The sequence below is a fragment of the Gymnogyps californianus genome, chromosome 20 (assembly GCF_018139145.2).
Source record: "Gymnogyps californianus isolate 813 chromosome 20, ASM1813914v2, whole genome shotgun sequence".
Classification (NCBI taxonomy): Eukaryota; Metazoa; Chordata; class Aves; order Accipitriformes; family Cathartidae; genus Gymnogyps; species Gymnogyps californianus.
This window is the reverse complement of record NC_059490.1, coordinates 812,723-880,914: the sequence shown is the minus strand read 5'-3', so window position 1 is coordinate 880,914 and position 68,192 is coordinate 812,723. Positions and strand designations below refer to the sequence as shown.

At 61.2% G+C, this 68,192-nt stretch overlaps 6 protein-coding genes across 6 annotated transcripts; 3 read left to right on the top strand and 3 right to left on the bottom strand.

Moving 5' to 3' along the window:
- The first annotated feature begins 39,444 nt into the window (after positions 1–39,444).
- METTL27 (methyltransferase like 27) lies at positions 39,445–41,982 on the top strand. Its single transcript, XM_050908979.1, has 5 exons — positions 39,445–39,552; positions 39,634–39,762; positions 39,849–39,984; positions 40,077–40,169; positions 40,597–41,982. The coding sequence occupies exons 1-5, from the start codon at positions 39,445–39,447 to the stop codon at positions 40,833–40,835; spliced, it is 705 nt and encodes a 234-aa protein (XP_050764936.1). The 3' UTR covers positions 40,836–41,982.
- Positions 41,983–42,581: 599 nt separating this feature from the next.
- On the bottom strand, positions 42,582–43,226 carry LOC127024423 (claudin-4-like). The gene has a single exon (XM_050908989.1). It carries the CDS (start codon positions 43,224–43,226, stop codon positions 42,582–42,584), a length of 645 nt encoding a protein of 214 aa, XP_050764946.1.
- A 3,293-nt stretch (positions 43,227–46,519) lies between these two features.
- Positions 46,520–47,148, bottom strand: LOC127024431 (claudin-4-like). Its single transcript, XM_050909003.1, is given in 2 exon segments — positions 46,520–46,614; positions 46,617–47,148. Coding segments are annotated over 2 exon segments (627 nt in total).
- A 7,886-nt stretch (positions 47,149–55,034) lies between these two features.
- CLDN3 (claudin 3) lies at positions 55,035–55,771 on the top strand. Its single transcript, XM_050908966.1, is given in 2 exon segments — positions 55,035–55,563; positions 55,566–55,771. Coding segments are annotated over 2 exon segments (642 nt in total). The 3' UTR covers positions 55,679–55,771.
- Positions 55,772–57,542: 1,771 nt separating this feature from the next.
- On the top strand, positions 57,543–59,999 carry ABHD11 (abhydrolase domain containing 11). Its single transcript, XM_050909009.1, has 5 exons — positions 57,543–57,826; positions 57,923–58,100; positions 58,549–58,719; positions 58,994–59,175; positions 59,479–59,999. The coding sequence occupies exons 2-5, from the start codon at positions 57,933–57,935 to the stop codon at positions 59,615–59,617; spliced, it is 660 nt and encodes a 219-aa protein (XP_050764966.1). The 5' UTR covers positions 57,543–57,826; positions 57,923–57,932; the 3' UTR covers positions 59,618–59,999.
- Positions 60,000–60,480: 481 nt separating this feature from the next.
- Positions 60,481–64,336, bottom strand: LOC127024575 (caspase-1-like; the record flags this gene model as incomplete). The annotated part of the gene is made up of 8 exons (XM_050909181.1): positions 60,481–60,944; positions 61,228–61,333; positions 61,695–61,804; positions 62,446–62,601; positions 62,731–62,965; positions 63,167–63,343; positions 63,596–63,732; positions 64,060–64,336. Coding segments are annotated over 7 exons (1,185 nt in total), but the record flags the coding sequence as incomplete, so codon positions are not given.
- Positions 64,337–68,192: the final 3,856 nt, after the last annotated feature.

The following is a 68,192-nucleotide window of genomic DNA, read 5'->3' as shown; positions in this document are numbered from 1 at the left end:
TGTCAACCTTAAGCCAGCAATGTGAAGTGGCTGTGTCATGAGGATCAAAGTGTCAAAAGGATCCTGGGGTCACAGATGCTGGGGTCCTGAGATCAAGGAGATGGCATCCTGGGCATTGGGATCTGCCACGTCTGTGCTGCTGCTTGTCCACCATGTGCCCTCATCCTCTCCTGGGAAGCACAGACCCACGGTGGAGCTGTGCACGGGCCTCCACACAGTTCCCCGAGGACCTGAAGGCTGCCCACTGTCTCATACCGATCTCCTGTCCAGCCACGTGCTGGACTGGTTGCTGATGCTGGTGGGGGGGGACCTGGACCTCTCGGAGGAGCAGACAGAAGTACTGCGTGGCCCCGGCGCGTTGGAGGGACCTGATGGTTGGGGTTTCATCACAGCTTTCAAGGAAACAAGACCTTGGCCACTGCCAAGGGATGTCTCAGATGGGGAGTAGGCACCTATAAGTGTCCGTGTGGGACTGGAGGTGTCTCTGGCCCATAGGATGGGCTCCTAGAGGATGCACACTGAGCATCCCAAGCACGTGGTGGAGCTGAGACAAGCTGGACTGCTCTCAAGTCATGGGGAGACTAAAACAGGAGACACTTGCCTTTACCCCACTCAGAAGGAAGGTTGTAAGGACCTGCCTTGCTGCTGGGAGCCCACAAGGGCGCAGGGCATGAGAAGGAGCTACGAGCTAAGGGGCGTTATCAGCCGCAGGATGTCCTGGCTGGCAGGTACCCGAGCCTGCGCCTGGGACAGTCTCCCAGCTGGGGAACGGGGCCAGCAGAGGCACAGGGCTGGGGACGGGGAAGGGGATGGCGATGACGGTGGTTCTTGGCCACACGTCCACCGGGGCAGAGCCTGGGCGCGAGGTCGGTTTCCTTTGGGACGTGAGCTCACGGCAGAGATCGTGGCACTGGCTGCACACACACCCCTTGCCCACGGGAGCAAGAGGGGCATGCACAGGGAGAGCAGCCGTCCCTGCTGGGGCAGCCCACAGCGGGGCAAGAGCTGGCACGGGGTGACTCCTTTCAGGAAGGCTCACCCATGCAGCTCTCCAGGACTTGCTCTCTGGCACTGGGAGCCAACTTCCAGGAACTCCTGGCTGCCTGGGAAAGCCTCAGCTGCCTGCACATCTCCAGCCTTTTAAGGAGTTTGTCCTACACAGCTGAACTCCCCCTGCCTTCTCCGAGCATCCCGGACGGCACGGCACAGGCATGGCCAGCTGCGCTGCAGCACACCATGCACACGGGGACTGGCTGCCTGCACTGCCAGGCGCAGGCAGGATGAGCCGGGGACCTTGCAGCACCTGAACTTCAGAGGCAGCAGAGGGGACTGCTGGGTGGGAGGGAGCCTGAGCAGGGATTTGAGGGCTCTCTGGACCTGAGCACTGGCAGAAGATGTTGAGGTGCATCACCGTGACACCTCCACTGAGCACTGCAGTGTGCGCAGGTAGAGCATACAGCTGCTGGGCTGTGTGTCTACGCAGGGGCAAACACACTGTGTGGTGTGGCAGGAGGGCATCTGTGGCTGTGCATAAGCACACACGTGCATGCATGCACGCATTGCTGCACCTCCTTCTTTGCACTCATGTGGACATGGTCCCATTGGTGCATGTTTGCCCGGGTGCTCCCGTGCACAGCCCCGGCTTGTGTCTGTGCCCTGAGATGTGCACGATTCATATCTGTGCTAACAAGCATGGCCCCCATCTTTTTGTGTTTGTGTTCACGTGTGCGTGCGGCCCTGCCGTGGCCAGGTGTGTGCAAGTAGGTCGTGCATGCAGATGTGTACGTGTGGCTCTGCCATAGCCGTGTGAAGCCAGTGTATGCAGGTTTGTGGGAGCCCCACAGCGAGCTCAGGGTGCTCACTGGCTGCGTGCAAGTGTACCCTGCGGTGCGTGCACCTGGCTGCCAACCACGTCTGAACCCCTCAGCAGGTGTGGGGGTCCGGGCAGGGGGCTGCGTGTGGGGCAGGGGAGGGCACAGCTCCTGCTGTGCTGGTTGGGACCATGCCGGTCCCTGCGTGTGGCATCATCCCCTGCCAGCTCTCCTGGCAGTTGTCATTTCCAGAAGAAATCTCAGGGTTTGCTGAGGGACACGGCTTCCTCCAATTGTCCCCCGAGCAGCGGTGCTGGGCTGGGCACGGGGCTGTGATTAGCCCATGGCCTTGGCACCGGGGACACCAGGGCCAGCACCATGCTAGGTGGGACAGTGAGATAAGGGGCCCAGACGCAAATAACAGCAAAGCCAAGGCTGCCAAGGCACCGGGACGGGAGATTTCAAGACATTGACCTTCCGGAGGGACACCTTGTCCTTAACAGGGAGGTCATGGCCAGGGGAGATCCTCCCCATGCCCTGGTGCTGTTGCAGACTCAGAGACACCTTGCTGCAGTGTCCCCTGTGTCCTGCTGGCTGCAAAGCAGGGTTAGAGGGTGGCAGAGGACGGAGGAGCTGAGAAGCAAGGAGAAGCCATTGCCGCTGGCCTCTGCCTCCCAGCTTGTGGCACAGACATAGACCCCAGGGCTTGGCCACCTCTCCCAGCTCCTTGCAGAAGGTGACCTGGAGTAATGCGACATTCGAGCAAGCACTTTGCAGCTGGACAGGAGCATCCTGCACCAACAGAGCTGCCTGGGGCTTGCAACAGGCACTGTGCCTGGGTGAGAGGCTCAGCCCCTGGCAGGCAGCACAGGACCCCTCTGAGCGCAGCACGGGCTGGGTGGCTCAGCACCATCCCAGGGGGGAGCAAGGACGCTGGGTGCAAGGCTGTAGGGCGGCCCCCAGCACCAAGCGGGGTTTGGAGGAGGGAGAAAGCACTGGGTGGGCTGAATCCTCTCCAGCCATGGGAGGACTGGAGCATTGAGGAAAATCCAGGATAGGGCCAGGTGCAGGGAACCCAGCCAGCACAGACCACATCTTCCCCGGGGCTGTGCCTGTTTAGAGGCACATCTCATGGAAAAAGTGACCTGTGGGGCTCCAGATTTAGCTTCTCACCACGTCTTGTGCATTTTTCGAGGCTACTTTGGTTTTTGATCAGCAGTTGGGAAAAAAAGCTACTGAAAACTGTGCCATTGAAAACTGTCTATTTTGCATGACTCATAACTGAGTATCTGGGTCCTCAGACTTACTTGTGACTCTCTCCATCTGACAACATTTTGGTAGAAGTCATTGCGAGGTGTCTCTCTGGTTCTCCCACTGGGATTTTCTGCGACCTTGAGCAGAAGCCCAAGGGCAGCAGCAGCGCTCCAGGTACTGCCTTGCAGCACCAATTTGGCAGTGGCCAGGGATCCAAACTCTGTGTTGCCCCATCCCCGGGCAGCTGGGTCCAGACACATCCCGCAGCGCCTTGACACAGTATTTTCTAGCCTTTCCTGTACTCATTCCCCACACCCCTCTTAAGCATCAGGAACATGTCCTTTAGCACCAGCTCTTGTCTCAGCCCAAACTCTGCTTGCTGCCAGGCGCATCTTAGGGGGCTGGAGGTGGCCCAGCAGTGCTCGGTCCTTCTGGCACACTTTGGGCATCCCATCCCATCCCATCCCATCCCATCCCATCCCATCCCAGCTCCACTTCCTCTGAACACTGCCCATCCCATCCCGCCTGGCAGCCACTGCTGGACAATTTCTCATCCAGAAACAACTCCTGATAGTCGGGGCGACTCCTGGGCAGGGCGAGTTTCCTGCACAGCCCTCGATAGGCTCTTTAGCCAGCCAAGGGGCCGTGGGAAGGTGTAAAGCCTGGAAAGACCCGTCCTCTTCCAGGCAGTCATGTCTCCAAGGCTGCTGTCCCCCCAAGGTCCCCTCATGCAGATAACAGCCTCCTCATCCCGTTGCCCAACCCTGCTGCCTCAGAACCACCAGAAGCTTGTTGAAAGGGTCAAGGTCATAGTTCTGCCTGTCACGTGTCTGCAGGGTGGATGAACAGCCCCGATGCAAAGGAAAGGGCTGGAGCAGGGCAGGGAGGGTTTGGACACAGGCCGCAGGGCTACCTGGGGAAGGAGAAGAGCTTCAGGAAGCAGGAGGAAAGGCCAAGGGGTCCTCAGTGTGGGCACAGGACTGCTTGGCTTCCAGGACATTGGCACATGCGTGTCCTGGCACTGCTTGTTAGGGGCTCAGAGTGTGCCAAGCCCATCGATGTGGTTTGGAGGTGCCTGTGGGGCACAAGCCAGGAGGAAGAGAGGCTGGGTCCATGCAAGGTGTTCCCTGCCCCCAGGAAAGCCCACGCCAGGCTGGCTTTGCCCCCCCAAGCATCTGCAAAGGGGAGCAGGCACTGATGGTGCCCAGGCAGTGCCGGCCGGACCCCTGTGCAAGCAGTCCCGGCAGCACTGCCACAGCATTGCAGCAAGCACAGGGATTGCTCTGGTGCTTTATCATGCCTCTGGGAGAAGCTGTTTGGAGGCATTTCCCGTGTTGCCCAAGCATGGCCGTGCATTGCCCAGATGCCTGGACCCCCTCGTGCCTGGGGCATCCATCCCCCGTGGGCTTGCACGCTGCCGAAGAAGCTGGAGTGGACAGCAGGTTGCATGCTGAAATGGCGAGCAGCCAGGAGCCAGCGGTGCCCGGGCAGAGGGGGCAGGTGGGCTGCGGGCAGCCTGCCACATTCTCCATCCCGGTCCGACCTGGCGGAGGGCCCAGGCGGGCAAGGGGGGAAGGCTGCAGGAACTTGATAAAGGGTGCGGAGGGTGGGGACGCGGGGCTGGCTCCGGGCTGCCCAAGGAGAGCCGTGGTCACAGCCGGGATCCCAGGGTCGGCAGCAGCTGAGGGATGCTGAGGGGCAGGAGGAGGCTGGCCTGGGGGAGTTGAAGCACCACAGGGTGAAGGATGGGAATAGGCACAAGCCTGCCTGGGTCTGGGAGGGAGGGACTGTGGTGTCCTTACCAAGCACGGAAGGGGTCCCTGCAGCCCAGGCTGGCTCAGATGCACCTGCACCAGTGCTCAGGTGCCCTGAGCAGCCTGTGCTCGAGAGACATGAAGATGCCGGAGCAGAGGAGTCACGCTCTGCCTAGGCACCAGCTGCACATTTGCTCCGTCCTCCCTCCCTGCTCACAGGACCCCATGTTTTGGAGCCACAAGGGGCTTTGGCTGGAGCCTGGTGGTCCCTGGGCTCTGTAGGACACCAGAGGCCAAGGCTTCCTCCTGAGGCCCTCTGAACATGCCCCCAAGATCATCCCCACCCCGGCGCTGTGCTGCCCATGAGCAATAGTTGGCCAACTAGTCCACCAGTAGTTGGGTGTGCTTAGCCCTTCACTCCACAGGCAAGGGGATGGTCTGGCACCATCACGGTGGTGTTGTGTGCCTCAGTTTCCCCCACTGTCCTAGACATGGGCAGATGGGACACCAGAGCTTGAACACGACTTGTGTGGCCCAAGCAGAGCAGGGCTGGGGGGGATGGTGGTCTGAGACCCACAGGGCACCGCAGTGAGACCAGAGCCAAGGTAGGAACCTGCTGGCACTCGCCCCAGGGCCTTCCCGGCAGTACGATGCCAGCTGGTGCCGGAGCCGTGGGTCAGGGAGCTGGGGGGCAGTGCAGAGGGCAGCCCCATGCTGCTGCCGTCCCCTGCCTGGCCCTGGCTGCTGTGGTCCTGCCCCTCCGCTCTCCATGCTCCCATCCCCTGGCCAGACCATGGGCTGGTATGCTCCTCCTGCTGCGTCCCGGCACCTTGCGTTTCCCTATAGCATGTCCCAGAGGGATGCCCTCCTCATGGCACCCAGGGGATCCAGCTCCCTGCTGCCGGACGGGGGCTGCTCGGGACCGCCGCTGCCTGCCAGGATGTGCCTGGTGCTGCACTGCATCACCTCTCATCTCCGCGCCGGCAACCAAAACAGCCGGCGCTTTCGGAGCCTGCCCAGCCCCTCGTGTGACCCAGACAGGCCCTGCTGCGAGGGAACAGGGGGTCAAGGGCCACGCAAACATCTGGAGGGAGGCACAGCCTGTCCTGCATCCACACAGAGGGGCTCCCCACGGACAGGCAGCGCTTGGGGGTCAGGGGGGTTCCCAGGGGCTGTGCCCCGAGTCCCCTTCTGTGTCGGGGGGGGGGAGGGGAGGGGCGTGCTGGCAGCATCCCTCAGACACAGCCGGTCTGAGGACTCCCAGCAGCAGTGCACAGCTGGCTCACCAGCCACCGGCACATCTGGAGCCGCTCAGGCAGGTCCAGGCAGCTGCCCACGGAGTGCACGGCAGCAAGGGCAAGGCTGCACGCTGCCACTCTGCCAGAAGGCAGGCCAGGCTTGGGGCAACAGGGGTGCCACTGCACCCCACTAGAGCCACAGTGGGGCATGCTGCTGTCCCCACTCACTCCCTTGCTCCAGCCCCAGAAGATCTCATCCCTTGTCCCCAGTGAGGGCTGGGCTGCAGGGACCGGTTGAACAGCAGAGCTGGGGCAGGGTGCCGTAGGGATGCCGTGCCAGCTGCCCCATCCAAGGGGAACGGGCTGCTCTGCCAGCACCCCCTCGCTGCCCACGGGTGTCTCCTGGAGGGACATACGGGATGGATGGACAGGAACAGGGGACACGAGCAGACTGCATAGGGAGGCAGCAAGGCATGGGCACAGCTGGTTCGGGAGGGTCAGCGCAGCAGCCCAGCTGCCCCTTGTCTTGTTGGACCTGGGGGTTAGTATCAGCCGTCCCTATGGACCTCCGGATCCTCCTCCCATGCAGCCTGTGTCCTTTGCCTGGGATTCCTGCGTGCTCCCAAGCGAGGAGCCTCTCCCCCTGGCCAAGACCCCAGCCAGTCAAGGTCTTCCCATACCAGCTTCCACCAGGGGATGATGCAGCCCCCTGGAGCAGATGAAACCTGGGTGCCCTCCCTGCGGGCTGGAGGCTGGGTCTATCAGCTCTTGTTGTCAGTGCCACGAGCATCACTTCTGCATAAAACAGGCAAAAGCGCCAGTTGCATTGAAACGGGGCACAGATCCGGAGGTGAAACCCATCCCCTCTGCCGGCCTTGCTGCCGAGCAAGCCCAGATCAGCCTGCTCTGACTCTTGAGTAGGTGAGCCAAGCGCCGGTGGTGCCCCCACACATTTCCCTACCAGGCACCACCAAGCGCTGGCCTGGAGGACAGCCTGGTACAGCCAGTCCACCAGCACCCTGCTGCCCACCACCAGTGCTCAGTTCTGGTGAAACTGGCCAATTTCTACCAACCTACCAGCCCAGGGAGGCTCTTGCCTGGGCACGTGGTGGGGTCTGTGCTGCCTGCTGCAGCAGCTGGACCACCTCCAGAGCATCTGCTGAGCACCAGCCCTTCTCCAGCCAGGGAGGACCCACCGCTGCCGACCAACAAGATGGCAAGGGAAGGGGAGAGAGGGAGTGGTGTCCCAGTGCCGGAGTAGAAAACATCATTAACAAAGCATCAGTAGCTCATCAGGGGAAAGCAAGGCTGTTCTCAATTAGTTCAGATCTAGATTAGGCAAGAGAGGTGAGTAACAGTGTGGGCTGAACCCATGTAAAGTTATTGGCTCAAATAGACTAAAAAATAAACTAAAAAAAAAGGAAAAAGAAGAAATACCGTATTCAGGTCTGGTTTGTTTATTCAGAAATAGACCAAATTAAAACATAAGTACTAGGACAAAATATGCCAGCTCTAAATTCTGCCTGAGATGATGATTTTATTAGCAAAGAATCTGGATCTCAAGTTACGTCTCAAAACAACACAAAACCAGATGCAGAGGTCAATACTCTCATGCCTAATAACAATGCTTTCAGTGACATCCTTAAGGAAGAGATGGACTCATTGGTATTGCAAGAGACTTTTCAAACAAATTTGGACAGCAAAGAAGACAGCAAGATTTCGCTATTAGAGTCTGCAATTTGAGACAGAGCATAATGAAAGCTCTGTTCCAAATGCAGTCCCATGACATCACTAAGACTCAACAATTAACATCAGCTGCTTCCCAAGTAGTTTGAAAAACGGAGATAAAGTCACAACTCATCAGCTAAAGTCATCCCATAAGAAAAATCAGCGGTATCCTGAAAAAAAGGGGGCTTGAAGTCTCAACCTAAAGCCATTTCCAAAGGGAATAACAGCAAAACTAGTAGGAAATAAAAAGTATGTGAAAGTCATACAACTTGAAATGTTCACGATAGAACTAAGACAAATGTCAAAAAAATAAAACTCTTGCAGCAGAATCAAGTCCTGTGGACAAAACACTCTCCACTACCAACCAAAGAAAAGATCTTGAAGGTCAGCAGGAGCAGATCCTAACTTTCCAGGTTTGGAAGAGACTACCCAGTTCCAGAGAATAATGTGGGCATGACAGCAGTGTTGTCCACATTAAAAGAAGATATTTGAAAAACAAAACCTAAACATGGTCACAGAAATGGTTAAGAGATCCTGCAACAAAAACAAGTACTGAGGGCACTGGGACCAAATGGCATCTGTTATTTGTCTTAAAATCTTTTCTTCATTGCACTCATTTGTGTGCAAAACTCAAATGTTTTGCACTTCGTTGCAAAACTTTCCAAGCAGTCCTATAAAAGGGGGTTGCAAAGTGACACACGAGAGGTGAGAGCTAACAACGAAGAATGAAGGTTTGGACAGCGATGTGTCTGGCTAACTAGATGTCTCCCAACTATTTGAAAAGTTAGGATTGATCAGATGAGAGCTATGACCACTTTGGCAGACACAGGTATCTCCCATGGGAAGAAAAATGGAGACAGATGAATGAGACACTCCGCAGATCAGCTTCTGGTTGCCCGTCAAGTGCAACGGCTCTGCATGGATGTGACACGAGTGTCTCCTCCAGCTCCACTCCTATGGATGTGAGAGGCCCTGCAAGTGCTGTCGGTGGTATCATAGCTTGCTTTCGGCAAGCAAGATCTCTAATCCAAAGCTGCAATCTAGACATGGCTCATGTCTGGCAGAGTCTCCCAAGAGGACTTCTTTGCTTGGCTTGCTGCTATCTGTCCTGGAGGAAAAGTTGATGAGGCTCCACTGCAAAAAATGCCACTATCAGTCCCTGCTCATTACTGGCATTTAAGATCCCGTAGCAACATGTGAGCATTGGAGAAGATATTAAGACCTTTTGCAGTTTGGAATAGCCAAATATGGTACTACAACCATTATAAAGGCGCCCAGTGGCAGGGGGAATGGAGTCTCCACCACCATGGGGAACTCTCTCTTATCTTTAAAGAAAGCTAAAAATACATGGCATTTGGCATTTTAGAGCGTGTTTATCAGCAACACTGATGGTAAAAAGAAGCTCCTTTAACTCTTGAAAGCCAAACAGTGAAAAAACCCTGTTTCAGACACTTTGTACTTATGGTTGTGTCTTATGGTCTCAGTGTGGGAAGATGAATGACTGAGATGGTTGGATGGGATGACAAAGAAATAAGCCATCACAACCTGAGGGCAGGTCCTTGCAGGACATTTGCACCTAAGCAGCAAGTAAAGCACAGAAAAGCACTGAATGCTGCATGTTTAGAGAATCTCAGAGAAGGTACAAGGCTGATCTCAGAGGAGTGGATAGCAGAAAAGAAGAGGAAACTGAAGGACGCAGCGGTGAAGGCTGCCCGTCTGTGCTCATTCAGTTCCTGGGAGCAGAGGGCCACTCACACCCTGCACGGTCCCCTCCGTGGGTTGCTGCAGACGCTGCTTGAGCCCCCTGGTCCCCCGAAACCTGCTGCTCCGGCAGCTTGTGCTCTCGTGGCTCCAGCTCACCATCGTTTCAGGTGGCCAGAGGAAAGCATGCATGGTGCATCCACAGGGGAGGCTCCTTTCCCTGCTGAGTCACGCTCCTAATTGTGGGTTTGGTCTGTGGTTTCGGTTTCCTCTCTCATCCTGGGCCCTCGTGCCTGCAGGCAGGAGCTTCCAGCACCTCTGTGCAGTGAGGAGGGTCCAGCCCCCATGAGACCCTGACCCGGCTCTTGCTGCCCATGGACCCCCAGAGGAGTGACCACAGGTTTCTAGAGAAAACCAAACCTCTGTCGAGGTTTGGTCCCTGTCTGGCAGCCTGCCCTGAGCGACTCAATCACAGAGGTGAAGACTGCAGTTAGCAAATATTGTGGCTTTTCCTGTGGTGCCTGCAGCTTGGCAATAAGGGAAGAGCTCATCCAACTGGGGACACAGGCTGTCAGCACCGGGTCCAGGTCTACAGACTCACTGCTCTCCCACTTCCAGCCCATGTCCCAGGGGCCTGGCTCTGACCACGCCCTCTCTAACAGGAATATAAAGCCCATAGGAACCTTTTCCCACCTTAAAAATACCCACATTTTGCCTGGGGAGGGACAGAGAGCACGGAAGATGTGAGATGACCACTGATCTGGTTGCTTGACTGCCTGGAGGCAACCAGGCAGCTGAAGGGCATCATTGAGCAAGAGCCAGGAGCTGTTGCTGTGGCAACAGCCACACTGTTACTGTGCTTGCGGTTTTTCAGATGCACCGAATTTATGGCCATGAGGCCATAAGTATGACTTGAACGTCAGAGGCCTGACAATGTTGCCCTGTGACCATCGACACCAGGAACTATCTTTTCACTTAAGATCCTCTGCTGGAAAGGCAGCCAGTCTGCATGTGACGATATCGAGGAGAATTCAACCTCTGCCCTCTGCAGTTAGTTCCAGTCACGGTCAGTGTTGAAATACGCGCTAGTCCACATTTGAGTAGGTCTAGCTTTAACTCCCCACCTTTGGGTCTCGTTATATTAATTTCTCCGCTAAATAAAAGAGCTCCCAAGTACTTACTTCAGGTTTTGATTTTGCAAGGAAGCAAGCCTTATGCAATCACGTGTCTGTTCCTCATGCATTCCTAATGTGTGAAGCAAATTCAGGCAAATTTGACAGAGAGCTAGTGGCCTTAGGAGGTAGCTTTTAAGGATTTTTTAAAATTGGGCAAATATGTGAGAGGAGAGAAGCTCTACTGGTTTCTCTCCCTCCCCATAAAATTCCTCCAGGGAAGAATGTGGAAAAAGCTTTCGTTGGTGTCCACATCTTTATAGAGTAGATGATCCAGGAGGGGATCCATTACTCAGACCTCCATTATCTCATTTAAAATATTGACCCACCAGGAGACATCCCCTTGGAAACCTTGTGCATGGAACAGGACATCCACCCCATGAGCTTCTCACCAGTAACAAACCATCCCGCCTCTCCCATCCAGCCCAGCAGCCCGAGCTCCGGCTGCTGGCTCCTGCTCCTCCGCGCATGGTCCCTTGAGCTCTGCTATCATGGGAGGCACTCGCACCCTGGGGATGAGCAGAGACCTCGGAGACAGGCTCTCTGCCTGCACAGCGCTCGGATGCTCCCCGCTCCCTCCAGATCTGTGCATGCGTCACCGGTTTTGCAAAGGGGATTTTCCAGGATAAACAGTAGAGATGAACTCATGGAAGTCTGCGGCTTGTTAACCCTTGTTAACAACCACTGGCAGGAGCCCTGGGACTCGGAGTCCCCACGGGGGGCAGCCTGGGTCAGGTTTTTAGGGAGAGCTGCTGGGCACGAGGGGCTGTGCAGGTGACCGTGCTGGTGGGACTGGCAGGGCTGGGCATCCTGTTCTCCAGTCTCTCAGCCCAGTTAACATCACCTCGGAGAATGAGGTCATCGTAGCGGCCAGACAGTCTGGGAAAACACTTTCACAGCTCCAGGAGGATTTCCTTTTTCCTTTTTTCAATTGTTCCTCTGTGCTGCCTCGCTCCGCTCCCGCCTCCCCATCCATGTCCTCAGGCCTCCTTTGCACTTGGGCAGAGGCAGGCTCCTGGATGCTGTGTTCCTTCGGGGAGGCAGGAGAGGCAGCCGCAGCCTGCAGAAGGGCTGCATGGGTGCTGGGGGAGACCCCAGTTGCTGCAGTGGATTCTGCTCTGCCTGTGCTGTCATGTGGCCCTGGGAAGGAGGTGGCTGCAGGGCTGCTCCTGGCTGCCTCTGGTCAGCCTCAACAAACACATCCCATCCCTGGGAGCGATGGGGAGTGACAGGGCCAGTAGCTCTGTCCTTATTCTCCTCTTGGTCACCTATTTAGGACAGTGATGTCTGCTCAGCATGACAGGCAGGAAGACCTCTATGTTTTGTCACCAAGAATATGGAAGTCCTCGAAGATGGAAGTCTTCAGAGTAAATATTTATCCAAAAACATGTCTTGCACCAGCATTGGCCAGGATTGCAACAAGGCTGCCTTTGCTTCCTCACTGCTGCTCTCAGCTCTAGAGATGCAAAAGCCTGGACATGTCTCTCAAGGTCCATCCATGGATCTCTCTGAAGTCGTTCCTGCGGGGCCCCCCCAGATATCCTGTGACAGCAGCTGCTGTTGCCCTCCAGGACCATGCTCAGCCACCCAGCTCTCCGCACTAGGTGATGCTCCCCCTCCTCTGACATCCCTCCCAGCCCCAGCACACGGCTGCACAGCCTCCCGTCCTCCCTGGTTCACCAGAGACTCCTCGGCAGGACCTAAGAGTTACTCTCATGTTTAACATCCTCCATCCACACGGTGCTGGGTGTGCATGTGCAGGATGGGTCCCTGCCCTGTGCAGGCGACGGGCGATGCAGGACCAACCTGCAAGGGAAGTCCCTTGTGGGCTGGGAGCTAAACTGGGGCGTGGGAAGGAGGGAGGGAGGGACGGGGTGTGAGAGAAGGACTGGGTTGCACTGGCCAAGCTCTTGTGCAATACAGCGAGGCTGCCCTGGGGGTCCCAAGGAAGGCTCCCTCTGCCCCAGCAGGCCAGGATTGGGCACTTGACAAGGATCTGCCTGACCCCTGTCCCCCGTCCCCCTGTAATGCCATTACCATAAAGATACAGGGATCTGCTTTGTCTGTCCAGATGTCAGGTCCTGCCTGCGAAGCACTCGAGGCTGTCCCAAGGGAGGTAACCCCAACCATGGAGGATCCCGTGAGGCAGCTCCCAGGCAGGCAGGACTGGCAGCACCTGCACGGGTATCCCTGCCTGTGCTGAGATGGACCCTGTTCCCCTCCCCAAACCCCACTGGTGAGCTCAGCCACTGCCCGCAGGAGACCCTGCAGCCGACCTTGGTGGTTTGAACCCGCCCGTGCCTGGGGGTGCAGAGCTCAGGGACTGCGCTGGGTCCTGGGTTTGGCTCTGTCACCCACAGTTTTCCTAAAACGTTTGTGCACATTGGTGTCTCACCCCTTTTATCACAACCCAGCAGGATGTGAGGATTTAGCAGCTGTCTCCACATCAGTTTGCTCCCGATTTCCTTGCCTCCAAATTCATCCAACGTGTACGGCCATAAGCTTTCTTAGGAAGCAGACAGCATTTTGCGGGCACTAACAGCAGTTTGGCAAGGGACTGGCTTACATACAGCAAGGTTTAACCATGCCAGAGTAGGGTTCACTGGTTCACCATCCACAGAAACATCCTCCAAGTGCTCCCCGGTATCCTCATCCCCCCTGCCAGCTGCCCAGCTCATCACGCTGCTGACCTACATCCGCTCCACTGCTCATGGACATCCTAAGGCCTCGCACTGAAGGGCAGTAGGAGCGTGCGGGCAGCAGCTATCGCTGAATCACGTGGCGTTCATTCAGCAGCATCACTCTCCCAACTGTTGTTCGTTTGTCTTGTGCATCTTGTTCTGAACTCCTTGGCTTCGCATCCCCAGGACCCCGGTCCCTGAGCTGCTCAGGTGCTGCATGGTCACCATGGTACTTGAGGACCCAAGCAAATGAAGAAGTGGGACATGACACAGGACCCACACTGCATGGAGCAGCTGGTTTGGGGCATGTGAAGGACAGTGTTTGGAGAGCTCGTGTGCCCATGGCTTTCTGAGGGATCAGACTCTCGCTTTGAGGCACCTCTTCATTCAGACGTTGCAATGGAACATCCAATGTGGCCAAGACACCAACTAAAAGGGACCCTCAGGACTTCATGTCCTGGCACTCACCTGTGGGCAGAGACGGTTCTGACACTCCTGGGCCAGGCTGGCCTCGGAGGGGAGATGCGCCTGCAGAAAAGACCACATCCCACAGCCACCATCTGACGCTCCATGAAGCATGCAGGGAAAAACATGCAAATTCTCTTTTCCAAAGGAGCTGCCAGACTTGTCCATGGCTCCACCGTGGCCCCAGGCTTTTGCACTCACAAGACACTGCTGCCTTATCCTTTCTGCATGGCAATGTTTATTCCCATCAGCACCCACCATCTCTCCTCACCTCAGAAAGTGCTCCCATATGCAGCATCACTCTCCCCGCGAGCTCGCCGCCTGCCCTCCGCTCAGAGCAAGCGTTCCAGCGAGAGTTTGCCAGGCTGCCGTTAGACATGACCTCAGGCCAGTGTGCAACATGCTCCAGAGGTGCCTGTTTTCCTCTGGGGGGAATCCACAGAACAGCTCAGATACAGGGATACACAAACCCGTCTGATACATTCAAAGAATTACTGAGCATCTGCAAGGAGAGGGAAAGAAAAACAAACATGCGGATGAAAGGATTCCTGGAACATGACAAAGAGGAAAGAAAAGGAGACAGGGATGAATAAGGCCACCCAGACAGGTCCCAGGCTTTTCTGGGAGCCCACCATGCCCTTGAGGAGAGGTACCTCAGCACCTGCCATGTGGCCAGACTGTCACCGCCTGCCTGTCCCCTCTGTTCCTCCTCTCTGAAACGCAGTCAGACGAGCCATTTGGTGCAACGTCATCAGTGAAGAGCTCCTTTCTGCAAAGCAGGGACATTGCTCCTTAACTCCCCGACCTCTGCCCTGACCACTTGGAGCAGCTAATGGTTCTGCAGCTATTAAATGTGCCGCCTGTCCCTTTTGCATCCTCCCTAAGGAACTCTTCTTTGCTCTCTTTGCATGAAACATGCAGCCCAGGGCAGACTTTTCTTACCGTCCTTGGCACCATTGGCTCATTCCATTGACATTCAGAAATCTCCCAGATATTGTTCCACAGCTCCTTTTCCCTGCCCCAATATCAAGCACATGGTTTCATCCATCCAAAAAAAAAAAAAAAAATGAAGGCAACCTGTGGTCTTCCAGAACAACCAGAGGAGCTGAAGCTCTAGCTGTACCCAAGAAGCCCACTGGAGGAGGATGCTGAGAGCAGTCCACATCCCTCAGGAGATGTTCAGAACTGGTCTACAAACTCCATGCTGCAGTGCTGAGTTCCCAGGCAGGGATGACACTCCAGTTCCTGTGCTGTGGCAACCCCTGTGGTCCCCAGCAAGAAGCAGAGATGGGGTTGCAGATCTCTAGGAAAGCCGTCTTTGGCAGCCTGAAGTTCTGCTTGCCCTGATGGACCTCGCAACCGCAGCTCTGCCTTTCCCCACAGAGCCCAAACGCTGCTCAGGCAGGGATGGGTCCACTTGGTGTCACCTACTCTCAGGTGTCCTTAGCCCTGGGATTTGAAGTCACTGCATGGCTTTGAAGCTCAGAGCCGCTGTTCACTGCTGTGAGGATCAGGCCCACGGTGAGAGATGTCTGGCTCACAAAAAAGAGGGATGAGGGAGGATTACCCCCTTGGTCCCTGTATGCAGGCAGCAGCGCTGCAGCCAGGTGCTGACCACGGGACAGAAACAGCTCTGCGCTGCCCACAGCCGATGCTGCCTTCGTGGAGAGAAGCAGTGCATGGGCACAGCTCGCTCACCTGCAATGCACAGACCTCTGACGCATTAAGGACACTACTTTACAGTGCTGTCAGTGTCTTAATGACACCAAAAATGAGAGCTGAAAAGGGAAGGTGAACCAGCAGGAAGCTGTTTGCTATCAGGACTGGTTTTCACCATGCACTGCCTGGGTGTGTGATCGGACAAGGAGGTGCAGGTGGGATGGATAGAAGCAGCAGGGAAATAGAGCTCTCCAGGCAAGGGAGGGAGACAGACCCTTTTAGCGGCTTCAGCCTTTGGACACACTTTGCTGGCTCATAAAACAAATCAGAATGGGCTTAAGAGAGCTGCCAGTTTGGGACCAGTGCTACCTGAGAGATCCCATGGGAGACTGGATCACAGGACCAGCACAGTGGGGGAAGAGAGACGGCAGGGGACCAGAACCAGTGGGACATTGCCTGGTCCCGAAGAGCTGGAGGCTCTGGGGCATGTGGAGAGCTCAGAGGCACATAGGCATCTCTCCACTGCCTCGTGTGCAACCCCAGGGCTAACACCAGGTCCATGCCCAGGTCCAGGTCCAGGTCCAGGTCCAGGTCCAGGTCCAGGACCAGGACCATGCCCAGGTCCAGTTACTGCTTACTGCATGGCTGGACAGCAGGTGCCACTTGAAAGGGAGCACAGGGCACAGCGTGCCCTCGGGGGCTGGCTAACATGAGGACAGGAGGAGGATCCTGGCAAGAAACCTGTCCCCACCACTTCTTGCCCACGTGTCCTCTCTACAGGGACCTCCCAGGCGCTCCTGTCCTTATCTGCTCGCTCCTCACAGGACCCTGCCCCTTCTCTTTCTCCCACCACGACCATCTCCCCTGATGCTGGACTGATGGGTCCAGCAGTGAGCTGGTCTCCAGGGGATGCTGTGTGGCTGCAAAGCCTTTTTGCAGCTGTTTTGTTGGGTGCTATTTGACCTCATGAAGGTGAGACCTCCTGGGATCCTCCCCTGGGAGGGATGGGATGGGGAGGAATCACGCCTTGATGTGGTGTGCAATGGCAATATCAGCCAGTGTCAGCACAAGGCACCCTGAGCACACCAGCTTGTGGGGACAGCACCGGGACAAAGCAGGGCACGGCCGGCACAAGACACAGACTGAAGCTCAGTGGCTCTTTCTGGGCTGCACAAACATTATTGCTCCTAGGTCGCAGGCTGAGCTCTCGAGTCAGCGAGCGCCAGGACCATTAATAGTGCAGTGACAATGTTTAAATTGGAGCTGCCACCGCCACAGACACAATAACTCCTCGTGCCCAAGGAACTGATTAGCAATGGCCCTGTGCTGCATTTTCCATCACCCTCTGCGGAGCGAGTGAGGGATGTGGCTGGAGGGGGAAGGGTGCAAAGTGGACCTCTGGGGCTATCGTCCGCCCTGCCATCACCAGGTCCTTCCTTGTAGCTGTGCCCCGTACCCTCTCTCTCGTGTTCGGCCGCTGGAGCCCCTTCTGCAGAGCTTCAGGGCTGTGCTGCGACTTATTGTCAAGTGTTTACTGTCATTGCCGGGGAGACATTAGTTCAGATTATGTCAAAACAAAGTTATTCCAAGCTCAATCCTAGAGAAAAATATTATTGTAAGCACTGATTGGCGAGGGGCGGTGTGTCCACCGCCAGCAATCCCAAAGCCCAGGGGGTGGGGGGAGATAGGATCTTTGTTTTCAAGCCAGGCTCCCAGCCAAGAGCAGCCAAAGCCGAGGTAGAATGGAGATTTTGTGAGGCAGCCAGCAATTCAGGTCAAAGCTTCATTTTCTCCAGAAAAAAAAATCCTTTAAACTGTAAAGAGAAAGTCCTGTTCCAGCCCCAGCCTTGGCCAGAGAGCATATGTGCCATATTGTCCAGGAATTGAATGTAAGGAATCCAGATATGCCATGTTATCCAAGAATCACATGTAGGAAATCCAGGAGTGACTTGTTATCTAGGAATCATATGCTGGGAAGCCAGACACAGCCTGTTAGACAGGGATTGTATGCAAGGAATCCAGATGTGGCACATCAGATGGGGGCTGGATGCAAGGAATCCAGATGTGCTGCATTACCCCGGAGCTGCAGGGCGGGATGAGAAACAGGCAAACACATGCAGGCTGCACCTAGCCTGAAAGTGCAGGTACCCAGCTGGCTCTGGCCTTAGCTCAGAAACAGACGAAAAGCAAAAAGCAGCCTCAAAACCAGGGGCTGTGAGCAGGGCCAGGCCAGGCACAAGCTAGTAGGGTGGGGGACCCCATAGCCAGCTTGCAGCAGGGCAGAGAGGAACTGCCTGGGGGTGGAGGCAGCTCTGTGGGTTCAGAGACCGGCCCTGGAGATGGGGGTCAGCAGGGAGAGGTGATGGTCCTTCTCACCGGTGCCGGACAATGGCCCCAGGGCCACCAAAAGAGGTCCAGGAGCAAGAGGGGCCTCGAGGGCAGCTGGCGGAGGGAAGAAGATTCACCAAGAAGGAGAGGAGACGATGCAAGGGTATAAATGAGCCTAAAGAGGTGCAAATAAGGACAGCAAAATGCAGGCAAAGTCTCAGGAGAAATTCCCAGACAGTGAGATAGAGCCGGCAGTGGACACCTCTCCCCAGGGCTGGAAGGCGATGGATGGGAGCTGTGGAGCTGGCTCCCCAAGGGAGGTCAAGGGGATGGAGCTGAGAGCAGCCCAGCTGGGCAGGGTGCCCGGCAGCGGGAGCCACCTGGCCCAAGCCCCAGGGAGCCGCGCGGGGACGTCTTAGCAGGGTGGTCACCAAGACCACCCCAGGTCCCATCCCAGGCCGAGCGGGAGGTTGCAGGTAGCGCAGCCCGCTCAGCCAGGGACGTGGGCACTGCAGGAGGCTGCATCCGCACAGGCGAGCCGGCATGGATGCTACCACCACCCCAGCACCCTGGGAGCCCTTTCACGACCCTGGGCAGTGCTGGGCGAAAGGAGACCTTCCCCAACACATGTTTCCTGGGACCACCGCCTAGTTTGGCTGAAGGGAGACACCTCTGCAGAGTCACAGTCCCACTCCCAGCCCTTCCCGCACTGCCAGGACATCTTCCCAGGAGCTGGGCAGAGCTTCAAAGCAGCTGGTACCATCCCCTGGCAGTCGAGGCTCGTCTGGTCCCATCCCCAAGGGAGACTGGGTCCCATCACCCCACTGCTGGGGAGATTCGGTGCCAGCCAGCGATCCAGTGCTGTGAGCTTCCCATAACAGTGCCCTACGGGGCTCAGGTGCGCCGCTCGGACCACATCCCCTTCCCTTCAGGATGTGGTTTCTCATCTGCTTCTTCTCTCAGCGTCTATTTTCGTCGCTCCCTCCCGACCGTTGAACGAGTGCCACAGAAATAAAGCACCGGGCGGCGCTGGGGACTGGCCAAAGCACGAGCTGTGCGAATGGCACCAGGCAAAATGCCCGGTATTATTCTGGCACTGAAAGAAGCTCTTTAGAGACTGGCCAGAGCCCTCCCCTTCCCCAGAGCTCCTGGAGGAAGGGGCACCCGCAAGGTGGAGGTAAATTGTGCCCCAGCCACAGCAACGCACAGAATCAGCAAATCCTCCCTCGCTTTTTGAGGTCAGGCCGTAGGATGGAGCAGAGGAGGAGGGAGCGGGCAGGGGCGGGACAGCAAGGATGCCCCCAGGCAGATGGGCAACACGGCAGCAAGCATCCGAGCATATCGGTGGATGTTCTGGGAAAAGACCCGCACCCGGTGCCTGATCCTGCCCATGCCATCTTCTGGGCACCTCTGCTGGGTGATGACAGGCAGATGGGAGACCGTTTCTCAGACTAAGCGAGCTCCTTTTGCAGGCACACGGGTGGGTGTCAGCACCACCGGCTGTACCCTTGTCCCCAGCATTGTCTGCTGCTTGGCTGTATTATCATGTTCGGTGGCTTATATCTCTATCCCGTAGCATCCACCATTCCTCTGCACTGTCTTGTCCGTCTCCTGTATCATTTCCAATGTCCACTACCATCCTGGTTTCATGGTCCTCTGCGGGTGGCCTGTGGCCTGAGCAGCTCTTTGCTGCTGGACCTGGACCCGGACCCACTCTTCTGCGAGCACTCTGACCCTTTGCTTAGCTGGATACCCCCTACCAAAGGGTAAAGCCCTTTTCCCCCCATTAAAACTGCTCCGTCCCCTCTCGGCAGCCTGTCCTCACCAGGGAGGAAGGGGACATGAGCAGGCACTTGCTTCTGCTCTGGGAATCTCCTCCATGCATGGTCTTGCTGGTCCTGTCGGACAGCCTGGAGCGGCTCTCAGCGATGTGACAGTGCTGTGGCTTGTGAGCAGACACCATGCCTCCCTCTCCTCTGCAGCCTGTGGCCTTGCACTACCTGGCCGAGGCACTCCCATCCTCTTCCAGTTCCCAACTCGGGTACCAGAGCTGGCACCCTTTAGCTCATGTGCCTGCACTGCCTTGCATGTGAACCTTGACAGCGGAGAGGTGACGACCTGTGTCCCATCCTTTTGTGGACCTGGGTCACAGTAGGTGTCCTCCCAGCCCTGGGAGCTGCAACATGGTCCCAGATCCTCCAGTTCAACCACAACACTGTCTCCATGTCTTCCGCCCTGGTGCTGCCTGGAGCCCTGAGGCTGATCGGAAACCTTCCTTTAAGAAGAAGCTGTGCACACCGTGAGCACACTGGCCGGTGCCCCACAAGGGCCATGAAGGAACGGGATGAACACCATGATTTGATCCTCACCAGCAAAGGTTACCTGGAGAATTTCTCCTACGAGCTGGCCCAAAGCCTGGCATGCAGGAAGACATTGTGCTGCAGCGCCAAAGCTCCAGGCAACGGTGAATCCTCCCAGCATCCAAAAATCTCCTCCAGTGCATGGTGACCCTCAAGGAGTGGGAAACTGCAGCTTGTTTCAAGGCTGAATTTGTCTAAATTAAGTTTCCAGCCAGTGGACCATAGCATGCATTTGTCAACACTCCCAAAAGCCTCCCCCACCAGGAAACATCTTTATGTGCAAGTACTTATAAAAATGATCACGTCACCTCCCAGGCTTCTCTGAGTGAGCGGGATAAACTGAGCCTCGCATCCTGCAGTTCATTTCCCAGCCCATGGGACCAGGGTCCATGATGAGTGGACACCACGTCTGGTTGCACGTCCCCCTCCCTGGGCCATCAAGCCCTGGCTCCTGGCAGGTCTCCAAGCCCTCGGTATTGTCCTGTCTTTCCAAGACTTGTTCAATGTCAGTGTCAGCATTTCAGGGACTCCTCCAGCAGCTCATTCCCGGCTCGAGGGTGTAAGTTAACCAGGCCTGTTGGTCTGCGGTTGCACAGCCTCCTCCGTTACAGATGTTAATTTCTTAACCCCCCCCAGGATTGAATGTGTCTCCATGCTTTGACCCAAGCACAGGCTGGAGTCATCTATTGAATACTTACGGTTTTGCTTGTTAAAATTAGACTCTGTTTGTTTTGCGCAGGGCTGGGATTGGGAGTTGGCTTGATTTGGTCGTCCTAAATGCATATTTTCAAAGACTTCTCACTGCCATTAGCCAGCGACAGCTCGTTGATTTCTTTGGCTTCCCCTTCCACCACCAGCAGTTCTTTACATCCCTGTAGCCCTCCCTTTTCCCCGTCCTCCCTGGAGTGCTCCACCTTCTCCAGCCCATGGGCTGGACCTTGGTTTTTGACACATCCCAGGCTCTCGGCAGGAAGCCCTCTCCATGTAGGAGGAGATGTCTCCTGCCTGCTCTGCACAAGAGATGGCAGGACAGGTGGGAACATCCCATGGACCAGATGGACTCTGCTTGAAATGCTAACCCTGGGTATTTCATCACCACACCTACAACCTTATCCTGTGTCTGTCCACAGCCAACCTGCCAGAGCCCTTCCCAAGGTGGATGGAGCAGCCCAGCCAGGAGGCTGGTTGCTCTACTGGGTCTAAGGCCAGACCCTTTCTGAGGTCTTCACCAACTGCCGTCATCCTGCTGTCCCAGGAGATGCCATCAAGGTCTCTTTTCTCGTCCGATGGCCACTGCTCCACACCACCAGCCTTCCCATCATCTGACTCTGCTTGCTCAGCATGAGTCACCCCTCCAAAATGCATGGTTGAAGCAGAAGGAGGAGGACGAGGAAGAGGGGAAGGCACGCTGCCCTCTCCAAGGCAGCAAAACAGAGTAAACACTTCAGCCTTCATTCAGCTTCCTTCCTTCTACCCCAGATGCCGGCCAGGCTCCCGCCTGGTTCCCACCTGCTGCATCACTCAGGGCAGAGCGGTCCTCCCCCTCCGGCTGCGGGCCACCACGCTGACATATCCAAACCGCCTCTGACAGCTTCTTCCCTGGGAGAATTATTTTGGTGTATGAAATCATGGCGTTTGGGGCACTGTTGGGATGTCCTTGAACGAGTCCCAGTTTTTGCTAACACCTCCCACTCTAAATTTACAGTCCCAGCCAGTCATGCCAGCGATTGTTTCGCATTTTAGCAAATTGACCTTTCAGATGTCCAAATAAACACTCTGTTCATTGATGTCCAAGGCGAGCACAGCCACGCCGCTCTCCAGTGCCTACAGATCCCCCATGCCTGAGCCCAGCAATTAGCCTGTCGTTAGCAGAGCAGAGCCTGCTTCCTTGTTACCCTGACAGTGTCCAGAGCTTTCCGTAATGACCAGCTCTTATCTGTGATTTTTAGAAACTCTGGAGAAGTTACGTTGCTGGCTGCACAAGACATCCGTTAAGCCTCTACCAGGCATCTCCAGGGAAAGAGCTCTTCCCCTCTGCAAGCCTTTCCTGTAAGCTGCGATCACATTTCCCCTGAACGACCCCCTCTCTAATTAAAGAAGCTCGGCTGTCTGCGGGGCCACATGCGGATGCCGGAGCTATCAGCGACGGTATCTGTTCCTCTCCCGCCCCTGGGTTGAGCCAGTGCATCTCTCCGCAGCCTCTGCGTGCCCGGGGTCATGGTGCTCATCAAGCCTTTTCATCAGCTGTTCCAGTGCTTGAACAACCCCTCCTGGCAACAGTGCTTCATTCATTCCTCATCCCATTTTTCCCTCCCTGTGAGGCAGCAAAATACTTTACCTTTGGGGGTTTTTTGTTTCATTATTTGTCACGGACAGCTCTGCAAACACCCTGAGTTCGGACTAGTCCTTTGCCACGTTTTTGGCAGCCCTGGAGACCGAGTCCCTCCCAGGCGCCTTCGTTCTTAAGAGCCGGTTTGTTTGCCGTCACTTGCACTATTTCTGGCGATAGTTTCACTAGACTGACTGCTGCCACTATATTTGTATCAAATGTTGGGCAATAGCACGAGGAGACTTCATGTTTCTAAAACCAGCTATTTTTGGGATACGTGTGTAGTGATGCTGCGGCTGAGGTCAGCCATCCAGCCACGTGCACACACCGACCTCCTGGAGACTCCTCTACCCTGTCCCACCTCGTGGGACATGCTCTGACACCCAGGTGCCCCAAACCTGCGCCAAAGGGCTCAGCTCATCAGCGCAGGTCACTCACATTGGGGGACCATCCAGCAGCAGCCAACCTAGGGTCCTGTGCCCACCAGGCTCCCCTCGCTCACACATATGGTCCACACCAACTCCCGGGACCTCCTTGATCTGCCAAGTGGTGGGATCATTTGCAGGAGGAAAGTTGGCAAGGTTTGGATGCCAAGGTTATGAGGTCACCACATGCGGTTGGGCACTGGGCACACTATGCTAGGCATTGGAGATGATGTGGGTAGAGCTTGCTTGTTGGTCACACCAAGAACCGCTGCTCCAGGAGGTGCCCATCCAGCGCTGCCTGCTGTCTCCCACCCCCATGTTACCCAACAGCACATGTGACCGGTCCATCAGCAGTGGTGTGAACCTGGCTCCAAGCACGTTGCATGGACCATTCCCTCTCAACACACCTCCCGTGGCGCCCGGATGCCTCCGTGGGGATCAGCCAGGGCAGGGGTATGGTCACCTCCTCCCCCATGGAGCCACATCTCCAGCATGAGGGTCTACATCAGGCCAAGCTTTCTGCACCATGTGGGAGAAGGCCAGATCCCACCACACCAAAATGGGCACTGCTGACAGATGTTCCCACAGGTGGAAGGACAGAGGCCATAACATCCCTTGGATCTCCTTCCCACCCAGGCAGAGGGGATGGGAAAGGTCATTGGCTCCAGCACAATGCTGGTATCCTCCAGGAGAGCCTTTGTCCCACGGGACAGACCCTTTACCTTGAAGATCTGCAGCATGTCATGCTGTCAGACTTGGGACCCTGGAAGGAAGACCCAGGTCCAGAGGGCAAGGTGGCAAGGGTTGTCCAGGCTGCTGCTGGCAGCAGACAGAGATGTCCAGGGGGGCTCATCGGTCCCAACGGACGCCGGTGCCCACCTCAGCTCCCCATGGGTGTGGAGCAGCTCTGCTCCAGGTGTCCACGCCACATCTGACATGGAGCAGCCCCTGGGCTACCACGCAGGGTTTCGGAGGCGCCATCAGCGGCAGCGCAGGCGTCAGTGACTCATGGAGTGAGAACAGGCAGTTCTGTGGGACCGGGGAGCCCAGGGAGACAACAACAGTCTGAGATTTATTCCACAAAGCAGCCTGAAAACAAACCCAAGGAATGTTTATTATTTTTCCTATGTGGCAGGGAAATAAAGCACGATTGTCTCTCGCCTGGAAATGCTGGCATCCCCACACACGGTTTCTCCGCTGAGATAGCGTCCGCAGCTGGACACTCCCAGCCTTGAGTCAGGGCTGCCTCTCCGTGGTCCATGCCGCAGAGGAAGGGAGATTTATGGAGTGACTGAATCCTGGGACGGAGCCCACTGGGAAAGGTCATCCCAAGCCACAGGAGCACCTGCCATAGACGTGGCCACTTGGGTTTTCTTTCCCTCTGGCACAGCCCCTAGGCTAAGAGTGATGGATACGCATCGAGGACAGATGCCATCACCCCTTCCCCCAGAGCTGTTTCCCCCCTGACCGGGGGAATGCATTGGTGGCACAAGAGGGCTGGGACCTGCTGTGGGGCTGCTGCCTCGGGATGCTCGTGTCGAGTCCACACCTTGCATGCCGGCTGCACCCTCCCTCGGCATCCTCCCAGCCCACAGCCCCACTCCCTCCCCTCCCCGGCCCCCCACACCCCTCCTGGCTGCAGCAAAGGCCAAGCAAGTTAACACTTGGGACATCATTGGTCAAACAGCACCCACCCCAGCCCAGATCCTCTGCAACGAGCAGCCAGCAGTGCTGGAGTCACTGGGCAAGATGTTAGAGACTATGCATGTCCAGCACTAGTGCCTAGACACCCCACAGACAGCACAGATTCACCCCAAAACCCAGCTGGTCTCACCCTACACCACATCCCATCCCGATGCTCTCTTTTGCTGTGCTAACACACCGCTTCCAAGAGATGCAAGCCTTTGCATCCCTCCCTGGCGTGCCATTCCCCAGTGGTACCAGTGCTGCACCCTCCTGGGGTGCCATTCCCCAAAGCTGCACCCTCCCTTCCCCGGGATCAGGAATAGCAGCGCTGAGACTGGTATGAACGGGGTGTGCGTGGGGATGGGGTGCAAACGCCGCTGGGAGAAGGGCCCTGGGAAGGGCAAGTGTTGGCAGCACTCGGATTAGCAGCTCATCAAGATGCTAACACATCTATGTGCAGCCTCACCGGGCACCCAGGCTGGGAAAACAAAGGACGGTCTGCCCCAAAGGACGAACTGAAACCCCTAAAAGTCGATGGCAGGAAGATGGAGTCTCAAAACTCCCAGGTGAGGAGACAAAGGACCGTGAGCCCGTCAGCAGCGCTGCCGCCTTATGATTTCCAGAGGTGGGCAAGGATGAAGAGAGTAAAGGCTGTGGGCAGCACGAGCCCATGCACGCCGACAGCAGCCGTCCCCAGCTCGTGTTTTCCACACGCCGCCATCGCCTCTACAAGCCAGCCTGCAAGCCAGGCTCCTGCTGGCCGGGGGCCTTCTCTGCGATCTGGTCTTGCAAGTTTTTCCAGCTTTGACCTCAGTCCTGCTGCAGTACACACAGCTTCGGCAGGCTTGGGAGGGCTGGAGCCGGTCCCGCTCCCTGCCCTGTCTCTCAGGGCCCAGCCCTTTACAAATCAAGAATGTTTATTTAAAATAATTTAAAAAAAAAAAAACAAAACTCACGTAGAGCTGGGGAAGCCCTGAGACAACAAACGAACATGAGTGTGATACTAAGCTTCAAAAGGGCAGGCAGAACTGGTCTGTGCCTCATAAAATAATGAGCATTAGGAAAAGATCCTTAAATACCACAGATAAAAAAGCAAAAGCATCTGGCACAGACAGTTTGCAAAGAACATCTCTTGCCTGAGAAACTTAATTGTTTTGTCAGGAAGAATTACTGGAAGAGGCCAATTAGAGCTGGATTTTGGTTCGGTGCCTGGTCTGATGGCCCCAAAGATTAGCACCTACACGCATTTCAGTGTCCCGAGCAGTGTCACACCAGCACTGGCCCAGCGTATGGAGCAATGCCTGGGAACTGCCGAGGGGCACAGAGATGTGTCCTGGTTTACGTGGCCACCGGCCACCCTAGACGGGGGTTCAGGGTCTGTTCCTGAGCCCCTGGGACACCGGGTCCAGAGGGGCTGGACTGCTGTTGCACAGAGACATGAAAACAGCAAAGCAAAGCCCTTGAACCCTGGGATCCCACGGCTGGTCCATGGGGGACATCCTCTGAAGGGTCTGAGAAACCAAACTGTGGAGAGTGGCCCTGAGACTTGGAAAGGACAGTGAGGAAAGACAATTTTACACTGTGATGAAGCAGCACAATCATCCCTGGGGCACAGGCTTGTGGTCAGAGGCACTGTGTCCGGGAGCAGCCCATCACGACCTGCTCTGGTACTGCAGAGAGGATGTGCAGCTCCATCAGCAGAGCGATGCTGGCGGATCAGGACCATCCTGGCATCGGGTCAGGTGCTGGAGCCAGGAGGAGGGTCACAGCCCAGGCACGTACGCTGGAAAAACAGCTTTAACCAGAGTCTGCAATGAACAGCCCAGGGCTCGGTAACCAGGTCAGGGTCCTGGGGCACCCTCAGGGAGCAGCCCCCACCCTGCATCTTCTTCACCCTTTTCTGCAAACCTCCTTCGTGGTTTGCTCCTTTGACAGCCCCCGGTGGTGCCATCTCTCAGTGCCTTCAGCCCCTCAGGCACAACTGTCAGCTTGCTGGGCAAACATCCCTGTGCGCTATCAGAAAATTACAGAGTAACTGAGGTTGGAGGGGGCTTGTGGAGGTGCCTGGTCCAGCCCCACTCCCCCCAGCACAGCAGGTCCAACGTGATGAAGTTGGCTGGGGCCATGTCCAGTCAAGACCTGAGCATCTCCAAGAGCGGATGTCCCACCAACCGCTCTGTTCCCATGTTTGACCACCCTCATGGGGGAAAAAAATTTCCATCAGGAAAAATTCTGACGATTCCCTGTGTTGCAACAGGTAGCCATCACCTCTGGTTCTCCTGTTGCACCCTAGCAAGCCGAGACTACCAAACCGTGCAGGGCATGGAACGGCGCAGCCCCCGGTGCCCCTTCCCTGCTGCTCCCCTCCTCCTCCTCACCCCCATGGTCCTGCTACATCACCCCGGCCAGTCTCCTGGCCAAAAGGGACCTGTGCCCTGGTGAGGGGATGGGTGGCTGGTGGGAGCATTCGCCCTCATGGTAGGTCCAGGTCTGCAGGTGCCGTGCTTCCGGGAGCCTTTGCCCTGCCTGCGCTGCAGGGGCTTCGGGCTCAGGGCCGAGGGGAGCGCAGAGGTCTGTGAGGGCAGCGCGGGAAGTGGAAAAGGGCAGAGACAGGGAAAGCTTTGGAACAGCCCTTGCTAACGGAGACATCCATTCACGGCAGACAGCGACCCAAAGCATGAGTGAAACCAGACCCTGGCGGAGAGATAACAGCACAGTTACAGTGAAACTGGAATTCAAACCATGGCTTGCTTGCTCTCGTCGGGGAAAAGAGCAGACAAAATAACAAAAGACCTACTACACGCACACGGCCCCAGGCACTGGCCCCTGCCCGCTGGGCACTGCCCCAGAGAGCTTGCCCTTGGCAGGAGCCAGGGCAGAGGGTCGTGCCCACAGTTGGATGGGGCTGGTGGCACCCAGGGATGCTTTCGTGAGGCTCCTTATGGTATTCGACCTCTGCGGAGCACTGCCAGCCTGGGTGCCGGGTGAGCATACCACCCCAGCCTGGGGGCTATGCCCACTGGCCCCCACAGGGTGGGGAAAAGAGGGGTCTGAGATCCCACACGCTTTCCCAGCATCGCTCCTCACGGCAGGGCTGCAAATGGTGCCCAGGACCTCGCTTATTTAATTAATGGCTGGGATTTTTTTTGCAAAACCGGCTGCAGTCATGGAGTCTGAGACCTGGCAAGACACATCCCTGGTGCTTCACAGATCTGGCCATGGGGGTTGACCCGAGGCAATTGTGTCTTCCAGGTTGCACCCCGCAGCTGTAAAAATTGCTGCTCCACCTTCTGCACAAGCAGAAGGCTGAGGGCCAAGCAGGGGAGAGCCAGGGCACTGAGCCCCCCTTGTCAGCAGGGAGCAAGCAGCAGCAAGGGGGCAAGCAGCTTGGGGCTGGCAGGATGGGAGCTGGAGGCACGTGGAGGAGCGTGCCTGTCCTCCACCCCAACCTCAGCCTGGAAGCACCCAGGGAGGCAGCCCTGAGCTGGAGCCTGTCTTGGCCTTCCCGTTGCCTCAAGCCAGAATGGATGTCTGGCAGGGCTGTGGAGAAACTGGCTGCTCCCACCCAAAGCCCCATCAGAGAGCTCAAAATACCAGAAACCCCAGTGGCCATCAGGTCTCCAGTGCTTGCTCCTCACCACAGTCCCGCTGCCATGTCCATTCCCCCACCAATATCAGTCACACTTGCAGAGGGCAATCAGGGACAAGGCCAGGGACAGCAAATCCACTCACCGACTTCGCTCCGAGAAGAGCAGAGCATCTGCTGTGGATGCATTGCCCTGAGCTGCACGTTGCTGGCATTTTTGGGCTCTTATGACACCATTCAGGGCCATGCATCCGTGCCCACCAGCCCCACACCCCAGCACAGCACCCATGTAGCAAAGGTCCTGCAGCAATGTACACCCTTGCACAGCCTGTCACCCCCATCCCAGCAGTGACGGACCCCTGCAGAGAGCTGTACATCGGTGGTGGGTTTCCCTGCCTGGGCAGGTTTCTCAGCTGGAAGCACCCGTCACAGCAGCCTGGGCACAGGGCAGCAAATTTGGGATTATGGGGTGTAATCCTGGGACATCGGACCCCTGGCACTCTCATCATGGGACGGAAAACATAAACTAGTCCCTGGGAAAATACATTGAGGAAGGGGAATCCCTCATCACCCCTGACTCCCCAGGCTCCCAGGATTGGTAGGAGGCTGGGAGCCCCTCTCTGCCCACGAACCCCTGCAAGGGGACAGGGCAGCTCCCCGGACACCATCGGCCCCAGACGGCCGCGAGCTCCCCTCTCTCCGCTCGGTGCAGAAGCACACCGTCCCAGGATGTGCCTGTCAGGAGGAGGAAAGCAGACCATAAATCACTCCAGCTGTGACGGGAGCTGGGTCCGGGCCATGACCATGGCAGCCCCTTCTGCTTCCCTTGCCAAAGGGAACAAGCAGGGCACTGGGGTGCTGGCTGTGCTGCCACGAGACGCAATCCGTCTGCAATGCTGCTTGTCCAGCCAGGGGGCTGGGCAGCTGCAGTGTGTATTTATATCAAACAGGGGGAAGGGTTGTATTAATTTTTTTTTTTTTTTTTTTTTTTTTTTTTTTGCAGTACAGCAGGAAATAGCTGGGATAGTTACATACCTGGCGAGATGGCCGAGGAACCGGGGGCCAAGAAACATAGAAGATCTGGCATCACCCGGAGCATCTGTGCTGCACACAGATTGCAAGCATCAGGGCTGCGTGTGTATCTGCATGCCTGACAGGGGGGCAATGGGTCACAGCGAGGACCCCCACGTGTGGCCGACGCTTCGGGAAACCGGTGGTGAGCGGCCAGCGTGCACTGGGTGGCTTGAGGTGAAGCACTGAGCTCCATCCACCCAGCAGTGAAGCACGGCTCTCTAGCGAGCTGCAAGCAAGCACACAGAGCCCAGCCACCTTCCCACCTTGGGGCTAGGTTCAGACACCCCCTCACATCCCCAACCCCTGGTTTATCTGCTGACCCACAGCCCAGGAAGGGACCAGGCTCCTCCGCAGCCCTCAGGGACCGTAGGAAAGAGGTCCAAAGCAGGAGCTGCAGAGCCTTTGTGCTTCATCCTGTCCCAGCCAGGAGCCAGGACACTGCCACAGAGAAGTTCACTGCTCCTGCTGCCCACAGCCCACCAAGCCCCAGCACGGGACCTGGCGTCGGGCTGGTCTCTGGTGTTGGCAGTAGTAGAGGTTGGACAAGGGACCTCCTGAGGTCTCTTCCACACAGCTCTCCCGTCGTTTGTCTCAGAGCCAAGGCACTTCAAGCTCTGCTGTCCATCCCGGACACCCCGTGGTGAACCTCAGACCAGACATCCTCCTCCAAGGCCTGCCGCACCAGCCGGAGACTCACTGCTTGCAGACCAGACCTGGTGACGGTCACCTGGCTGTGGCACCAAGGGGTGACCTCCCTGCCTCAGCCTCCTGGCAGGACAGCTCCAGCGGAGAGCAGACATGAGTACGGCTTGGTCTGGAAGAGGAAGGCTGTCTCTGGCTTGGCCAAGCATGTGATGTCAAGTGGGCTGCAAGAGACCAACCCTCAAAAGCAGGGACAGGATGAACCTGAAGAGACTCCCCTAGGGCTTCGGGCACAGAAGTCTCCTCCGACACTGGTACGTCACTGCTGCCATCTCAACCCCCAAATCCTAGTCCTACCAGCAGAGCAATTGTCCTTCCCTTGCTGAGGCCGATCAGACCAGGTCCCTCCTGACTCTGCTCTCCAGCCCCTGCAGTGCTCCTTTCCAGCATGGTCAGCCTGGCTGCATCTTCTTGCCTGAGAATTTCCTTTTATAGCATCTCCCTTAATGAGATGGGTTGTGCAGGGTTTTTTTTTATAAGATCATTTCTTCAACATGTCAGGATTACTTTGAACTCTGAGTTGGTCCTTCAAGGCTTCTCACAGGGCTGTTGAGCCTGCAAATGCATGGTCTGCATTCAAGGGTGTTGAGGATTGCTCTTCGGGAACTGCATCTGCACCCAGGTTATAACAGTCCCAGGTGATTCATGCTCCCTGCTGACCAGTGTGAAACAGCATCAAACACCTTCCTGCAGTCAAGGATCGGACACGTGCCTTTTCCACCTGCCTTTTCACTTGCTGCAGAAGGCGGTTCGTTGCCTTCCCCCTGCGCTGAAAGGTGGGTGCAGTGCCCCAAGGCACCATGCATCCCTGTACCTCACCACCAGCAGAGGTGAACAGCAGGAACACAGGACCCACGCAGGGTGACACATCCTCAAATACTTTCCCAGCTTACAGCAGTTTGCAGTTCATGGACCTCCTGAGCCAGAGCTGAGCCTTTTTATGTGATAATCCCTGACGGATTTTTCTTCCATGAACTTGAGCTGAACCCACCCTTTGAACCCACGTGAGCTCCTCGTTTGCTTGTTCTCAAAGATAATCCACAGATGAGATTTCTTCAGCCAGTGTTCGAAGTGCCATAAGACAAAAGCCCATGATCGGGCTTTTGGAAATACGGGGTTTATCCAAACGCCCTTTACCCAGACCTCCAGCCCGCCCTAGGCTGAGCTCTCAGCCCTGCCGGGAGGACACCGGCTGCACTCCCCACCCAACACCGCAGCAGAAAAGGAAAGTAACCAACAGCCATCCCAGAGCCAGCCGTGGTCACACCTCCACAGGACCACTGGGACCACCAGGGACCACCTTCACCTTCCCCGCAGACACTTGGAAACATAGGAGCTCTCTCCAGCAGCTCGTGCTGCATCTGCCCCATGCACTCATGTTACCCTGTCTCTAATGATTTAATGTTGTTTCCGCTGTCTGGGCCACTCCTCCTTGTTCTTGAGATAATTGCAGAGATTTCCATTTTGCCAGATTCCTAGCCTCTCTCTGAACTTACTCCCTTCAAGCTGTTTCTGAAGGACCAGGCAGCTGCCCTGCGGTATCCTCCCTCACACATGCTTACCAGGAGTTATTACGTAGTAGTCTTCGTTTTGCTACTCTCCCTCCTTCCTTTTCCAAGACATTAATTGCACATCTTCTTCCAGCTGCAACTGTGAGTTAGGATAGACCCACCACTAGACTGCCTAATCAGGTCATTTGGATCAACATGGGCTGGAGAGCATTCAGACAAGCAGCTCAAGCCAGGAAATCCAAAGATGCAATCCTCCGGCAAAACCCTCCAAAGCTGAAATCCTCCGGCAAAGGGAGGGCAAGACTCAACAGCCAGGAGTGCTGGGCTGACATCGTTTCAGCCACAAGAGAACATGTCATCGAGCTCTAGGACGGATGAACTTTCAGTCCATGGTCACCATCACCCAAACCGTTGTCACCTTCTCAGCCCATTGCTCTCTGCTGGTCAACCCAGACTCAAAGCCACTTCTTTGTCTACCTTCTGTGCATGCTTTCCCTGAATGTGTTACACGGTCCACATCCGGTGATTTGGTTCCAGTTGGAATTGGCAAAGCTCAGCTCAGGTTCAGCTCAGTTCAAGAAAAAAATAATGGTTTGACCTATGTGGCTCCACTCCCCAAGGGATCCCGACAATCCTCATCTGGGCAGGATGGGCAGGGGGTGAAGCAACCGAGGGATCCTCCGTCCCTCTTACCAAAGGCAAGCGGCCGGGCTCACAGCAGAGCTGGGATTCACAGATGCCCCTGCGAAAGGAAGGCCTGGGCTCCAGAAGATAATGCAAGAGCCTGAGGATAAAATAAATAGGGGCAATTGGGTGCAGCAGCCCATCTTCCTTCTTGAGTATCTGTAGAGTTGGGTGCTGGTGGAGGGAATTACAAATTGCTTTTTAAGATTCAGACACCCAAATGCCACCTAAGTCCTGGTGTAGACAGAGTTGAGATGGCTTAACCTCACCAAATGTCCAGAAGTGCTTTAGGATCACGAAGACGGACCTCAACACGTAAGGTCCAGACTACCCAGGGCTCACCACGCTGTCTGCTTGGGCTACACCCAGCCTCACCGAAAGCACTGAGTCATCTCTTACAAGTCACAAAAAATCCTTTGTTTATTTATGGCCACTAATCCACTCATTAATTCCTGCTCTAGTGAAAGTTTGCACCTTATTACTGAACCGAACTTTGCCGACTCCAGCTTCCACCGCCTGGACCTCATCCAGCCTGTCCCTGGTGCTTCCCAGGAGGTGGCAGTCACTTCCCGAGATACACGGGCAAGGCAGGGGTGTCTCAGGGATGAAATCTCGGACCTGGGCTGAGTCTCACGGGTGCGATCTGGGCAGTCAGGCTGGTGGCAGGGGAGGTGGTCGGGGCAATTTGCACCCAGCCACGGGGTTGTGGTCTGTCAGCCCTACCTGGAGTCCCAGGGACACGCTTCAGGATTTGCCCCGAGTGGCAGGGACGTGATCAGCAAGTCACGCTGCATCTCAAGGTGGGAACGGGGAGCTCCTGAGGTGTGCCTGGGGAGGGACACCGAGTCACGAGGGTGCTGTCCCACGAGGGACGCCGATTCACGAGGGTGCTGTCCCATGACGGACGCTGAGTCACGGGGCTGAGGTCTGCCGAGGTGTTCACGATGCGATGGCACTGCCTGTGGGCATGGGAGTGGGGAGGCGGTGGAGTGGGGTGCCTGGCTGCGGGAAGGGCTGCAAGGGAGGGGAAATGGGTACGGGACGTGATGGGGTGTGACAGAGCAGGCAGGGGTTTTATGGGTGGGAGCTGAGCTGAGGGAGCAGGCTGTCAGGGTGCGCTGGATGTGGCCAGGGTGGGAAGTGGAAGTCCCTGGTCAGGGGAAGAGAGCAGATGGCAATGGGGACAACAAGAGGGAGCAAGGGGGAAGGGGGAAAGCGCAGCTGCGGCAGACGTGGGAGTGAGGTCCACGGGCTGGGGGTGTGGACATGATCTGTGCGGGGCTGCTCGGTGGTGAGGAAGAGGTTGAGCCGGGCAGCGGGTGCTCAGGTGAGAGCTGCAGGAGGAGCGCACACTGGGAGCAGAGCTGCCGGCGTTTGGGATGGGGATGGCGAGAAATGGGAATGTCACCAGTGTGGGAGCACCGTTCCCCCATGATGTACGGAGGTGGGACTGCTGTGCCCTGGGGGTGCAGGGAGGATGGGAGCACCAAGCATTGGGGAGGCAGGAGGGGTGGGAGCACCGTACATTTGGGGTACAGGAGGGGTGGGAGCACCGTGCACCAGGGGTGCAGGGGGGGTTGAAGCACCGCACATTGGGTGTGCAGGGGGGATGGAGCCCATACACGGGGGGTGCCGGGGAATGGAGCACTGTGCACTAGGGGTGCAGGAGGGGTGGGAGCACCTTGCATTGGGGGTGCGGGTAGGATGGGATGCAGGATGGACAGGGTGGCTGGTGCGGTTCACGTACAGAGGCTGGGGCTGATGTCGGAGCGCAGTGGCCTGAGGAGGTTCTCGGCATGGCGGGGACTTCTTGCTGTGACCTGGCCCTGGGGAGCAGCCGTGGTCAGAGCCCTGAAGGGCGGCAGGCCACAGCCAGGGAACGTATCAGGTCCTTGGGGGCTGCGTGTGGTGTGGGCGGTGTGGCTCGCTGGCAGGAGGACAAACCTCCCCAGCCATGCGAGCAGTCATGAATCAGCTATGTGAACTGCTCCCCCAGTCTGCCTGCCTGCTCCGCCGGTCTGATCTCCAGCCAGCTCTGCGCCATGCCACGCTGATTTATATCTCAGCCTCTTCTTGCTACCTGGTCGTGAGCCATGCGGGCATTAGGGGCCAGTGCAGATGGTTCAGTGACAGCAGCCCTGGCCACCATCAATCACAGCAACGCTTGGATTTATGAATTGAGAAGTCGGGCAGGAGCGCAGCAATCCGGGTGGGCTCATGGTGCTGAGTGGTGTGTGTTAGGGGGCAAAACCCACTGGTCCCTGGACACCAGAGGGCTGGGGTTTAGGGAAGGACTGGACAGTTCAGGGGCTGATGGACTCCAGCCACCTTCGGATGCTGGGAAAGGAAAACACTGCGTCCTCCAAGCATGCAAGCGCGGAGCCGTGCTGGCCCGTGGCAGCGCTGATGTGCAACACGCTACCAGCCACCCTGTCCGTCCTGCCGTCTGCCACCTCCTCGGCCGCAGGGAGATGCACCCTCCTGCCTCTGCCTTCCCACAGGGGCTCTCCAGGTCCCACCTGGCTGGCACCCCACAGGGTTTTCCTGCCCTGCCCTGTTCGTAGCCCAACTCTGCACCCTGCAAAGCACCCCACTTCAGCAGGGCAAGTCCTGCACCTTGTGGGGCTCAAGTGCCCCACAGGACGGCTGTCCTTGCTCCCCCAGGCTCGGGATGTGCAGCAGAGAGCTCAGAGGACCATGAAGGGTCCCTTCCCAGAGCTGCGCATGCCTTGGGGTGCCCTGAGGACGTTCCCTGGCACTAGCATGCTCCCTGCACCACCAAGGAGGACCTGGAGTAGGGAGAGGGGTATGGAGATGCAGTCCATGTCCCTGAGAGCCTTCAATGACAGTCACCATGACTGTCACCAAAGTCCTCTGAGCTAGAAGCTGGCCCCATCAAGCATCTGCCCCTCTTCTTGACCCCAGGGAACACATCCACCCCACAGCTGGACCGCGGGGCTGGGAAACACCCAAGTGCCAGGCTCTGAGCACCCATGAGTGCGAATATTTGGGACCAGAGAAGCACATGCAAACCCCTGCACAGCACGGAGCCACCCATGCAGCCCATGCAGCCCACGCAGCACACCCCAGCCCCTGCAGCACATCGTTCCTGCCCGTTTGTCGTGTCTGAAGGCTACGTGGAGAAGCTGGACTCTGAGCTGCTGATGAAGGCAGCATTGTGCTGCTCTGGGGGGGTCTTTGGTGGGCCATCATGGTACCCAGGACCTGCAGGGCCCTTGTCCCAAGGGGGTGTGTGGGGCAGAGCACCTCCGGGGCAGGGTGACGCACCAGGCTGTGGTGCTAGGGTGGGGGAAGCAGAGGGGAGGCACCTGAGAGGGCTGGCAAAGTACAAGCTGAAGGGGTCTGATTGCTCCATAAACTCAGGGGATGGATGTGGGTGCCAAGGCAGCCCTGGCAGGGGAGCGACTGGGCTCAGGCTGGCATGCCTGCAGCTCCTGTGACCTCCCAGCAGCCGATGCCAGCAGGAGCCGCTCGGAGCAGGAGCTGGACACGCACAGGGCACTAACAGGGATGCTCACTGGAGCCTCCAGCCCACGTCCCATCCCTCACCCCATGAGCACAGCTGTCTGCTGCTGATGGCCTGGGACACAGGGACACGTGTGTGATGGATATCATCTCAAACCACCTGGACATGTCAGGGTGCCCACAAAAGCACAAGCCTCATGCACATGCCTCCCTCCGTGCTCTTGCTGGGAACCAGCTGTCCATCGCTAATTGATGCCACTGGGCTCACGCACGGCTGCGTGGGCAATCCAGTAAGTCTCTGGGGCGCACAGAGTCATGGGACCTGGCATCCTGCGGCTCCACCTTGATGAAGAGGCTTCAGGACTTCCCACCAGCATCAGTTTGTCCAGGGGACAGCGTTAGTCCCACCCCAAGGGCCAAGGGCATGCCAGGCATGCCCTGCACAAGCCCTGGGAAATGCAAGCCCACCTGCCCGGTCTACCGACTGCCACCGCACACTTTACCCAGAGGTCCGGGACTGGCCCAGATGCAGGACCTGCAGGCAGGTTAGGAGGCAGACGACATTGCTAGAGCTGGCAGAGCCCAACCTGCAGATGCCTGGCCCCGCAGAGGATCCAAAGCCAGCTCAGACCTGGTCTTTCCCATCGCCTGTCCCAGCTCAGTGGCACGTTTGAGGGCGAGGGATCCGCCTGAGCTGCCCTTCCACCCCGGCACCTCCCTCTTGGTGAGGGAGGGCAGGCGAGGTCATGCCAGAGGTCTGTGGGCTCGGAGTGGCCAGCCAAGCCCCTGCCTCGGGGACGTGCATCCCCTCAGCCACCCCGTTGAGGGGTGATGGGGACACCCCACCGGAGCGGCTGCACTGAGCTGGCCCAGCCCCAGCTCCAGGGTCCCAGCAGGACAGGGCAATGTGCCCCACGCAGCCGGCACAGCCAGGGCACAGCCAGACCCCCTGTCCCCAGGCAGGGGACAAGGATGGCACCCTAAGGAACAGCACCGTGGCAGCAGCACAGCACGTGCCAGAGTGGGTGCCCTCCAGTGCTGGGCCACGTGCCAGGACGAAGTCCAGCCTCAGCACCGGCACCGGCCACGGGGAAGCTCCAACCTGCCGCAACTTGCTGCCATCCCTTGTGGGGCACCCCACCATCCTGCCGTGCATCCTCGGGGGACAGCCCGGGGCCTCCAACGTTGACACCGGGTCGGGTCCAAACCCCGGCTGGCTGGCGCTGGGTCCAAGCCAGCCCAAAGCCGCCGTGACGCGGGGCGCAGAGCGAAGCTGTTTGCACAGCTGCGTGCGGCACGGCAGAGCGAGCCAGCCCCGGGAAGGCGATGTTTGGAAAAGCACCGGCTAATTTGGGACTGGATCTGTGCGGGTCGAGGCTCGGGGAAGGGCACGACCCAGCTGCAGCCCGGAAGGCAGCGGAGCCAGGGCTGGGGGGATGCTGGCGGTGAACCCTGCCTCCGGTTTCTCTTGTAAATGAAGGTCAGGCTTCAATTAGTGGTGGGAACCATGTTGGGAGTGTGAAAGCCGCCGTCAGAGGCCCAGCCACAAAGCCGTCCGGTGGTCACCCCAGTGCCGGGGAAGGAGGTGCAGAGCTCGGGGGGCAGGATCGGACCCGTGCCAGCGGCTGCAGAGGGGACAAAGTGGTGGATGGTGGCAGGAGCTGTGGCAGGGCTGCGGCCCCCCGCGCCCCCCACCCAGGAGCCATCCGTGTGTCCTTGGCGTGGGTGGGGACGATCCCTGCTCCCGTGGGTCCGACCCCTCGCCGTGCCCCCTCTGCGACCCCTCCGAGGGATGCTCCGAGGATGTCACCGGGGGTGACCCCGGGCTGCTGTTCGCCAGGAGCCAGCGCGGCGGCCGGGGGCCGAGCCCGCCGGGAGTACCGGGGGTCCCGGCGGGCGCGGGGCAGTGCCACGCCGGCGGTGGCCGAGCGCAGGCGGAGGGCTCCCTCTCGAGGCCCCCGGCCAGCACTGCCCGGCCGAGGGGCAGAGCCAGCCCCCACGCGTGACCGTGGGCAGGTCCCCACGGGGCTCCGAGACCTGGAGCAGCTGGGTGGCGGTGAAGCGGCCACCACCGGGGTGGTGGCCAGGAGGACGTAGGGACGACAGAGGAGCATCAGGAAGGTGCCCGAGGTGCCGAGCAGAGCAGGAGGTGGCGAGAGCCACGAGCGCGGCCTCGGGGCAGCCACCGGCTCCTTCAGGGCACCCTCATTTTCCGTCCGTCATTAATCAGCGGCTGGATTTGTCTGCTTCGCTCCTGGAAAACGCCAGAAGCCAAGTGATGGGTCACAACAGTTGAGGGTAGGTCCACAAGCCAGAGCTCGTCTCACGGCCTCCGCTACGAACATCAAAGGTTGGTTTAGCAGAAGGCAAGAGTCACTCCCAACGCAGCGGAGACTCACCAAGCAACGAGGGTGCGACCTCCCATGGAGAGTACCTCCAGTTGGGGTCCCACCTACCCAAGAGCTAACGAACGTCTCTCGTTAACCAGCTGGATACAGTACGTTACAAACACTGGGCAGCTGGATCAGGCATTCCAGAGAAGGATGACCTGGAGAAGACATGTTACCACCTCCCCATGCACCGTGTTGGCACTCAGTGACATTTCTTGTCCTGCTTCCCATGAGCAAAACCCAGACTTGATATAGCCAAGACGTTCTTCCTCCTTCCCAGCCCCGAGGGTCCACGCTCCTGTCCTCTGTCCCCGAGCCCTGCCTGCTGCTACACACCTTGTCCATGGGCAAGGGGCAGCGCAGAATGACCACCCCATGGGCGCGGTTGGGCAGCTGGAGATGGGCGGACACGTCAGGACATGAAGGACGTGCCCCGGCGGTGGGTGCCCTCTTCCCCAGGGGCTGGGAGAGCTGCTCAGCGTTAGGATGTCACCTTTACACATGGTGGGCCAGGATGGGTTCAGGTGGCGGCAGAGGAGCACGGTCCCCACTCGCTCACCACTGGGTGATGGGTCTGAGCGGCAGAAGGAGATGTGGGTGCAGGCGTGGAGGTGACAGCGCAGCATCGGGGCCGTGCAGGGCTGGGACGAGGGGCCGGGCAGGAGGTGACCTGTCCAGGGAGCAGTCGCCCTGCCTGGGACATCAGTGACGCGAGGGAGGACTGACCCCTACGAGCGACAGAGCAGCAGATCTTCAGCAGCGGTGGGGTGGGACGGGGCCGGGGGACACTGCAGGGAGAGAGCGGTGGCCCTGCGGCCCTTGGTGCCGGCTCTCCCGGGGCTCTCGGTGTCACTCCCCAGGGGCATTTGGTGTCACACACCCCCCCCCCCGGGCACTCGATGTCACCATCCCTGGACATTTGGTCACCCCGCCAGGGCACTTGGTGTCTCACCCCCACCCAGCACACTCGGTCACCCCCACCCAGCACACCCGGTCCCCCTCCCGCGGCACTCGGTGCCAACCCCTCGGGGCACTTTGTGGCCCCTTGGGGCACTTGGTCTCCCCCTCCGGGGCACTTGGTCACACCCGGCCCACTTGTCCTTCCCCCCCCCCCCCCGGCGCACTTGGTCGCGCCCGGCTCGCCTTTCCCCCTAACGGAGCGGGACGGAGGCGGTGGTGGCGCAGGCCCGGCGGCCAATGGGGCACTGGGGGGCGTATCCGGGGCGGGGACGCGGAGCCAATGGAGCGCTGGTGGGGGCGTATCCGGGGCGGGTGCACGGAACCAATAGAATGCGGGGGGGCGTATCCGGGGCGGGGGCACGGGGCCAATAGAACGCGGAGGGGCGCATCCGGGGCGGGGGCGCGGAGCCAATGGGGTGCTGGGGGGGCGTGTCCGTGGCGGGGGCGCGGAGCCGGGGGGATGCGGCTGCCGGCGGGGGTGCGGGAGCGGGTGGCGGCGGTGCACGGCGGCGCGGCGCTGCCCCAGCGCCTGCGGCTGTACGACGGCTGGGCCGCCCGCTACGAGCAGGTACCGGGGCCGGGGGGACCGGAGCAGTTCCTTTCCGTTCCGCTCCGCTGTCCGGCGCCGCTGACCGCCGTGTCCCCGCAGGATGTGGCGGCGCTGGAGTACCGGGCACCGCACCTGGCCGCCGCTTCGCTCGCCTTCGCCTTCCCCGCGCCGCCCGCCGGGGCGCGGCTGCTCGACGTGGCTTGTGGCACCGGGCTCGTAGCGCGGGAGGTACCGGGCGGGACGGGGACGGGGACGGGGACGGGACGGGGCGGGGCGGGGAGCTAACGGTGCCGTGTGTCCGTCTGTCCTCGCAGCTCCACCGCCGCGGCTTCCGCTGCCTGCACGGCGTGGACGGCAGCGCGGGGATGCTGGAGCAGGCACGGAGCACCGGCCTCTACCGGCAGCTGCGGCGGTGCGTCCTGGGCCGGGAGCCCCTGCCCGCGCCCACAGGTAACGGGCCGGCAGCGGGGCTGGGGGGGCTGCCCCGGAGGGTGTCCCCCCCCGGAGGGTCCCCCCCGGTGATGCCACGCGTGTCCCCACAGAGCACTACGACGCCGTGACGGTGGTGGGGGCCCTGGGCGAGGGGCAGGTGCCGAGCGCGGCCATGCCGGAGCTGCTGCGTGTCACCAAGCCGGGTGAGGGGGTGTCCCCCGCTGTCCCTTCCCCGCCGGGACACCCGGGGTGGCGTCCCCACCGGTGTCCCGGGGGACGTGGGCACCGCTGGCCCCGTGGCACAGCCAGGACGTGGCCTTGTCCCTGCCGCCGGGTACAGGCAGGGACGTGCAATGGCACCCTGGTCCCTGGCCCTGCCTGCTGCCAGGGTTCAGGCAGGGGGACGTGGCAGGAGGTGGCGGTGGCACAGCCTGTGCTTAGCTGTGATGCCCTGCCCGTCCCCTGCCTGCTTGGCCTCCCTGCCCTGCCCGTCCCCTGCCCGCTGGCCTGCCAGCTGACTCCTGGCAGGGTCTCGCTGCCTCCTCTTACCCCCCCCCCACCCTTTCCGAGGGGATGCCATCCCGGTGGGGGACACCCAGCGTCGGCGTCACCCGTCCCCTCTCCCGGCAGGAGGCTTCCTCTGCCTGACGACGAGGAGCAACCCCTCGAACCTGCGGTACAAGGCGGAGCTGGAGGCAGCGCTGGAGAGGCTGGAGAGGCAGGGAGCCTGGCAGAAGGTGCTGGCCCAGGAGGTGGAGCGCTGGGAGAGGGCCACCTCCGAGGAGGAGAGCACCCAGGGCACCGGCTACATCTCCGGGGTGGTCTACGTCTATCGGAAATGCCCCGTCCCCCCCCTCGAGGAGGGCTGAGAGCCGAGGCGGCTCTGGGGAGGGGGGTGGTGAGCACTTGGCCCCTTGTAAAACCCAGCCCAGCGACCCCCTCCCGGAGCAGGGCGGCTGCTGGGGGGTGACAGTGGTTTTGGGGAGCGTCCCCGTTCCCTTCCCTGGCTCCTTCCCCCCAAGCTCTGGGCCCTGGGGACCTTGCCTGCTCCTCAGCATGGGGAGGGTCTCCCGGTTTCACCGGGGTCTCCTGGGCACCACCATTAGCTCTGACATTCAGGTACTGTCCCCGACACCTCGGCCGTCACCGTGACATCTCGCAGACCCACCTGGCTCTTCAGAGCCATCTCCTGCCTGGGATGTGTTCTCCCTGCCATGCCCACCTCTCAGCCCTCGTGGTCAAAATCTGGATCCTTCTTCATCTTCCCCGCCCCAGACCCCCGTGGTCTTTAGCGAGGGACTGTTGGAGGTGGGTCCCCCATCCTCGTCCTCCCCAGGAGTTAACCCGGCGCACCCTGAGGTGCAGGAGACCTCCACATCCAAACCAGGAGCAGCCGTGCCAAGGTGACACCCAGCCGGAGAAGCTTTCCAAGCACCACATCGGCCTTTCATCCCACGACAGCTGCTTAAGCCTCTCATTTTCCTACAGCTTTGTAGTTAATGGTCTGGGTGGGAAATGAGGCTGGAAGGGACTTCAGGAGCCGGTGGCCGCTCCCCACCCAGGAGCCACCCGGCATCGCCTGCCCAGCCTGTTCCCCAAGCCCCTTGCCATGCTGCCTCCACCCCTCCTCCTCCACAGCTCCCTTGGGAAGTTTTTTACCCAAATCTCGTGCTGGGATATTTCCTTTTCTCTTCCCCCAGACCTGTTCCTGCTCGTCCCGTTCCCGTGGCCCTGGGGAACAGGTTACTTCCTTCCCCTCCGGAGCTCTTCCCCTGGCGGTGGCCTGTGTCTGTCCCCGTCCCCACCCGGGGCATCCCACATCTCCCATGCTCATCCTCCCTGTGGCTCTTGTCACCCCTCCTCGTTGCCCCCCCCCAGGTCTTGGGGTCCCTGCACCCATCGTGGGTAGGTGCCCTGCTCCCCTCTCCCCCCGTTTGTCCCCAGCACTGTCCCCTGGGCAGCTGGGGGTCGTGGCTGTTCCCATCCCTGCACTTGGCTGTTGAATAAACCCCCTGCCTCTGCTGCCTGCCTGCCGTGCGTTGTTCCTGGAGCAGTGGGGCTGCGGACCCTCTGGGGCAGGCAGAGGAGGGCGGCCAGGAGCTGGAGGGGGGGGGTTGGCCTTTCTCTGGGGTCCCCTCCCAGTCCCTGGGTGCTCAAAGGACTGAGCTCTGGGAGCCTGGTGTCCCCCTGTGCCCCTCTTGGCTCTCAGCACCCTCTCCCTGCCTCAGTTTCCCTGCTGGGGGATACGCAGGGAGCGCCCTGGCTGGCTACTGCCGCATCCTCATGGGGACATGGGGACGTGCCAGGCGCTGGGGCAGCAGTCTCCGAGCTGACAGCAGGCTGGCAGGGCACGACACCCATAGGACACGTCACCGTCCTCCCCCCACCGCGCCGCTTCGAAATGAGCCCAGGCAGCCTCGGTGGCACCAAGATGTTTATAGCCCATCGCGAGCGCAGCCCCAGGGGAAGGGCACACGGGGCAGGGCTGTGCCGGGGGCACAGCCAGCGTGGGGACGGGCAGGAGGAGGCAGCACGTGGGCAGGGGCGGGTGGCATGTGGAGGCACGATGATGGCGTGTGGTGCTCTCCCTTGGGCTAGCACCTGGGTGCGGTGGCTCACACATAGTCTTTCATGGGGTAGCCCGTCGGGCTGCAGGTCGTCACTGCTCTGTACTTCTTGGGGTAGGGGTCCTGCTGGGACGGGGGTCCCGAGCAGCACAGGATGCCCCCACCAAAGAGCTGGAGGGCACTGGAGGCCCAGCCGATGTAGAGGGCAGCCCCCAGCTCTCTCTTGAGGGCCTCGGGCACCATGGGGTTGTAGAAGTTGCTGACGATGCTGTTAGCAGACCAGGAGACAGGGATGAGCAGCATGATGCTGGCCAGGACGAAGAAGGCACCTGACACGATGGAGATCCTGGTCTTGGCGTTCTTGTCATCCACGCAGCGGGTGCAGTCTGCGCCCGAGACGGCGGTGAGGAAGGCGAAGAAGGCCACAAAGATGGAGGTGACCACCAAGGCTCGAGCCGCTTGCAGGTCGGAGGTGAGCTCCAGCATGGAGTCATAGACCTTGCACTGCATCTGCCCCGTGCTCTCGTACACGCAGTTCATCCACAGCCCTTCCCAGAAGACCTGGGCCGTCACGATGTTGGAGCCAATGAAGGCCGTCACCTTCCACATGGGCAGCGCGCAGGTGAGGATGGAGCCCAGCCAGCCCAGCACGGCCAGCATCAGCCCACCCAGCTGCATCGTCATCGTCGCCATCAACAGCACCTGCGGGGACAGGGCACAGCCGTCACAGACATGGCCCCAGAGCCAGGCGGGCTGTCTGGACAGCGTGGCCTTCATGCTGGGTGCATCCTGTTCCCCATCTGGGTGGGAATGGCTGCCGACCAGCATGGGGACACATGTGGCATGGGGCATTGATGCAGGTCAACATGGGGGCACGTGTGGCACAGGGCATTGCTGCAGGCCAACATGGGGACATGTGTGGCAGGAGGCATTACTGCAGGCCAACATGGGGGCACGTGTGGCATGGGGCATTGCTGCAGGTCAACATGGGGACACGTGTGGCAGGAGGCATTGCTGCAGGTCAACATGGGGACACGTGTGGCAGGAGGCATTGCTGCAGGCCAACATGGGGGCACGTGTGGCATGGGGCATTGCTACAGATCAGTATGTGGACACATGTGACACTGAGCACCCAGGTCCCGAAGAGGCCGAGGTGCAGGAGCCCCCATGTGTCACGTTTCCCCCTACAACGTCCCCACGGCGCAGGGCAGTCCTCTGCCATCACCTCATCCCAGCTGGGCCGAGCACACGGCAAGTGTTAGGGAGGGGATGGCTTTCGGGGAGCAGGGTGAGAGGCTCGCTGACCCATCCCAGCACACTCCAAAGCACAGACCCCCCCACCCCACGCTCACCCCACATCCTGCCGTGGCAGCCACCCCACAACACCCACCCCATGCCCTGTTCCATTGCTGGTGTTTCAGCCTCCTTGGCCACGAGCATCGCGCCAGGGGGCACAGGCAGGCAAGGCAGCCCCCTGCCCTCACCACGGCACCGTCTGCTCCCTGTTCAAGGGCAGGTTTTGCTTTGCCCTCGGCAGCCGCGCTGCAGCGCCCTTTGGACCCGGGATTTCTTCTCTGGGGTGCTGGAAGTGGGTCAGAGCTCAGGTCTCCCTCTGATCCTGGCTGTGGTGCTCAGCACTTTCAACGATACCCGCTCTTCCTTCACACCGGGAGCAGCACCGGGAGGGCAAACCCCCGGCTACGGAGCCTGGAGTCACTGCAGGCATCACCCCTGTAAGAGGGGTGGCCGGTATGGGGGACACACCAGACACGCCAATGGTTCCACCACAGTCACACATGGCCGCCGTGGCCCCTGGCTCAGCCCAAATCGCTGCTCAGCCCTGCACGGAGCAGAGCCCCCGTACTGCCATGGCGCCGAGTGCACCCATGGGTGCTTGCACCCATGCTTGGCGGCCGGGACCAGCTGAGTTTTTATGAGCCCTGAGCGGTAGCAGGGTATCGGCTGTGCCTGGCACACCCTGCGGCGCTTGCAGGAGGTTTCGCTGTTGTTTCTCTGGTCCCGGTTTCGGTTTCTCTGACCTCTCCTCCCCCATTGCGTCCCCACTCCTTCCCCAGCACCTTTCATCCCTTGGCATCCTGATGGACGCCCAGCCCTGGGACTTTGCCTCCCCTGGTCCATGAAAGCCCCTTTGGGCCAAAAATAAAGTCCCTCTCCCCACGAAAGGGAGACCAGCCTCCCGGGAGGTCAGGTAGCCGAGATGACGGGAAGCCACCCCAGGCACCTTCCCCAGCCAGCAGGACCTGGACCACAAGAGACACCCAAAACGGGGCGCACGACCACCCGCAGCAGGGATGAGCGGTGGCCCCATGGATCCCAGCAGGGATGCTCGCCAGAGTGTCATGCTCACATTTCCACCTGGCCACCGGCACCACAGGGCTGCAGGCGCGTTTTCCACCATTCCCGCTCCCAGTGAAGGGATGGCGGAGCTGGGAGCCCTCAAGCCCCCAGACCCAGATGAGACACCCAAAGCCAGGCAGCCGGCATCACCCATCATCCCCATGCACCCCAAGGCAGGAGGGAAGGATGTTCCCAAGCCAGCGGAGCACCGGCTGCACCCAGGCGCAGCTTGCCATGCCGGAAGCGAGATAGGCAAAACACCCGGCGTTGCCCACGCCGGCCCCGGGGTGCTCCCAGACAGGGCTGTCAGGTAGCCCCGGGGCCAGCACGCCCCGACCCACCCTTGCCGGCACCCGTCACCTTCTTCCTGCTCGGGTGGGAAGATTGTGCCGGGACAGGCGTGGGGCATCCCCGATGCCGCGTCCAGCGCTGCCAAGGCATTGTGCCATGGAGGCACCCGTTGTCACCCCCCCTTCAGGGAGCAAGAGCCTGGGGTGGCCCGGGGAGGGGAGCGGTGGGTGATGCCAGGGCTGGAGCGGGGGTCAGGGGGCGGCTGGGATTGCAGGAGGCTCTGGAGAGCAGATTTGGGGGATCTCAGGGGAACGGGGGTCAGCAGCATCAGCGGCACAGGAGCACCGGGCTGTCCTGCCACCGAGGCGGGTGTTGGAGAGGGTAAAGAAAACGAAGCACTGAGTCTGAGCAGCTGCCGTTTAATGTGGGAAGGCTGCGATGCAGGGACGGACGGCGGCACAACCGGGGGGGGCACCGCGAGTCACCCCCTCCCACCCCTGGCCTGGGCACCCCACTCGGGGGATGCCAAGGGGGGCCATGGGGCTGGGTACACCCCATGGGACAGGGTCGGGTCGGGAGTCACCCCCAATCCGTGCGGGTGCACAGCCCCGCTCCCGCCTCCCCGACCGGTTCTCCCAGCCCAGCCGCTGCCTTCCCACTCCCAGGATAATGATGCCCCCGCCCCAGGGAGCTGCCGCGAGAAATCACACGTCTGTACGGCCGCTCCGAACCCCGAAAGTAGGTCAAAGTCAAAATTTAGGGTACAGGCAGGTGAGAGCCCCTGCCGCCCCTCGAGACCCTGCCGGGGTCTGCAAAGCCTGCTGGGGTCTGCAAAGCCGCCGCATCCCTGTGACCGCATGGGACAGGTTTGGTGTCCCCACCGGCACCGCTGCCTGCCCTGACGGACGCGTCCTGGGGGGTTTTACCCGGCCGAGAGCCCTGTGCCACCCGCGGGATGGGCCCCGGGAGCTGCGTCACCGCATGACACACCCCGATACCGGGAGCCAGGAGATGCTCGGGGGGGGGATCGGGTGGTTTTTCGGAGAAGATGCCGCAGCTGGGTGCTCCAGGGGGAGCGGGACCCCCGCCGGCGGGGGGGGCAGCCAGGAGAGGATCTCCCTGTTCCCCGTCTCAACCGAGATTAAAGAACCAGCTTCAATCCTCCGGTGAACAAAGGCAGCTCTGTTTGCCCTCCCTTGCACCACCCCAGCCCTCCCTGTCCCGGCTCCCGGCCAGCCCTGAGCCCAGTCAGGGGGGGGTCTGCGGGCCAGGGGTGCCCCGGGAGGTCCCAGCTCCCCGGTGTGGCTGGGGGGGGGTCCAGGCAGGCGCAGCGGCTCCTAGACGTAGTTGCTGGCTGGCAGCGAGCGAGCGGCCGTGAACTTGGCAGAGTAGGGCTTCTCGCCCCGGGGGGGGCAGGTGCAGCAGAGGATCCCCCCCCGAGCAGCAGGAGTGCGGAGGCCGCCCAGCCCACGTAGAGGGACGACCCCAGGTCCCGCTTCTGGGAGTCGGTGACCAGCGGGTTGTAGAAGTCCCGGATGATGGTGTTGGCCGACCAAGAGACGGGGATGAGGATGAGGACGCCGGCGACAATGAAGATGACACCGGAGAGGATCATGACCTTGGCTTTGGCGGTGTCGTCCTCCACACAGTTGGTGCACTTGCCGCTGGCGACGGCGAGCAGGGTGCCCAGGACGGCCAAGACGATGGCCACCACCACCATGGCGCGGGCGGCTTGCAGGTCCTGCGGCAGGGCCAGCATGGAGTCGTAGACCTTGCACTGCATCTGCCCCGTGCTCTGCACCACGCAGTTCATCCACAGCCCTTCCCAGATGATCTGGGCCACCACGATGTTGTTGCCGACGAAGGCCGTCTCCCGCCACATGGGCAGGGCACAGCAGAGGATGGAGGCCAACCAGCCGATGACGGAGAGGGCAATGCCCAGCACCTGCAGCCCCATGGAGGCCATTGCTCGCTGCCTGCACCCCTGCCCGCCTCCCGCAACGCAGTGCCGGCTGCCAGGACCATGGCAGGCGTTATATGCCTTTGCTGAGGGAGGAGCACCGCTGTCCTGCCGCCGGCACCGGACGGAGGGGTAAAACCAGTTTCCCGGGATTCCTCTGCTTGCATTTCTCCCCGCAGCGATGACACTTAATATTCTGGCTGCTCCCACGGAGAGGGACGCAGGGGACCGAGATCAGGCCACCCAGGCGCAAGAGTGCATCCCACTGCTGCCTGTGGGGCAGGCAGGAGATGCCAAGGGCAGCTGCTGGGGCTCAGCCTGGGATGCTGAAGGGGAAGAGCCGGTGTCCGGGCATTGGTATGTCTCTGCCGCCGCTGCCAGCACCTGCTGCTCCATCACCCAGATGGGGTCCCTCCATGCTCTCGTGCCTCAGTTTCCCCCCAGCTCGTGGGGCGGCTGCTCCAGCAGCAGTCCAGCCTCCGGCCCCCCGCGGCCCCGTGCCGGGGAGCAGCACGCTGTCCCTGCCCCGCTGCTGGGCTCTGTGCCCGGCAGGACACAAGCAGCTCTTGTTTGTTCCTTGGCGTCCATACCAGCTCTTCCCAGCCCTCCATCAGGCCTCGGGCGGCAGGTGTTGCCGCCCAGACCCACAAACCGGTTGGAGCAGCTGCCGGCTCCCCGCGGAGGAGAGACGGCGCTGCCCGGAGCAAGAGGAGGGGGCAGACCCCTAAACCCACCCCACCTCGTGCTCCACCGCTGAGCCGGCATTCACACGGCAGCCCTCGGTTCCAGCCCTGCCGACGTCCCACTGCCTGCGCTGCCTGCACTGCTGGCCAGGCTCGGTGGGTTGGGGCTGCGGGGGGGCAGAGGTGGCCTCGAGGTGTCCCAGTGCCGCCGCTGCCCCAGTGGGGACGGGGGTGCCAGGCGCAGGCAGGGCAGCGGGGCCGGCAGGGCCACGTGGTGCTGGCCACATTTTGGCACAATCAGCCATACCCGCTGGCCAGGCTGTGCCGACACCAATGCCGATGCCAATGCCGATGCTGATGCCAATGCTTTGGGCACTGCCCGACGTCTCCTCCTTTAATCCACAAGCCCCCCTGCACACATCCCCTCCCCGCTCCCTCCAAAGTCCCTCCAGCATCCACGCAGGTGCAGGACGAGGCCAGACAGACCGCAAGGACAGACAGATGGACATTGCACCGTTCCCCCACCCCACCTTAATGCCGGGCCTCTGGAAAAGATAACAGGGCCTGAGATAATCTTAGTTTTTCCAAGCACTGGGGTTACCGATACAATCCAATCACTTGTGCTAATTGTTCGGTGCGTCAGGCTCTAGAGCTGCCGCTGCCCACGCCGGGACATCCCCGGGCATCGTGCCCTAACGCGGTGGGACGAGCCAGGCAGTCCGTGTGCCGCAGTGCCATGAGGACGCCAACAGCACCTGGGCTGGGGATGCCGGTGCCCAGCATGGCAGGAGAGGGCAGGGCTGAGCCCAGGCACTCAGGGATGCTCGGGTCTCGCTACAGACCCTCACCAGCGGGGACGAGCCAGGGTCCTCCCTGCCCGACCTGTGCCGGAGGAGCCACCCAGGTGCCCGGCTGTGCTGGGATGCTCCATCCGTCCATCTGTCTGTCCTGCTGGAGCGCCTGCATTGCTTGCATGCCAGCGTGCCCACCCTGGAGCCTCATGGTCAAGGGCTCCCTTTAATCTGCGGGGCTCCGGAGCATCCCCGCTGAGGCCGGACTCTGCCTGAGGCTTTCACCTCCCAGCCAACTGCTGTAACCACCAAATTATTTGGGGCTGGAGAGAGGCACGCGCCCACGTGTGTGTGCACCTCGCATGGGCCGTGTCCCCGCAGGCACGTGGGGACATGCCTCTGGGCTGGGGACAAATGGCAAGGCGGGGACAGGGACTCCTCTGCGCGCAGAGCATCAAACGCCTGAGCCGCTCACGCTCCCCCTCGGAGCCAGAGCAGGCGCCAGCATGGCCCTCCGACAGCCAATTACTGTAATTAAAGCCAGAACGTGACATATATTCAAACTGGCGGCTGCCACCCATAAACAGCCCCCGTGCCCTTCCCCACGTCCCCCAGCGACGCACGCGCCTGGCCAGCACAGCCAGCCCCGTGTCCCCGGCGCTGCCGGCCAGCAGGACAGACAGACACAGGCTCAGCAGGGAGCGGAGAAGCAACAGCCAACCCTTGGGGCAGCACCCTGTCCCCAACGCCCACTGAGGCAGAGGATGCTGGTGCAGCACTGGTAGGACCACGGCACCGCCGAGCGCCTCAGCACGCACCGTTCGGGGCCGTCACCGCATGGACACCAGCCCCACAGCCCCGTCCCAGTTGCCCATGCCTGGGTGCACCTCAGCCCCGGCTTCATCCCGGTGCCACCTGCAAGGGGACGTGGCGCAGGGACATGCCGTGATGGGACCACAGCCCACCCGCTCAGCAGGGAGCTCCTCCACCCCAAAAACAGGGTGCTCGCCCCATCCCGAGCCTTCGCCACCCAGCACCTGCCCCAGCACCCAGCCAGGTGCGGGTGCCCTGCCCCGAATCCAGCGGGATTTGCAGGATGGGAGGGCCCGAGCTCCCGTCCCTGCTTCACCACACACTAACGGGGTCGGTGACATCAGAGCTCCTGTCCCAGCACATCGGCCACCGGCCCTTCGTGGCTCGGGAAACGCCCTCCACCGATTGTCCCTGCTTCATCGGGATGGGGACATGCCGCAGCCTCACAACTGGGCAGTGAGGCCATCCCCGGGTGGGGAGGCAGCATTAAACCCGGTGTCACCATGATGCCGGGCACCGCCGGGTGCACAGCGGAGGCTGCGCCGCCCTGACCTTGCACAGGGCAGAGAACACCCCACGGGGAGACGGCTCGGGGCACGAACCCTCCGCCAAAGGGCTCGGGGACATCCCCACCCGGGACACGCGTGACATTCCCACCTCACACACACACCCGGCACCGGCTCAGCCCCGCGCCACTGAGCTGAGAGCCCCTCATCCCCCAGCACCCGTGCACGAACTCGCCGCCCTGGCTACCTCGAGGTCCCGAAAAGGCGAGCAAGACTTGCCGGCAAGCAGTGATCCACCGGGATCTCCGGCTTCACATCCACCAAGCGAGGCACGGCCACCAGCCCTCCCGCTCAGCCGGCACAGAGCTGGGCAGCCTCTCCCTGGCGGCAGCTGGGGATTAGTTACCGGCAGCCCAGAGACAGAATGTTCCCAAAAAAAGTCCTTGCCCAACATAAAACCCCCCCGACCGGCTCAAATATGCAGAGTCAGGTTGTTTCCCGCTACGGGAAAGCAGAGTCTTATCGGCTCGGCAGGAGAGGAGCCGTGCGCCGGGAGCTGCGGGGTCCCCGGAGGGACACAGCCGCCAGGCAGCAAGTGCTGCTGTGAGAAACGGGACCTTCGGCCTGAAGTCGCTCTGAAAATAAAAGCCCTGTCCAATTTGCTGAGCAAAAAGTGGCTCTGAACAGGGAAAATATGCCCAAGTGCTGCCGAGGTGGTTGTGAAAGGGATGGGGGAGATGACAGCCACGGCTCAGGAAGGGGGATGCGAGCAGTGCAATGGGGGTCCCCCCACGGGTGATGCTCGGAGGAAGCGGGATGCTGCAGCAAAGCCCCGGGGAACTTGATCCGAAGCCGTCAGGGTGGGGATGCCCCAGGCACGCTGAGATTTTGGGCGGCCCGGCATCCCCCGGGCGAGCTGCCAGCCCCCTGCCACGTCCTGCCAGACCGTGCCCCCCGCCGCCCCCCAGCTCCCCGTGTGCCGGCCGGGCGCCGACACTGCTGGCAGCTCCATCCCCGCCCCGCCAGCAGACAGAGCTACCATTGATGCTCGGAGCCGCCTTACCTGCTCTCCGCCGCCGCCGAAGGGGCTTCAACAATGGGCTGCCTGTGTGCCCTGGCCGGGGCAGAGCCAGCAGCCCCGCGCCTGAAATATAAGCAGCCGAGGCAGCATTTACCGCCCCGGCCCAGCTCCCCCGGGGGGGAAACGCGCCGTCACTCCCGACACCGCAGGGGAGGGGGAACACCCCAAACCCTGCGCCGGCTGCCGGGCGCACGTGAGCGGGACGCAGCCCCGCAACGCCCGGGGCAGTTTCTGCCATCACCTCCTGCTCACCCCTGGGGGTGCTGGATGCTGGGTACACGGTGGGGATGGGGGGATGCCTGCAGCGGGTGTCCCCCCCTGCCAGCACAGGTGACCTTCCTGCAGCGCAGGCCACCAAACCGGCGATGCTCCGGTGACCTTTGGGTCTGACCTTCGTCCAGGGTCACCACGTCACAGGGGGGGCAAACCTGTCCCCATGTCACCGGTGGCTCCATGCGGCCACCCCACCTCGTCCCCATCCCGGGGGACCCAGTGCGGGTGATACTCCCCATCCCTTCCCAGCTGCGGGGGGAGAGCAGAGGGGCTTCACCAGGGTGGGGGACGCAGCAGCAGGAGGGATGGGGATGCTCCCAGGACCCCCGCGGGGATGCTGGCCCTGCTCAGCCGTTTTCGGTAAACACCGGCAAGCCGGTTTGCTCGCCACAAGAATGTGTCCTGAAGCGCGCGGCAGTGGCCGGCACCCCGAAACCCCGGTGATTTGCCCTTTCCTCCGTCGTGACTCAGGCGGCGGCAGCTGCCCCGGGCCGGCGCGGCACCACACGCAGCCTGTACTTTGGGCAATTTGGGATGACGAAGTGGGGACGCGGCGCGTGGGGCTCTGATTGCAGGGTCGGGGGCTGCGGTGTTTCGCCTGCCCCGTCTCACCCCATCCCTGCCCCAATAGCCCCTACCCCAGGGGCATCCCCATTGCCCCATACACCTGCCTGGAGTATCCCCCTCTTCTCCTGCCCCACATCCCTACCTGGGGGTATCCCCCCCCTGCCCCACACCCCTACCTGGGGTATCCCCATTGCCCCACAGCCCTACCTGGGCTGTCCCCCTGCCCACACCCCTGCATGAGGTATGTCCCCTGCCCCACATCCCTACCCAGGGGTATCCCCCCTAACCCACACCCCTGCCTGGGGTATCCCCACTGCCCCGCACGCCTGCATATGGTACCCCCCACCTCACAGTCCTAGCTGGTGTGTCCCCCTTGCCCCACACCCCTACCTGGGGTATCCCCCCTGCCCCATGCCCCTGCATGGAGTATCCCCATTGCCCCACACCCCTGCCTGTGATATCCTCCTGCCCCACAGCCCTGCCCGTGGTATAACCCTGCCCCTACCCCTGCCCCACAGCCCTGCCTGGGGTACCCCCCTGCCCCACAGCCCCTGCAGCCGTGTGTGTCTGTGCAGCTGCGGGTGCAGGTGCTGGTGTCTCTGCAGCCATGTGTGCGCCATGGGGCGCGCGTGTGTGCACCCGTACTGCCGTCGTGTGCCTGTTCGCCGCTGTCTGTGTGCGTGCATCTGTCTGTCTGTCTGTCTGTCTGTCTGCATGTGCCGCTGTGTGTCCGGGTGTCCCTGCCGGCAGAGGGGGTGTGAGTTTGTGGGTGTGGGTGTGTGTGTGTGTGGGGGGGGGGGGTGCATCTGTGCGCCTGTGCGCACCTGCACCCCGGGGCTGCTGGCACAGCCCTGCCTGAGGTGTGCGCTGCCGGCACCCCTGCCTGCGGACCTGGGGGGCTCTCGGCCAGCCCAGACTCTGCTCTGTTTGGGGGTGGCGGTGTAGTGCCAGCAGCACCCCGGCAGGCCTGGCCCTGTACCCACCATCACCTGCCGGCAGCACTGGCATCATGGGCACCCCAAGGTGCCCCCAAGGGCCGGGACCCCCAGCAACCCCCAGCGACAAGGGCACAAGGCCCTGGGGTGCTGCTTGCATGGGCTCCCCCTCGGCAGTACATACGGGGTCATCCCTGGGTACCCCCAGAGCCACCAATCCTGGCCAGCTGTGAGGGGCTCGGGGTGCCCATGGCAGGGTGATCGGGGTACAAGGGGGTGACAGAAGCCCACCCACCAGATACAGGGTGTTTCAGGGTGCCATGGGATGACAGAAGCCCACTCAGCCAGATACAGGGTGTTTCAGGGTGCCATGGGGTGACAGAAGCCCACTCAGCCAGATACAGGGTGTTTCGGGGTGCCATGGGGTGACAGAAGCCCACTCAGCCAGATACAGGGTGTTTCGGGGTGCCATGGGGTGATAGAAGCCCACCTCGCCAAGATACAGGGGGTTTTGGGGTGCCATGGGGTGGTAGAAGCCCACCTGGCCAAGACACAGGGGGTTTTGGGGTGCCATGGGGTGGTAGAAGCCCACCTGGCCAAGACACAGGGGGTTTTGGGGTGCCATGGGGTGGCAGAAGCCCACCTGGCCAAGACACAGGGGGTTTTGGGGTGCCATGGGGTGGCAGAAGCCCACCTGGCCAGATACAGGGTATTTTTGGGATGCCATGGGTTGGCAGAGGCTAACCTGGCTGGATACGGGGTATCGGGGTGTCACAGGGTGGTGGAGGTCAGATACAGGGTGCTGCAAGAGGCCGGAGGCCAACCCGGCTGGACACGGGGTGCTTGGGTGACATGGGGTGCCAACAGCTGACCCAGCCAGATATGGGGTGTCGGGGTGCTGTGGGGTGGCAGAGGCTGACCCCACTGCCTATGGGTGTTCAGGGTGCTGCAGGGCAGCAGAAGCTGACCCAGCCAGATACAGGGTTTCGAGGCGCTGTGGGGCATCCGAAGCTGACCCCCCTGGCTATAGGGTGTCGGGGTGCTGCGGGTTCCAGCCAGGCAGACACGGGGCTCCCCCCCATGGCAGACCTCGGGTGCCCGTACGGGGAGGGCTCCCTCCGCGGTACCGGCTGCCAGCATCCCGCCGCGCTCTTGAGTAGTTAATAAGTTGTAGGGGAGATTTCGGCACAGGCAGGGAACAGGCAGGAGCAAGCCCGCATCCGGCGGGGGCCGGTGACCACATTCCTGGAGAGGGGGAGGCTGGAAATGCCGGCACTGCCACCGGCATGCAAGGTTGGAGGGGGGGACACGGTTGATGTGGGATACACATGCACCCCACAGCCATGGGGCTGCCGCTGCCAGGTCTGAGCGTGACTGCAGGCAGCCTGCCTGCACCTGCCTTTTAGGGTTTTTTTTTTCCCCTTCGCCAGCTGCCCGCTCGGGTTGACGGGGTGACGCTGCCGGGGCGGTTACGTGCATTATCTGCCTCCTTCAAGGCCAAAACACATGAGCAGGATGAAGAAAAATATTTATCATCTGGTTGGGAGATCTCCGCCGGTGCTCCCTGCCCGGCAGGGTGGGAGCAGGAGGGGGCCGGGCGGGGGGGGTCCCCCCCCGCCCGGCCCCTCCTGCTTCCACCCTGCCGGGCAGGGAGCACCCATGGGTCCCCTTGGACGGTGGTGCCGGAGCAACAAGCATCACGGCACGGCGAAGGGATTGCACTTTGCACAGCAATGCAAAGGTGCCCGGCGCTTGCCGAACCCCAGTTAAACGTGAGCACTGATAAGACGCTCCAGAAATAAACCAAACCCTGACCTGCCGGCACCTCTGAGGGGAAATGGTGAAGCCGAGGGATTTCCGGGTCCCCAAGGGGGTTCAATGGGTCCAAATGAGCACAGTGACCGTGCTTCCCGGTACCCATCGCTCTGAAACCGAGGATGGCCGTGGCAAGTGGCTTCTCTCCCCCTCCCGCCCTTCTCCGGTAACCCGGCGCCATCTCTGCAAACAAAGGGGAGGGTGTGGGACGCGGGCGACGGTGACGGAGGAGCGGAGAGGAGCGTCCAGCAGCGAAACCCCACCCCGGGCGGGCGCTTGAGCTGGCCCCGCCAGCCCTTATAAACGCAGGTGCACCCAGGTGTAAGCCGATCCACCAAGGGCTGCAAGCGGTGACGGGTGACGGGGACGGTTTCGGTCCGTGGGTTCTTCTCCGCTATCGCCCAGAGCGCGGCAGCGAACCAGCCACCATGTCGATGGGGTTGGAGATCGGCGCGGTGGCCTTGTCGGTGCTGGGTTGGTTCTGCAGCATCATCTGTTGCGCGTTGCCCATGTGGAGAGTGACGGCCTTCATCGGCAACAACATCGTGACGGCCCAGATCATCTGGGAAGGGCTGTGGATGAACTGCGTGGTGCAGAGCACGGGGCAGATGCAGTGCAAGGTCTACGACTCCATGCTGGCCCTGCCGCAGGACCTGCAAGCCGCCCGCGCCCTCCTGGTGGTGGCCATCATCTTGGCCGTCCTGGGTTTACTGGTTGCCATCGTGGGAGCCCAGTGCACCCGCTGCGTGGAGGATGAGAGCGCCAAAGCCAAGATCACCATCGTCTCCGGTGTCATCTTCCTCCTCTCCGGTGTCATGACCCTCATCCCCGTCTCCTGGTCGGCCAACACCATCATCCGGGATTTCTACAACCCACTGGTGCTTGACCCGCAGAAGCGGGAGCTGGGCACCTCGCTCTACGTGGGCTGGGCGGCCTCCGCGCTCCTGCTGCTGGGGGGGGGATCCTCTGCAGCTCCTGCCCCCCCAGAGACGACAGGTACCCCACTGGCAAGGTGGCCTACTCCGCCCCGCGCTCCGCCATCACCAGCTACGACAAGAGGAACTATGTCTGAGTCCCCCCAGGACCCCCCCGGCACCCCCCAACATCCCACACCCCCCCTCCTCCCACCCTGGGACCCTTATCACCCTCCATGGGGACCGGGGACGGCGGCACCAGGGCGGGGGGGGTGCGGAGGAGGGGACGGGGACGGCAGTGGGGTCAGGGCCGGGCTGTGTAAATAGAGACGGTTTCGGTTAAACAAGAGGCGGTTTCGGGTCGGCGGGAGAAGCGGCGCCCGGCGTGCCCCTGCCCGCGCCGATGGGACAGGATGGGGACAGGGATGGGGACGGTGCCCCCCCCAGCATGTGTGTGTGTCTGTGTGTCCCCATCGCCACCGGCCGGGCACCGTCTGTCCCTGTTACGCGTGGTCTGTACCGGTTACATTTGTCAATAAACACGTCCTGTTTTGGTAGCCCGAGTGTCCTTGGAGCGGGCGGGGGGCAGGATCCCACCGGGTACAGGGAGGGGGGGCCGGGGCTACAGCCCCCCCCAAGGGGCCACCCCACATCCTCCGCTACGGCGGCACCCTGGCAGCACCGGATTTGGGGATGGGGGTCTCACGCCACTGCCCCTCTTCCCCCACCCCGGGGGGGGTGTCTGCTCGGGGAGGGTCGGTCGCCCCCCTGCCCGTTCGGCGGCAGCTTTCTGGCAGCCGTCGGGGTGGGAGGCAGCGGAGCAACCGCTGAAATCCGGCAGCGGCACTCCCTGCCTGCCTGGTCCAAAGTCTGGCTCCGTGGAGGGGAACACGGGGCGCTCCCCCCCGCCCCAGAGCAGCGGCTGGGGCGAGGCCGCCTTGCACAACCGCTCCCACCGCCACGGCACGGCCGTGGCACCTGCCTGCCCCGCCACGCGCCAGCAGGCAGGGACAAAAGAGGAAGGAGCCGCTGCAGGTGCACGGCCAGAGCCTGCGCTGCCCGGGGCCCAGCAGGCAGTGGGCCCCAGCAGGCAGCAGGGCTGAGCAGGCAGCGGGGCCCAGCAGGCTCCCCAGCTGCCTGCAACCTGCCCCAGGGCTGCCTGCCCCGCTGCCCGCTCGTGGGCTTGGAGCAGCTTTCTGGAAAACGCTGCCCACGGGCAGGCGGGAGCGGGAGGTTTTGTTGCCCTCGGCCTTGGATGCAGCTGCAGGCAGGAGCAGGCAGCCGGAGCCTGCCCAGCGCTTTGTCTCGCCGGAGCCCCCGCTGCCCCGCTCGCAAGGCGGGCGATCTGCCCGGCTCAAATTCCCCGGGGCCGCACCTCGCCCCGCTCCCCGGCACGCCTGACTGCCCGCTCGCCGCAGGCAGCTGCGATAAGGATCGGCAGCGCATCGGCAGGGCGGTGCTGCCCGGCACCGGGCGGGCCGGGGGGGGTGGCGGGGGGGGGCGGCAGGCGGGGACGCGGCCCCGTTCCGCTGCCCGGCAGGCAGGCGCTGACCTTGCCGCCGCGAGTCTGGCAGGCCCGGGCCGAACCCGACACCCGGCGGCAGGACGCCCGCCCTCCCGCCGCCAGGGGGCGCCCGCCGCCGCCGGCGGGGCGGGGCGGGGCCGCCCGCGCGCACTGCCTCACGGCCCCCGCGCGCGCGCGCGCCGCCGCCGCCGCCGCCGCCGCCATCATCATGCTCCGCCGGCTGCCTCGCGCCCGCGCCCCCGTCCCGCCGGGGCGGCTGCGCCCCGCCCGCCGCCCGCCGCCGCCCGCTCCGTGGTGACGTAAGGACCCGGCCGCGCGCGGGGCGGGGGCGGCAGGAGGGGTCCCGAGAGGAGGGGCGGGGCCGTTACCCGCGGTTGGGCCCCGCCCCCCTCGGTGTTAACCCCGCCCCCGTGCCCTGGCTTCCCCCCCCCCAGGGGCTGGGCTCGCCTGTGGGGCCGGGATGCCGGCCCCGCCCCCGGACCGTGGCCCCACCCTAGCCCCCCCTGCCACCCCACCCTGCTTTGCCAGCAGGGCAGCCCTTGGCCCTACCCCCCAGCCCTGGCCACGCCCTCGCTCCCGACCTCGCCCCCAATGCCCCCGCCCCTGCGTCCCTGGCCACGCCCCCGACGACCCTCTCCCCGGCAGAGCGGTGCCGCTGGCCCACGGGGAGGTGGGGGCCCGCGGGGACCGGCCGCCCCTGGTGCTGCTCCACGGGCTCTTCGGCAGCCAGGGCAACTTCCAGACGGTGGCCAAGGCGCTGGTGCGCCGCGGCAGCGGCAAGGTGAGGCCCTGGGGCGGGGGGAGGCCGCAGCGCCCCGAGGAGGGGGTCCCGGGCGGGCGGTGCCCCGGGCTGGGGTGACAGGGTGCCCCTGCCCAGGCAGGTGCTGATGCTGGACGCCCGGAACCACGGCGGCAGCCCCCACAGCCCGCTGATGACCTACGAAGCGATGAGCCTGGATGTGCAGCACCTCCTGACCCGCCTGGGCATCACCAAGTGCATCCTCCTGGGACACAGCATGGGGGGCAAGACGGCCATGACGCTGGCCTTGCAGCGGGTCAGCGGGCTCCCGGGGCTGGGGGGGGCAGCGGGCTCAGGGAGGGGGGCTCCTGGAGCGGAAGGCTGTAGGAAGGGGGGTGGCACCTGTGAGGGCTGTTCATGGGTGCCAGCCTTGCCCACAGCCCCACAGGGGGTGGCTTTTCTCCGTCACGGTCGTGGGTGCTGTCCCGCTCGGAGCTGTAAGCTGGGCTGCGGGAGCAGGAGCAAGTCTCTGTCTGCCTGCCCACGCTCTGCCCTGTCCCTCCAGCACTGATTGCAAGAAAGCTTAGCGATCTCCCGTGCCAAGGCACAGGGAAATAGGAACTCGGGGAAGGGCACGTGGAGCTCTCTGCTGAGGCAGGAGGGAGCTAAAAGCCTCCAGGGAGTCGGGGTGGGAGCAGAGCCCAGTGCCCGGTCCCACTGGAGAGATCTCGGCTGGCATCCATCTGCCCTGCTTATGTCCCCAGCCAGACCTGGTGGAGCGCCTCATCTCCGTAGACATTAGTCCTGTCTCAACCACACCCGTCTCTGAATTCTCTGCCTACATCTCTGCCATGAAGTCGGTGAAGATCCCGGATGGTCTGCCCCGCTCTGCGGCCCGCCAGCTGGCTGACAGTCAGCTGCGTCCGGTGGTCCAGGTAGGAAATCCCGCTCCTTGGATGGGGTTTCTGCTCCCAGCCTGTCCCTGGGACCGGAGCACAGGGCTTTAGCGCCACGAGACTCTTTCCACCCCTACTCACTCGCTGCTGTTGTGGGCAGCTGGAGGACATCTCACCAGGGCTGCAGGGGCAATGGGGAATGTGACAGCCTGGGAGATGGGCAGAAGGGGGTGGAGGGGAGGATGGAGGGTGCCAGGACATCCTGAGGGCTTGTTGCTCTTACTGAAGAGCGTACGATCCCCTTTTGTGGCAGCTCCCACAGCTGAGACAGTTCCTCCTCACCAACCTGGTGGAGGTGGAGGGCCGCTACGTCTGGCGGGTGAACCTGGAGGCTATTTCCCACCACTTGGCAGATATCATGAACTTCCCCGTCTTCCACAAGCCATATCCTGGCCCTGCACTCTTCTTGGGAGGATCCAACTCACCATATATCAGGTGGGACTGGAGAGAAGCAGTTCGAAGTCTGTGGTTTGACCCCTTGTGCTCTTCTGCAGCTGCCGAGGGTGGGAGGAAGCCCCCGAGATGGGGAAGGTCCTGGAGCAAGCTCTGCATCTCCAGCAGCTGGTGACACCAACGCGCTGGAGAGTGAGGGGGGGACCTGGGGGCAGCCCTGGGCTTTGCCAGCAGGGAAGGGGACGCGGTCAGACCTGCAATCCCCCTCTGCCTGGGGAGGGTGAGGGAAGACACCTGGATGGACCTCTGACCACGCTTCTCATGGCATGTTCCCTTGTCCTGCAGCTCCAAAGACTACCCGGAGATCCAGCGCCTCTTCCCCAAGGCGGATGTCCAGTACATCGAAGGTGCAGGCCACATAGTCCATCAGGATAAATTTGAAGAATTCATCACTGCTGTCCTCAGTTTCCTACCACCACCGTAGCGCTGGGGACCAGGGTTTCCGCAAGCACCGCGTGGGACCTGAGGAGCTGCGGGCAGTGACGCAGGGCTCTGGGCTCTGTGAGCAGGGGCTCAGCCTGGACCGGCTGCTCACTTTGCCATCCGATCAGCCTGAAAGGCCTTCTCCCACCCCGGGTCGCCTGGAGCCAGAGCGGAGAGGCACCTCCATCCCGCTGAGCTCTCCTGCCACCTCGCAGGGACACGGGGTGGCACCAGCCCAGGACACTGTCCTGCCTGCGCTGGAGCGTCTCTGACGCTAGGAGGGGGCAGGAGAGCCCTCTCGTTTTCCTGCTGCCAGACCACCTGGTTGTGGATCTGGCTGTGACTTTGCAGAATGTGCAATAAAGCTGAATCCATGCCAAGGCAGAAAATGGTTCGGAAGTGGCCGTGGAGGACAGGGCGGGCGGCGGTGGGCACAGGAAGGGGCTCTCGCTTACCAGCGGGGATGCTGGTGGGAGGTGACAACTGGGCTGGGCCCGTAACGCGCTGAGCTGTGGGAGCGGTGCGCATAAGACGCAGGTTTGAGGATCTTTCTTGGCTCCCAGGAGGAATCGCGTCCTTCCTCCACCTCAGGGGCAGCAGGAGGATCAGGGAGTGGGGGAAGCTGCCTCCTGAGCAAGGAGATGCTGTGAGCCTGCAAGGGGGAGGCATGGAAGTCCCCCTGGAGCGTGTCTGCCCAGCCTGCCCCGAAGGCGGATGTCCCCTCCTCCCTGAGCTCCCTCCAATTTCTCACCTCCCGCCTACTCAGCATCCCCCAAGAAGGCAATGTGACAGCAGCTACTGGCGGCCGCAGCGACCACCCACCCACTGCAGGCTAAAGGCAGAGGAGTGGTGCCGTCTGCTGTGAAAATCCTTTATTAGACTACGGGTAAAGCCGGAGACAGGGCGGAAGCGGCCCTGGGGGTGACGGATCGTCTGTTGCAACGGGGGACAGGCTCTGCCTGGGGACAATTAAGAGAGACACTAACCAGCTTTGCATTTGGTGCTCCGGAGCTCCCTGGGAGCAGCTCCCTGGGAAGAGTTTGCTCAGTTTGGGGTTGTCTGGAGGCCACAAAAGGAAGGGAGGACAGGAGACCAAGGACTCTCTTGTTCCAGGTTTGTTTGTAATTGCCTAGCAGAGGGGGCACAAGTAGCTGGTTTGGAGATTCACTGTGTTTCTGCAGAGCTGTTCTTGGCTTTTCTTCTCATCCTTTCCTTCTCCGAAGAAGTGCATCTCTCTGGAGCAGGGCTGCGTTCACCTTGAGCTTGAACTTTCTGCTGTGTTACCCCCAAATTCAAACACTTTGGCTGTCCGTGTATTATTTTTTCACCTGTGAAGAACATTAGACCGAGAAGCTCCTGAGACACGGCCTACTGAAACAAGTTCCTTGAGCGCCTGTCTCTCCTATGGCCAGCTGGGAGATGGGGATGGAGTCGGGCCACTGCCCAGCCCTGGCTACCAGCGCACAAGTCCTCTGGATATCCTGTCTGAGCCGCGAGGTCTGGAGCCCAGGAGCGATGGGAAATTTCTCCCCGCTCCTCCCCGCTGGCCGGGTACCGGGTTTGGGGCACAGATAAAAGGCTGCCGCAGAGGTGCGAGGTGGAGAGACTCACCACGGGCAGGAGATCAGTGGCCTGGGAAGAGGTAGAACTTCCTGAGCATCGTAGTCCGTTCTTGTGACGGCAACTGCCGAGGAAATTTTCCAAAGGAATATTGGACCTGGAGTGAGAGAGGCAGCAGGGAGAAATGAGAGCAGCTCCGTTCCCAGCGTGGGAGGGTGCAGGGAGTCAGGGTGCATCCCCAGGGACATCCCCAGGCATGTGTGTGGTGGCACAAGGGATGCCATGGGCCGCGCCAATACGCCGCGCTCTTGTGTGCCCACCACGTAGCAGGGTGCTGATGCCTCCAGAGATCCAGCTGACTTTGCAGGTCAGACCAGACCCCTTTTTGACAGAGCCTGCTCCCGAGGGGCCTGCCGAGAAATGGCCTACCCTGGCCCAAGCTCTGCTCTGAGCAGTATTTCTGACCATTGGCATGGCTGCATCTGCTGGCACACCTGCAGTTACCTCCAAAGCCTCACCTTTCGGAAGATCTCCTGTAAGTTGCTGTTACAGGCATGGTTTCGAAACTGCTCTATCAGGTGCTGGATGAAAAGGGAGCCTGTTACTGAGCTTCTCCAGGAGACAGTATCTGGGGAGACAGAAGATGCCAAGTGTGATTTCACTGGTGTTCCTCACTGCAACAGTGATTAACGGTGGGTGCCGGAGCAGGAGACTGGGGCACCTTCTCTGAGATTGTTATATTTGGCCCGTCCAACCCACAGCACGGGAAAAGGACAGGGTATCCCAGGGAAGACAGAAGTGACATGAATATTTTCTTCAAGCCTCTCTGCTCTCCCATGCCCCCAGCCATGCCAGCTGCCAGGCTGGCACGGCCTGGAGCCATCTGTGACCCAGCAGGAGAAAACAATTTCCCCCAGCCAGCCACTGCGGTGAGATAAATCAGCTGGGGAAGGAGTGCGGGCAGAGCTGGTGGGGAGGGCTGCAGCCGGGGCAAGGGAAGGCAGCCAGGCAGGGGCACAAAGCTCTGGCCCTGGTGCCACTAAGAGGGATCTGTGGGTGTCCTGGAGCAGCCTTGTACCCTGGCATCAGGGGACACTGCCTTCTCCAGAGGCTGTTGGAGCAACACCCAAGCGGTCACCAGATGGAGGGGACCCCCAGCAAGCTGCCCTGAGGAGTAGGAGGTGTGGAGGAGACCCCGGCATCAGGAATGAGAGTCCTGTCCCCCTCGCCTGCCCTCAGGCAGGGCAACTATCTCCAGGAACTGCTTACCAGGTGTGGAGGAATGTAAAGTGGCAAAATCACTCTCCAGGTGAACTTCACAGATTGCGTCATCTTCCACCCCTGCAGGGATCGTGTGAGCCAAGCAGCGGCGAGCATGCACGGCAGAGTCTGCAGAGTACCTCACCACCACGGACCCTATGTTGCCTAGGAAGGCAGGGCCAGCCATCAGCGATGATGGGGTGTCCTGTCCTCACCCTGTGCTCGGGGCTCACGTGCCCTGGGAGAGCCTGGCCGGCTCACTCGCCTCGCAGGCACCTCATAGCGGGGACTCACCTCCACGGCAGGACTGGATAATGACCACTTTGGGTTTGCCCAGTAGCGCCTGGCAGTGCTTGTTGTTGAATTTCTCATAGATGGTGTCGAGGGAAAGGATGTCTGTGTTCTCATCTCTGCTCTTGGTCCCGCAGAGCCCGGCCCTGACCCCGTGGGACATGAAGACCAGGAAGGTGCTGTCAGAGGTGCAGTGCTCTTTGCGATCCGCAAAATCCTTCATGACTGTAGCCATCCCCTACAAACCAGCACAAGGAAGGAACATCAGCCACCTGTGACCAGTTGTGTGGAGACCCAGCCACCAGCTGTGGGCAGGAGGCACTGCCATTGGGGACAGAGGTGTCCCTGTGGTGCCTGAGCCCCCCATCACCAGCGCATGCAAGGAGGGTCTCTGAGCCACTCCTGGGGCCGGTGGCAGCTGCTTTGTGCAGTCCTTTACCTGGGAAGTTAAGTTGCGATGGACATCCACCACGTAGCCTAGCCCTTCCAGCAGCTTCGTCATCCCCTCCACATCCACTTCAGCCCCATCCCGCCGCCTCAAGTGCTCAAACTCAATGTTGCAGATGAGTAGGGCCCTACGGGTTCGCGTCTCCCGTGGTAGATGGATGGGATAGATCTGTGAGGACGGAGGGAGGCAGCGCTCAGCGATGGGTGGGTGCAGGGGGCTTTTCTTGGAAGGCAGCTAATAGCAGAGAAGGCCCACGGGTGCAGCAACCACATCTCCCTGTCCCTGGGGCATCTCCCCACATCTCCTGCCCTGCTCCCAGGCCAGCGAAGACCCTGGCTCCCCTCGGCAAGCCCCTGCCTGCTCTGGCAGGGCGGGCAGGCCACGCTCCAGCCCTCCTCTCATCTCCTCTGCCTGCAGCACCTGGTCTCCCTCTGTGTCCCTGATGCGCTGGTACTCGCTCAGGGAGCACTGCCGGATCCACTGCTGGCCCTGGATACTGATGGGGTACCCGGGGGGGGCCTCAGTGTCGGGGGAGGCCAGCTGCACACCGGTGGGCCCTGCAAGCAAAAAGCCTCACAGTTACACTGGGAAGCGCCTGCAGCAAGAGGGGACTGTTGCAGGGCACGGACAGGCGAGCCGAGCTGGGCTCTGCCCCTTAGGGGTCCCTGTTCAGCCCCACAGGGGACGGCCACCCCTGAGAGCCCTGTCGTCACTGCATGGCAAGGGGGACGCAGTGCCACAGAGCAGTGACATCGGGGACACCCAACTACCCCTTGCCTTCAGGCCTCGGACACTCGCCAGGGCCAGGCCCCCTCCAGCGTCCCACCGGAGGCACTGGGAGCCCCAGCATGGCCGGGGGCAGACCACAGCCCCGCGTCTCTCACCCGAGTCAGCGCCCAGGCCCAGCTGCTCCGCCAAGGTGCCATCGCGCTTCCTGAGGATGTTGATGAAGATCTGGCTCGCCCTGGGGCCCTTCAGGCGCACGGTGTCGATGAGGCAGCGGGCCTTGTCGGTGCGCACCGTGTATCTATCCTGCACCTCGTCCACCTCCTCGAGGCCCAGCACCCTTTGGGCCAGCAGCTCATCCAGCAGCGCAGAGATCACCGGCTTGCTCACACGCTCCACAAAGGCTACCCGCACATTCAGGAGCAGCCTGTCTGCAGGGCAACCCCGTCAGCACCCAGAGCCCCCACGCCACAGCTCCTGCTGCCCCACCGCCCGCTCTGGGTGCTTCCTCTTCCCCATTGCCTCCCCTGGGTGCTGATCTCTTCCCATCACCCCTCTAGCTGCTCCCCCTTCCCCATCGCCTCCCCTGGGTGCTGCCTCCTTCCCTATTGCCCCCCCCAGCTGCTGATCCCTCCTCCCACCGTCCACCCTGGGTGCTCCTCCTCCCCCATTGCCCACCCCAGGGGCTTCCCGTGCCATCGCCCACCTCCCGCTTTTCCCACACACCCACAGAAAGTGCCCCAGGGGACGCATTTGCAAGGAGCAGGGCCCCAGCTACTCAGGGATGCAGTGTCCCGGGCGCCAGCCTGCACGCTGTGCCGTGTCCCTGTGCATCAGGCTGGCCAAGGCAAGCAGGACCTGAGCAGGGCCCGGGCAGGCCTCCGTCCTGATACCAGCTGGTTTAATTGTATGAAAATAGACCTTAGTAGTTGTTATTATCTTGTAACTGCTAGATGGTGTATGAAACATTTCTTTATGTAAATAGGCCTTAGTAGTCGTAATCCTGTAGTTGTCGTTAATCTTGTAACTGCTAGAAGTTCCGTGAAGTATTTGCAAGGACAGATACAGCTTTTTTAACAAGAACTTATCTTAAAGAACAACCACAAGGACATGCTCAGTCAACGAGGGATAGAATGCTTACTTGATGAAAATAACTTAATGTGAACTTTGTCTCGGAATGAGTAGGGGGCACGTCCCCAAACGACCACCGACAACCACTCGGGACCCCCGCACATGCGTAGTATAGTTCTGCAACATTAGCAATATGTAAATGCAGTAAATAGGAGGTATAAGTGTGACACGTATGTAACGCAAAGAGGATGTATGAAATGGGATGTATAAATAGGCTAAGTTTTATGTTTGATTTTGCACTCGATTTGGGGAACTTCCCCCGAGCGTCCAATTCTGCGCACTATCGAATAAAGCAATGTCTCCTCCCTAAGCATGGCCTTTCTGTCTGCGTTTCAGAAGTCAGGAAAAAAGAAGCAGTAACAGTCCCACCACCCAGACCAGCACCGCTGGTTGTGCTTACCTGCCATCGCTCCTCAGTCCCCAGCCTGCCGAAGGAGCCACGAATGTTTCTGCCGCAGGGCGAAAATTAAAGCAAGTGTTCGTTACCGCTAACTTCCTGCCTCCTCGCTCGGGCCTTCCTGCTCCCGGGCTGCCGCCGTACCCCGCCCAAGCCCCTGCAGTCACCAATAGCCCAGCACACGTCTGTGATTTCCTCCTGGGGGTGCTCAGCACATCCCTGTGACACTGGGGCATCACGAAGGCATGTAACTGGTCCCAGCGCCACAACACCCAGCACCGGTGGGGCAAGGAGAAGGCTCCCAGCTCTCCTGCACCTCTCAGAGCCAGGCAACGGGGCAGCTCCGCTCACAGCTTGCAGCACCAGGCCCAGGCAGAGGTGGCCGTCTTCTGCCAAGGACCAACATCCCCGTCATCCACACACCCCCAGACCCTCCAGACCTGTCTGGGGCTGAGCTCAGCTCATCCCTTCCTTGTGCTGCCCTGTCCAGGCACTGGCAGGGAGACACCGCCTCGGGCAGCAGCATCGTCATCCACCCAAGGGTTCACCAGCCCCATCTTCATCCCACAGGCGCTGGAAGGAAGGGGAGCGTGCCTGAAGTGTAAGATCTGGACTGTAAGAAAGCCTGAGGTTGCCCCATAACTATAACAGCAGGGCTGTTTCACAGGGCAGGTTGAGTGTAGGGTGAGACCTGGGTGGGAACGGCAGAAGTAACGCCAACGATGGGGAAACCCAGGGATGAGCCGTGGGGAAGAGGGACACCCAGCCCTTTGGGAGGTAGAGGCAAGCAGCAGCTGGCCATGGAGTGCTGCAGCTGCCGAAGGCTGAGCAGGGCAATAAAACAGGGAGGCCCTAAGATCATTTTACCCTTCTAAAGGCTTCCGCAGGCCCGTTGGGGAGGCCTGCCACACCACGGCTCCAAGGCACCCAAGCTCTGTGACAAGACCCCAGCACCACCCAGCCCTGGCCAGGACACCGCTCGGGGGAGGCGGCGCTGCCTGTGAGGGGCCCGGGCTCCCCCGGTGCCTGCCCACACCACGGCCCTCGGTGGGCGGCTGCTGCCCGCGGAGGACGACGGTGTGGGGCACGTACGGCCGGGGGGGGCTGTTTGGGGCGGCGTGGGGGGTGCCTCTGCCCTCAGGCCCCCGGCCGCCCCCTCGGGCCGCCCCCCTCCACGGGCCCCACCGCGGCCCGTTCCCCGCTGCCCGCGGGCGCAGGAGTGGCGGGCCGGGCCGGGGTGGGGGGGCTGCCGGCAGGCGGGGGGGGGTGAAGAGGGCCCGGTCACCGGGCCGGTCACGTGACGAACTCCCCCCTCCGGTTATGCCCCGCCCCCCTCCCCCCCCCGCTTATTTTCGCCCCCCTCCGCGACGCCCCGGTGACCGCCCGCCCTTTTCTGAGGGGAAGGGTTAACCGGCCGCAGATTGGCTGCAATGGGACGCGCTGTGATTTCTCATTGGGCGCCGGGCGCCAGGTCCCGCCCCGCGCCGCGCACGGCGCCGGGTCACGGGATAGGCTTGCGGGCGAGGAGAAGGGCGTGCTCTGGCGGCCGGTGGCGCTGGGCGGGGACGCGTTCCCTCTGTTCATTGGCCGGCGGTGCCGGCGACGCCGGGCGCTGATTGGCTGCGCCGCGCGGGTCGGTGGGGGGGGGGGCAAGGGCGGGGAGCTGCACGCGGCAGAGGCGGGAGCGGCGCGGACGGAGCCAGGTGAGACCCCGCCGGTTCCCCCCTCCCCTCCCGCCGCCGCCGCCGCCTCCCCGGGCCCGAGCGCGGCCCCCGGCCCGGCCCGGCCCGGCCCTGCCCTGCCCTGGCCCCGCGGCGCTCCTCAGGCTTCTCGCCGCCGCCCGGCCGGGCCCCGCTCCTCCTCCTCCTCGCCGCCGCCCGGTGAGCAGGGCCTCCCCGGGGCCTGTCTGTGAGGAGCGGCTGCCGGCCGGGGGGCGGCAGCGCTGAGGCGGCGGCGGCGGGCCCGCGGCCCGGTCCCGGTGGGGCGGGCGGTGGCGGCGGGCCTGGGCCGGCCTGCGCTGCTTCCCGCCGCGGCGCGGAGTGGCCGGTGACCGCGGGGGGCGGCCCCGAGGTGCCGCGGAGGGGTAAAGGCTGGTTCTCGTTAAGAAGAAGGAACGAGACGCGGGGCTTCCGCCGGGTCAGGCCCGGGGCGGAGACAGCCTGCCCGCTGCCGGCCCTGCCGCTCGGTCCGGCGGCTCTGCGGGGCCTCCGCTTCGCCGTACCGGGAGCGGCAGCCCTTCCGCAGCCCCGCGGCGGCAGCGGGCGGCCTCCAGGCTCGGTGAGCCGTGCCCGCCGGCGAGAGACCTCGGCTGCGGAGCGGAGGCTGCGGGCCCGGCTCGCCTCCCCCGGCCCCGGGAGGGGAGCGCCTCCGCTGCCCTCCTGCCAAGGGCCGTCCCTGCCTCCCACCCGGCGGGAGCCGTGCGGGCCGTGGAGATCCCACCTGGAAGCGCCTGGCGGGTGGGGGGTCCTTGTGCCACACCGACCGTGGTAATGGCACGGAGCTGGTTGTGCTGCCAGAGACTCTTCTCGCCTGTGTCCCGCCTGGTGGGGTTTGCCCGGTGTCCCCCTGCACGTTGGTGTTTTTTGGAGAAGGTGCCTCCCCTCCGTGTTGGGTAGAAGCCAGCGAAGCTTTCTGTGCCAGTTTGAAACTGCTGGCAGCTGAAGTTTGGTGTGGAGACAGTGTTGTTGCAGGTTTGACACTTACTGAAAAAACCTGAAACTGCTATATGTTGTAAACATAGGTTTCCCTAAAGCATTTGATATG

Excerpts from the sequence above, each read along its gene's own strand:
- METTL27 (XM_050908979.1), top strand. The coding sequence starts at position 39,445 with ATGCGGCTGCCGGCGGGGGTGCGGGAGCGGGTGGCGGCGGTGCACGGC. Across the intron at positions 39,553-39,633 it reads GGGCCGCCCGCTACGAGCAG|GATGTGGCGGCGCTGGAGTA; the intron begins GTACCGGGGCCG and ends GTGTCCCCGCAG. Across the intron at positions 39,985-40,076 it reads GCCCCTGCCCGCGCCCACAG|AGCACTACGACGCCGTGACG; the intron begins GTAACGGGCCGG and ends GTGTCCCCACAG.
- LOC127024423 (XM_050908989.1), bottom strand. The coding sequence starts at position 43,226 with ATGGCGACGATGACGATGCAGCTGGGTGGGCTGATGCTGGCCGTGCTG.
- ABHD11 (XM_050909009.1), top strand. The coding sequence starts at position 57,933 with ATGCTGGACGCCCGGAACCACGGCGGCAGCCCCCACAGCCCGCTGATG. Across the intron at positions 58,101-58,548 it reads TGACGCTGGCCTTGCAGCGG|CCAGACCTGGTGGAGCGCCT; the intron begins GTCAGCGGGCTC and ends TTATGTCCCCAG. Across the intron at positions 58,720-58,993 it reads AGCTGCGTCCGGTGGTCCAG|CTCCCACAGCTGAGACAGTT; the intron begins GTAGGAAATCCC and ends CTTTTGTGGCAG.